Source organism: Oryzias latipes, chromosome 11, assembly GCF_053564925.1.
Source record: "Oryzias latipes strain Hd-rR chromosome 11, Olatipes_Hd-rR_3.1".
Lineage (NCBI taxonomy): Eukaryota > Metazoa > Chordata > Actinopteri > Beloniformes > Adrianichthyidae > Oryzias > Oryzias latipes.
The window spans coordinates 10,626,755-10,698,843 of NC_136247.1; the positions used below are offsets into that span (position 1 = coordinate 10,626,755).

Here is a 72,089-nt window from a genome sequence, read left to right on the forward strand (position 1 = left end):
AGCAGGTCTGAAACTCAAGGAATCACGTTCTGCAGTGCATTTTCTCTGCAGATGATCAGTTCTGTTTGGCTGCTCATCTGTGTTGCAGGCTGAGTCATGCGATGTGACCATTTTGACAATCTCATACATAAGCACTGTTGAGGATGAGTCAGTCAGACCAGAGGGATCAAGGAGAGATGCTGTAAAGAAATGCACTAGATGAACTGTTGGAGGAAAACAGGATGTTAGAGTTAGAGCATTGACCGTAAAAGAGAACTAGACAGAGTGACCCCTCCCCCCTCGCATTGCAAAAAGGAAGAACCCACTAGTTCCAAGAAACCAAAACCCCATAGACTTCTATTGAGAAATACACGGCTATTATTTAGTCATTCTATTAGTCAGAATAACCATTCTTGCTCTGCCGGCCTTTATTTAACATGTTCTTGTTCATCTTAGTTTTTATTCACAATAAGTTTTTTTTTTTTTTACAAGTTATTGAAGTTATAAAATGACCAATCAGATGCCTCAGTAAAAGTGTGTGGTCTCATGTTGAATGATAAAAATAATTGATTGACAGATTTTCCCAAGCCCGCTTTCTTCTAGTGGTCGGGGCCTTCCAACAATCTCACTGGTTGTCATAGAAATGTTGACTCAGACCGACTAGAACCAATCGCTGCCTAATGACGTAGTCATGGAGTAATTTGCATCGCAAAAAAATGGCGACTGAAGTGACTTCACTTTGTTTGAGTCAGAAGAAAGCCAAGGGACGTCAGTCTAGTTTTCTCATTTAGTTAGAGCAGTGCTTCTCAATAATTTTTTGCCAGGCCCCCCGTAGGAAAAAGAAAATGTTTTGCGCGCCCCCCTAACCCCTCTATCCCCTCTATCCCCCACCCCCGACCCCCACACACACTCGCTCAGTGACAATATGTTAGGTAAGTATCTATAAAAATTGTGTAAGTAGTGCACCCCCCCGTTAAATTTGCATCCCGGACAATTGCCCGTATTACCTGTGCCTTAAACCGCCACTACCGTGCGCCCCCCCCTGGCATCGCATCGGGGGCGCGCCCCACTATTTGAGAAGGACTGAGTTAGAGCAACCTCTGGAACCACAACCTGTAATACTTCCATTGTTGCTCTTTGGTTCATTTGTTTTAAATAATTACGTTTTTTCATTTTTGTTTCAATTTTCGACACGTCAGATAACTGAGCAAAATGAGAATAAAGGTTTCATCATCTGTTCAAGTGATTCATCTTCTTCTGTTTGTTCCCTTTTGGGGTCACGGGGCTGCTGGAGCCTATCCCAGCCACTTGTGGGCGAAGGCTGGGGACACCCTGGACAGGTCGCCAGTCTGTCGCAGGGCCCCAATCACACCCATTCACTCTCACACCTAGGGATGATTTAGAGTGACCACTTAACCTATGAAGCATGTTTTTGGACGGTGGGAGGAAGCCGGAGATCTTTGGTCAGTAAACAGTTTGACCAAAAGAGGTTGCAGAGGAGGTTCATGAATGTAGAAAAGGAGGACATACGGTTTGCTTGTTGTGAGTGAGGATTAGATGAAGGCAACACTTCCCTATTGCACCCTCTTAGAGGAGCGTTCAAAAGACAAAAAAAGTCCAAAGCCCGTCACAAATATTCAAAAAAACTTCTTGTTTTTTAAAAACCAACATGAATTTCGAGTCATTTTCCGATTGACATCTTTTTGTTGTTTTAATTAGGCTGTGAAAAGTTCACTTTCCATCCACACTCCAACGTCTGTTGTTCCAGCCTGCCACCTTTTAACCAAATGGATGAGAATATAATAAACACTTAATTTGCTGCTGAGTGGAAAGCAAATGCTTCCAGATCATGGTTGTTCTGCTTCAACACAAACCTGCCAAGCAGTCAATTACCTGCAAAGCTCCCCAAAGAATTCACTGTGTGCTTGTTTAATGAAGCTGGATGAGTGGAGGAGCACACATCAACTGGGAGACGTTGAAAGGTCATTCCTTTTTCATGAACTGTGAGGGAAGATTCTTTTACTGAGATACGTTTTTGGGATTTCAGTCACTCAAAACAAGGAACATCTGGATCAGGGGTTCCCAGTATCTGCCCAAAGAGATCAAAATCAGAATTTAAAAAAATTCTGAGCTCTGGAACAAGTTTGAATAAAAATGCATGACAAATCAGCAGTTTACATAAAAATTTTAACGCGTTTATATTTCAGGGTTTAGCATTTCAAAGTATTGCAGCTGAGAAGACAATTTAATATTGTAATTTGTTGTCTAAAGTCACAGCACGGTGGTGCAGTGGTTAGCGCTCTTGCCTACCATCAAGGTTTAAGTCCCGGTTGGGGGACCTGAAACAGATTCACCAACAGGATGCTAGGAAGGGGGGTGGGATTACTCAATGCCACAGGCCACAACTCGGATGCAAATTTTAATAAACTCCTGCCGCTCTATAGAAACTGTCTTAAAAAACAAAATCTTCATCAAAAGACAACTTTTACAACAGATCAAAAGATGATTGGGGAGGGACCTTTAGGTTTTTTTTTACTTTATAATTTGTGTTTTACTTGTGTTTTAATGCTTCTATAGGCCTTATGTTTTTCTTTTGTTGTGTTGACATTTTGACCTTGAATATGTAAGTCTGTTCTGTTCTGTTCTATTCTGTGTCGTTTCTACATAAATGTCTAAAATAAGGCTGGAGACAAAAAAAAAACAAGCACTTGTAAATGTCTACAAGGCCTAATGCACATGTAGAAGTGGAGAAGTCAGAACAGGTTTGTTTCTCTTTCACCCTCTTTGTAGCATTAAAGAGGTCAATTTAACGTGAGCTGTTAGGTGTGAAATTACAGTTTTTCTCATTAGTAAAATGCAAAGTATTGTTGTTGTTTTTTTTACAAAGAATCTAACCCTTTGCTGTTATTCACTTCTAAAATGCCTTAACTAGATCACTGTGATCTTTTAGTAAACACTGGACTCTGGAATTTTTCCCAAAAAACTGTGAAACATGACTCAAAGCTATAAATAACTGCTTTTGCTTTTATGTCTGAAAGGCACGATGGATGCTGCAGGAGCCGACTTAAGTGCGGCTAATCACTGAAGGCTTGGCTGTTCTTTTTTTTTTTTTTTTATTCCTGTGAAAGCTAGTGCTCTGACAGATTTCATTAATAAATCTGCCAGCTGGTTGCTTCCAATGCCTGTGCGCTTCTTGATGAAGACTCTTGAACCTGACAGCCCCTCTGCGCAGACTGTCTCACTTATAGACTCTGTTCTGCAGTAAAAGAGAAGAAAGCTACACCTGGATTTTGCATTTATTGCCGTTTTTTTCTCTGTATAGTTTATAAAGGAGTCATTTGCATAAAAAAAAACCTTAACGAACCCAGAGGAGGAGTTCTGAAACAGCTGGAAGCTGCTGAAGGATGACTTCCACCCTGTAGGTTGCTTCACTGATTTCTATTTTTCTTTTGCCCACTTTCTTTATTAAATTGGTATTGTAGAGAATTTGAGATGCTTGGGGGGAAATGGGAGCTCTAAGCATTTCATTCGCACAGACCTGAATAGAAATGAAGAGTTTTAAAGAATTTGATGGGAAGTTTTAATGCTCTGTAGATCACCAAAGATCTGCTGGATGAAGTAAACGGAGATATAAATTATTGAAAAAGAGTATTTTATATCTTCTCTCATTTTCTGACACATCAATTTATTTTTCCATTAGATTTTTCTCTGCAGGTTTATAGAGAAGCTGGAGCTGATTTTAGCTCTAGAGGGATGCAGGATTCAACTAGAAGATTACCTGACAAACTGCTCCCGTATTCCCATCTACACTCGTTTATACTCTGCAGGAAATGAGGACTTTGCTTTTTTTGGCTGCCAGGAATTTGTCTTTGCAATTAAAAAGCGTTTCATTTGCTAGCAGAAATTTGTTCATGGAGGCGAAGCTTTTTTACAAAGAGAAATCTATTCTTGCAGTCAGAAATTCACATCTACAGTTGCACTAAGGCTGGTTTGCATAGGGCTGTAAAAATTTGTTATTTGAGGCTGAGATTAGTTTTTGCAAGGAGAAATCAATTCTTGTAGTCAGAAATGAGTTATGACAAGAAGAAATGTGAAACTCCAATTGCATAAAAGCTGTCCTATACTTTTTCTTAGCAAGATATTTGTTCTTGCAGACAGAAATGTGTTTGTGCTTGCAGAAATGTGTTCTTGGACAGTTGGTTCTTACAAGCAGACATATATTCTTGTAATCAGAAATGAGTTAAGACTAGCACACGTTTGCACCAACAGTTCCATAAAGGCTGGTTTTAAAAACTCTTTCTTAGCAAGATATTTGTTCTTGCAGACAGAAATGTGTTTGTGCTTGCAGAAATGTGTTCTCGGAGGCCGAGGTTGGTGCTTGCAAGCAGAAATATATTCTTGCAGTCGGAAATGAGTTATAATTAGCAGATCTTTGCATCTACAGCTGCATAAAAGCGGGTTTATAGTCTTTCTTAGCAAGATATTTGCTCTTGCAGACAGAAATGTGTATGTACTCGCAGAAATGTGTTCTTGGAAATGGAAACATGATTGCTGAGACAAATCTTTTTGTCAGAAAGCTTTTCTCTCTTTAGAGATATTAAAGGCATAAATTAACACTTTCATCTGTGTGTAATGGTCTTTCTTGTGAGAAGAAAGACCATTTTTACATAATTAATACAACTTTATGAAAAGAAGGTACTAACAGCAAACAAGATTTTTCTAATTATTTTAGAATTTTTATTTATTTATTGATCTCTCAGCCCAGCAGATCTTCATAGTTTGTAAAGACTAAACACATCAGAATATGCACATGTATGTTTATGCAGACGCGTGTTTATGTCAACTGACTCATCTAAACAGACATGTTGAAAAGACTGAGCAATGTTTAAATTTAATTTACTTTTACTTCCATAACACCTTTCATTAAAAAAACAGCTCAAGGTGCTGTACATAAAAACAAACAAGAACATAAAAATCCCGACAAACACAATAAAAAAAAAAATAACCCCCTCATAATAAAATACACAAAAACAAGCACCAATAAAAGAGAAATGATTATAAAAAGCTAAAGAAGAGCGAACCCAGAAGGCGCCGTCCGCCCTGACATCCTGTTGGCCGGGGTGTCAGAATCCAAGCAACACGAGCACAACTCATCCCCAGCACCTCCAGCCCCACAGTCCCCCAACCCCCGGGTCCAATGCGCCCGACATGGGCACAGCAGGCCATAGGCAGCTTAGAGGACCTGGAACAAGAGATGCCAGAGGACAAGCAGGGCCAAAACTCTGGGAGCCCGAACACAAACAGCCCAGCCAAGGGTGAGAAAACACTCGTAAAAAGTCTGAAATGTAGAAGTAATAAATATACCAGTTAAAGTATGAAAACAGCTAATATATGAAAATAGAAATTAAAATAAGTTGATGCTTAAAAGGTGCATAAAAAAGTCTGAAACACCTTAAATATAAGATAGAATAAGTTTAAATGTAAAAAAGTACAATTTGACTAAGATGCATTAAACAAATAAACATGTGACAAAACATTATATTAAATATATGAGTAAAATTCTAGATCCCACATACAAGATTTAATCAAAATGGTTCAGTTGAGTAAAAATAAGCTTTTCTAAAATCTTACTGAAAAATGCCAGGTTGGATACCGGCCAGTAGTTTGGAGACATCTAAACGTCTCCAAACTGGGCGACTGTCAACCTGGTGATTATCTGTGACTGCTTTGCAGCGAGTTGATAGGCGCTGAAGTGGAGGGTCTCTTTTTCGTGAGTGCAACGGCAAGTTTGACTAATTTGTCCTTGAGCCTGGTAACGGTTTCATTCATTTGGTCACAGCAGCAGTTTTGACAAGCCATGAGGCATGAGCGATGAGAAAAAAAAAAAACGATGCAATGATGCAAAACATTTCAGCCAAACATTTGTTTCCCCAACAACAGTCCAGAACATCTTTCCTAGCATTACATGGAGCCCTTGTGGAGGAAAAGTCAGCAAGGCTGAACTAATTAGCCTCCCAGACACAAAAGCGACACGCACTCCTCTAATTACACGACTGCCTGCCTTGTTTACGCTTTCCTCTCTGCATCTTCCCATAAGAACCTCCAGAGGTTTAGCAATGGGTCAAAACAGCTACGCTGGGCCAAATCATTTTCTTGTGAAAGGTGGTCATACAATTTTCATTAAAGGATGCCGCGGGGAGATTAAATGAGCTGCCTGTTGCAGGCTTGGTTTTTACACCAGACACCACTGCATTTGAACGTGTCTGATAAGTTGTTATGGGAAATCCATTTTTGTTCACAAGTCTAATGGCTCTTGTAAAAAGACCGTCTGAGTAAATATACAGGCTCTCAATGCTCTGACCCAGGTTTCTTTTTCTCTCCTCAGAACCGTTTTTTTTCAATTGAGCAGCCTTCATTTCTTTACTAATGCGCTTTTGTTGCCCTACAGCTCTGATTCAGGCAGAAACAAAAAAGGTAGAGGTTTTGGTAAGAATTGAAAAGCTGAGGCTGTTTGAAGATTTACAGCACAGAACATGACAGTGTGTTCAGCAAAGATTATCTTGAAAAAGAATAAGCTAAAAATGGTGATTTGTGTTGAAACTATGGTTAAAAAATATAAAATTTTGATTAGTTGCATGGTACATTTGAGGTTAATGGTGGAGTTTGGGTCAGTCATCCAACATGCCATTCATTATTTTTAAACTTTTTTTTTTAAAAACACTGGTTATGTAAATGAATCAAAAAGTTTACATTTTGTCTTCAAATATCAGATAAAGTGAGGTAAACTGACTCATTTTATCTTCCTGAATTATTTTGTAAAAGATAAACGTTGTATCATTATGTGACATCTGTCAAATGCTTTTCTTGCCCTGCTTTTTCTTGACTGCTGTTGACAAAGAAAACAGTTTCCATTTTGGATTTCTTTTTATTTGACATAATTGAATTTTATTAAATCAAAGTCCTGCTCTCTCTCCTTTCTGATTTGACAGATGACAGGAAGACTTTCTGCCCTCCAGGGGCAAAGAAAAAAAAAAAAAAACTTTTATCAACTGTAGCTTTTTTAAAACTCATCCAGGCGCTGATTTGATTTTCTCCACCTGATGATACACAGGCAAACCAGTCTTAACCCTAACCCCCACCCATCACATGTAAATATGATGGATCACCTGGACAATGCTTCCAACTAAAAATGCTTTCTTTCCTCTAAATCAGAGGATTTTAGGTGCCTCACAAGCCAAAAAGCAGCACATTTAAATGAAGTGCTTCATAACTCAGACACGTTAGGTTAAACGATTCAAGGTCAAATATCTGAAGGAGGAAGAGGTGGGGTAGAGGGATCTAAGACCTTCTATGATGGTCCATATTGCCCAGTGGATTCTCTGGGAATATTGTAGGGGAACCTAACCAAAAATGCTAAAAGGCATGGCGTAATGAAATATACATGTACAAACACTAAAAAAGATGTCTAGCGTTTGCTTCCAAGTGACATTCATCATGGATAAATGCTGGCTTTCACAACCTGCTGTGTTTTACAAAGTTTATTTAAAGCAAAAAAATAGAGTTTTAATAAACAATCCGGTGTTTTTTCTTAACAGGTACAGAGATACAATCCAAATGTTGAAATCTGACACTAAAGGCGCTTGTTTTGGTTGTGCTGTTACAAGTCTCAGAAGAGACAAGCGAGGCAACAAAAAATGAGTACCTTTCAGCTTAGTATATACAATTAATTTAAAATAATGTGTATTTTATGACAGATAACTCAGACAAAACTGACAATTTTTGTTTGCACCTCAGTAATTTGGTCCATGATCATTCTGTGAGAAACCTTGGAGTCATTTTTGATGAAAACATCCGTCTTTCACCTCTGCTTTATTGCTAAAATTTGGAACATCCTGTTTAAAAATCAAAGAAAGGAGTTCCTGGATTAGACTTCTGTAATTATTTACTTTCACGGTTTACTTCTCTGTAAAGCCTTTTGTTCCTCCAAAATGCTTGAATTCCAATGAAAATTGGTCAAAGAATTCATCCATTCCCCGTATTAAACTTCTTTCCAAAGCTCTGTTTCATATCAGAGAGCGCACAGTTCCACGGTTTCTAAACACTTCCCTCTCAGTCCACAGGGTATCTGGTCGATCACACTGACTGGAGGCACCAAGTGTCCTACCTGTTTAGTTTTCAACCTCTGAGTCACAGTCAAACCCAATCAGCGACCATCTGAGGCTTCAAAACAGTTCCTGTGAGCTGTGTGAGGGGAATAATCATATATAAATGTATTTAGGAGGTAAACAGCATTGTTCCTTTGTTTTTTTCCCCCCTCCATCTGGAAGGGAATAGCGAGGGGATGGAGGCAGAGGGTTCTAGCTCCAGCCAACTCCTTTTCCTGAATCTCCACTCTTTGACACCTACATTTTCTTTGATAAAGTCACTCCTACGGCCTCTTTACGCACTACTGTACGTCCTTTTAGTACTGTCGTTTGACACTTTGCTCTCTCTGACTATAAACTAGGAGCTCATTTCAGATGCAGGTTTTGCACCCTTTATAGAGGCCGCTCAGGACTCCTGAGCATTCCAAACTGACCCCCATCATCTTCCAGATTTGACTTCTTAAACCGAATTTTGTGTCTTGCTCTGTCTCAGATTAGCGCACCCGATAACACATGATGAGATCACTCTCCGTAAATTCTCCTAATAGTAGATTACAACACATGAAAACTATGAATACGTTTTTAGTGCCGCAGGGTTCATTTGAGGACAGACTAGGGCACCTTCCTCTTACAGCTTTCTTTTACCTTTTCACTCTCACAAGCAATCAAAGTTATGGATGAATAACCCCACACAATATCCCCACGGTGCATTTAAAAAAATGTGGTATTTTAAACTGGCAGTCTTCACAGGTTTATAAAGCACTGCATCAACTGACTCCAGATCCTCTGGCAGACTTTGTCAATCAAAGAAACGGCCTTGAACGAGTGACTCCAGGCTCGGTCAGAGGTGACCGTCACATTCCTCTGCGCAGGAGCGCCTTTGATTAAGTCGGCCTGGTCAGAAAGGAGCGCGGCAGCGTGGAACTCAGTACCTGCGAAGGTTCAACTGCAAACAACATACAAGGCCTTCACAAAAATGGAAATTGTGGTTTGTCAATACCTACAGTTGCCAAGACTTAAAGATTTGTTTTGATGCTGATAATATATTGTGATGCTGCATTTTAATCTGTTTGTATACTAAATGCTTGTATATATATTTTATTGTTTGTGTATTATGCTTTTTTTACATTATGACTGCAGATGAAAACTAGCCTTTGGTTAATTCTGGCTTTTTTAACCATGTGTTCCCTTTTAAATAAACTATTACATTTATAATGCATATCTCATAGGTATGATCACTAACATATACCCTCTGTAGTCTTGAGACACATGTTCCAGTGTTTTTGTCTCCTCCCGGTCCCGGTCACTGCAGATGGTTACTTTTACAGAGTCTGAAAAGGTGCCGATCACTTTTTCACTGTTCTTGTAACAATGTGTTATTGTAATATCTCATCCTAGAGTGTCTGACTTAAAGCATGGTAGGGAACTAGTGATTAACATAGAACTCTGGGATTTTACAGGACAAACCTACAGCAACACATATGGAAGGAAAGATTGATGACTCATCACCCTGATCAAAAACAAATCAAAGCAAAATCCAGTGAAACCTTCACTGTTAAATGATTTCAGTCTGTAGCCATTAAAAAAAACAAAAAGAAGGGCGGTCTCTGTTTACTTCTTTACAAAGAAATGTAGTAGGCGGTGTCCAAGACCTTTTTTTTGTTATCATGTGGAGTGACTGGATAACAGGAGAGCACATGTGGAGGGCACAACCACCACAGAAACTGGAAGATGGGAGCTCTGATCTTCTGTTCTTCACCCCAGATGTTAGAAATGTATCACAGTCCCAGTTTGAGACTCAGACACCCGAGGAGCTGAAGCAGAATAGATTTTTGATAATATTAAAGAAGATTTGGGGATTTTGCTTAGTTTGGGCAATAATCTGATCGGGCACGTTAGATCCTGAGCCTGAGGGGTGTAATCTGCTACTTCAGGAGTCATTTGTCAAAATTTGAAGTTTGAAGAATTTTTGCCCCCCCACAAAACAAATCATCTGATCCAGACAATATATAAGTTTTGGAAATAATAAAAGAAACTGGGCAGAGGTTTACTGATCTGAGAAAGTGCCTAAAAATAAAACTGTTCACTATTAAACTGTAAAAACCTAGAAACAATCCACTCAACTCTTCATCTTCCACTGGATGGCTGTCAGTGACTGAAGGGAAAACCTCCAGCTGCTTTATGGAACCCAGGCTCCACATTGAGCTGCAGGCGTCGTCTTTATGAGCCTTCAGCTGCATCCATCCAGCCCCTGCCAGGTTATCGAGCAGACCCCACTCTGCTGATGATCCACGTCCACGCCAGCTCCACTGAGACGGCCGGGAGCAGCGGGCTTTGTGATATTTCACCAACTGTAATTACAGTGCAGCAACGGCTAAGCCCTGAGGAGAGCTGATCTGAGACTTCCTATTGATTCTGCCATCGCTGCCCCCCCCACCACCACCTTTACATCTTAGTCTGCAGCAGCTACAACACATGATCCGAGGTCTGAGAAAGAACCTGGATTAGACTGTTGGCCTCCAGTTGAGATCGCTACAGGACAACTGATTTATCTCTGCAGGATTTAAGAGGCAGTTAATAAATACAGAAGTTATGGTTCTTTAATAACCCAAGAGCTCAGCTCATGCTTTTATTGTGAGCCAACACCCCCACTTAAAAAACGGTCAAAAACAGAAACGGCAACTAATTAAAATCCGATTTGTTTTTTTAGCAAGAGTTTCACACAACTACAAATGTAGGGAAATTATTTTGCCCCAAACCTAATCCAACGATAAAGCTCTCCAAAAACAAAACGGGATACCTCCAGGAAAAGGCTGGGATTCTGTAAAAATGAGAAGTCAATCACCAAGTACGGAGTAGGAGGGATGATGATTGGGGACTTTGACTTCTGTCAAGTTATGTTCAGAGCAGGTATGTGACGTGCGTTCTTGAAGCTGCGTTTAGCCTATTGTGTTCACACTGGACAAGCAAGGAGGGGCTACTGTTGAGCGTCCCTACAGGTGGAAGAGTCTTGGTGTGAAATGTCAAAGCGGTGCAAATCTGGTGAATCTCGCTCCAGGCTTTTTCTTTTACAGCTCTATTCTGATATATGAAAGGCTTGGGGTCATAATTTCGTCGGGGCACAAACCGCATTTATTAATTTCTCTTCCATCATCACATTTTCAAACCGTTGGCACGGACGCCATCCATAAGTCACTACCAAAACAGAGTCTTTCACTGGTTAAAGTTCCACCTGGTTCAACTTTCAATGCGCATTTTGTTAGTACAGCCCGAAAACAGTTTTAAAATATTTGAGTAGCTGTGTGTGAACACAGGTGTGTGAACGTAGAAGCCCAAAATGTGCATTCACGTGGACTTTTCATTGGTAGTGATCGCTTCAACGAGTGTAGCCAAAGGCGGCGTGAACGTAGTTTCGCTAATAAAATTTGGACTAAGGTTCACCTCTCAAAACAAGTACCGGTCAGGCAGGTACAGTCAGTCAGTTCACGGGAAAACCACTAGGGGGCTTGCACAGTCGGTCAGACATCCACCGACCTGCTCTGTGGATTTGAGTGTCGGCTTTTCGTTGCCTCCGAGCTGAAAATCATTCAGTTTTTCAGAAGAATACAGCATCAGGGTTTGTGTATGAAAAACAAAAAAAACAGGCGATGTCGGAAAGTATTCAAGAAATCCTTTACAATTAAAATATTTCATGTCAGTAGTTTACATCAAGTGGATCACATCTATAGTGTTGATCTGTACAAACTGCAGCTGATAAAGTATCATAAAACAAGCAGGAAAATTTAAAACATGTACATTCTCCTGCAGCACATGATTGAGTTACAAACAAAAAAATATTACATTTCTATACACCTGATTGAGAAAGAAAAGGTGCCTCATTAGGCAGCAGTGTTACCTGCTGATCAGCAAAAATACAGTAAAACATTCCGATTGGAGAAACCCGTGTTCCACGCGGCTCGGCTGAGTCCTAAGCATCTCCGTCACATTTGTCGGAGCCTCTGAGGCCCAGGAGGCAGATCAGCTGCTCCGTCTGTCTGCATTTAGAAAGCATGAAGGCGGGTCCAGGTGAGTGGCAGGCGTTGGCACCTCCAGAGGTTTCGGCCGCTACATCTGCAGTTCAGGAGTTCAGGAGAAACCTTTTTCCTTCTCCCATCTGTAGCTGAACTACGGCCGATGGAATCTGGGGGGGGGGAAACAGAAAAAGTCAGAGGTCATTCGGAACCAAAAAAAAAACAGCTGAGTTGAGTGAAGGGGGGCTGACCGGGTGTAAATCCTGCTCTCTTCGTGAACTTCCATCTCTGAGCTCTTAAAATCGTTCAGCTCTTTGCGGATGGCGGCCTGAGGAGACAACAGAGCAGTGGAGGTGACGCCCGTGTTCAGAGAAAAAATCTCTAAGGGTGGAGGGGGAATTGAAGGTCACCTTGTCGGCGGGCGTGAGTTTGGTCCAGGGCTTGTCCGCCCGGCGGTCGTAGTCCTCAGCCTGGGTGCACTCTACGTACTCGTGGAAGCGCAGGATCTTTCTGGCCTGCAGCTCGGCCACGGTGGGCCTCTGGGACAGCTGAGGGACACAAACACGTCCAAAGTCAGGATCAAAACAAGAGCCCTGGAAACGGGATAAAAGGGAAAAATCCTGACCTTCCTGGTGAGCCTTCGTTTGATCTCAGACCTCTCCCGCCGCCGATCCGCCTCGTTCTTGGCTGCAGGAGGAAAGAAAAGCCACGAGGGGAATCGTGTTAAACAAAAGAAAACACGATGTGTTTTTGCTGAAATGCATTTGCTGCTTTTCTGCTGCATAAAAACAAAACCTATGAAAACGGACTAATTTATTGCTAACACAAGGAAATGTTTTTTCTCAGTTGCTTCCTGGTGTTTCCATTGATCCAGGCACGCTAAAACCACATCTGTTCCAATAAATGTCAAATACAGATTTTTGAGGGCAATAATAAGGATTTCTGCACAACCCTTTGAAGCAGGACTTCTCTTGGAGGTGGAGGATTACAAAATGAAAAATTCAAAGGCATGGAAGCAAAGTCCAAACCTGCTAAATCCTTAGAGCACAGATTCAGACTTTCTCCTGCTTTAAAACAGACATTTCCCTCTGTTTTTACTCCCTCTAAAGATCATGGGAGGACAAAAGCATCGGCAGAAGGACTGAATGATGGGGAGGAGTCCTCTCACCTTGGAGGATGTTTCTCTGCTCCAGCTCCTCCGCTGATGGCCTCTGACTCAGCCGCCTGAACACAAACATCATGAGTGCGTCTGAAAGGAGCCGCTCCTCCAGATGCCAGGCGGAGATTCAGTCCTAACTATTTTTAAAAACATAAGCGATCTAATGCTGTCTGAATACGTTCTTGCGTGCATATTTCCGCTACTCTCTTTTTTTCCAAAGGATTATCAGAGTTTGTGCTGTAAGTGAAAGGCATCTGTCCAATAAGAAAGCCAGTTTCACTGATTTCTGCAGCTTAAAGACGTTAAGGAAACTTTAGAATCACAGTTCTGAACATCCAAACTGATTTCTAACAACAGAAAGGGATTTTTATTACATCCATTTATTCTGATAAAATTTAACAACCTGTTCATTCGATGATCCAACTCACCGGTTTGAGACTAAAAGGCACTTTTGCTTCTTGAGTAAATTACAGTTTACTGGTTGAAGTGAAGGTGGACACACTGAAGGAAACCTCTGCTAACCATCTCTTCACCTCGTCTTCTGCTGGTCTTACCGATTGAGCGTGACTCCGATCTTGTTCTTCAGAGCTTCCCACTGCTCCCTGTTGCTCCAGGTCCTGCCATCGGAGCTGTCCTCAGCTTCCCTCTCTGCCCTCTCCTGTTTCTCCAGCCTTCGGTCCAACGTGTCCTTCCTCTTGACACGGCTGGCCAGTCCGCCTGCAAACACACAGCGTTTGAACGGACTTTGACGGTTTTCCGCTGTGAGATACAGAGATCAAAGTGCCGAAGTGACGAGCAAAAGCGCCTGGAGGCCCGAACTGCAGCAGGAACCATCAGCGCGTATGGAGAGACGTACTTAGAGGCTCATCGTCGTCGTCGTCCTCCTCCACGTCATCGTCGTCTCTGTAGAGGATGGGGCCGTCAGAGTCCTCCCCGCTGTCGCTGGCGTCTCCCTCGGGGATGACGCTCACTCTGGGGTCCTCCACCAGGGCCCTCCTGCTGCGGGGCTCCAGATCTGGCTGTCGCAGAGGCCTTTGGGGCTGCAGCTTCCGCAGCTCCTCCTCCATGTCGAAGTCGTCGTCTTCCGGCCTGCGAAGCCAAAAGAAAGGCCAATTCCTGTCAAAGACTGATCTGCCACATCTTTGAAACGTATATCGACTCAACAATCTGATGGGAAATACTGCTAAAACAATAAAACTCAATTATTTACAGCAAAGACCGACTTATAGCTGAAAATCAAGAACTTTTACAGCCCAGAACACTTCTTTTCTTCTTCTGTACTAATCCATGTACAACAACCTGGGATGAATTCCCTCCTTGATCCCCAGAGCATCCTCCGGTACCTTGGATGCATTCAGTTTTTTTTTTTTTTTTTTTTCTCATTTTAGATGCAAATGCTTCAGAATTCCTGCAGATTTGTTTTCCATATTTTCCTGAATTTCTGGATGTGGTTCCAGAACTCACAAGTTTCAGGTACAAGATAACGGGTCACGGGGCTGCCAGAGCCTATCCGGCCACTTATGGGCGAAAGCAGGGGATGCCCTGGACAAGTCGCCATTCTGTCACAGGGTCACACATCACACACCCATTCTTACTCACACCTGTGGACAATTTAGAGTTTCCAATTGACATATGAAGCATGGTTTTGGACGGTGGGAGGAAGCCGGAGTCTCAGGAGAAAACCCACACAGAAAGGTCCCCATTGATGTTCTGTTTCAGGTCCCCCAGCCGGGACTTGAACCAAGGGCCTTCTTGCTGTGTGGCAAGAGCACACAAGAGGACGTCTTTAACAATACTAACATACGTTTATCATTGGCTTGTTCAAAACTGTAAATTGTAAGATTTTTTAGGAATTCAAACTTAAAAGAGAACAAAATAAAGCTTTAAATCTGTTTTTTACTCTGTTTTTTCATCTTCTTTTATCTCATTCATGCTTTCAATTGTTTCCTTTTAGAGATTCCTGCTTCGTTTAGTTTTTCTTTTAGTATTTCTTTTCAAAATATTAACTATTTTAAATCATTAAAACTTAACAGAAAAAAAAAATCAAAAACTTTGTTTTTATTAATCTGAAAACTTCAACTTTGATCTTCTTCAGACTTTGATTGGTTCAGGTGACATTTGCAGTTTAGGTAAATTATTCAGAATTAGTTTTTCCCCATGGAAACTTCATTATGTATATTCTTAGTCATTATGTGGGTTTTTGATTCGTGTCTATTTTTTCCACCTGATAAATGTCAATAATATTAGCTTATTCAGAAACAATCAGTTCATAACTGATGCTCTCCCATGCGCTTCACAAAAGCTTCTTTCTAAATCCTATTACTATATTCAGTTTTAATTAAGATTATTTTAACCATGAGAAGTATTCTTCGAACTGAGCAATGAGCAACGTATTGGTTAATAAAGTTTTTACAAGTGTAACAAGACAAAAAAAAAGCATTTTTAACAATGTTTTGCTTTTGTTGAATTTGTAGCACAAATACTTCTTTTTCCCCTCAAACTTTAACATTTTTTTAATTGGTCTTAGACGTCTAAAATAGCAGCTTTCCATTTAAAACCAGATGTTGCGTCAGTCTTCCCTCTTGTGGTTTTCCTGGACATTTATTGCTGATGTGGATTGAAACCGTGGAACTGTTGATGGTTGTTATGGCCTGTTCTTTGTTGCTTGTTTAAACTGAAGCAGATTACAAAAATAATAAGAAAAAGGTTTTCCGATGAGGTTGATGAGGTAGAGGTTGGAGCCTCAGAGTAAAATAAATCATCTGTTAATCTTTAGTTCTCTGAAAAATGTTTTCAAACTTGGGCAGCTGTTTAGTTCAATTTTCCAGTTTTTCTTGACTTTTCCAGAAAAATCTATTATTTTCTTCTGTTGCGGTGAAGAATTCACAGAAGAACTTCCTGACAGTTTTCCAGCTCACTTTTTTTTTCCTAAAAAATTCCATCTGTCCTTAAAAAGTGAGCTGAAAACTGTTTAATAAGCAGTAATTATGAAGGAAACATTAAAAATAAATAAATATTAACCCTCCCCCCCAGATAAAAAAATGAACAAACTCCTAGTTGATGACTTACAGCCTGAGGGGTTCGATAAAGATGGGGAGGGACCGCCGGTTGTTGCCGTCGTCCTCCAGTGGGATGTCTGGGGGGAGGTCAAACAGAAGCGAGTGCGCCCTCTGGTTCCCGCTGGTGGCGGGCTGAATGGGACCGCTGGTCGCCAGGGCTTTCTGAATGCGGATGTGCAGCGGGAGCACTGGCGGCTGGCTGGGGGGTTCGGTTGTTGGGCTGGGTGGGTCACATTGCACAGAGTTGTTGCCCCCTGCTATCTGCAGGGACTTAGACCTGGGGGGAGATGGGGGTATGTGGGAGGGCGGTGGGAGCTGGAGCTCTGCAGGCTTCTGAGACACTGTTGCGTTTGTCCGGTTGTCACTGCTTTCTCTTTTGGGGACAGGAGGGGGCGCTGCTGTTTGCACTGAGGGGGGCTCAGAGGAGCTTGGGTCAGAGGCCTGAGTGGGAGGAGAAGGTTCCACAGAATGGCGTTTGGTGACGGGCGTCATCCTCTTGGGAGGCGTAGGTGGAGATCGCTTGCTGGGGGTAGGGACCGCCATCACCCCCCCGGGTGGCTGCGACGCCTCGGCTGTTCAAAGAGACAACAGCGGAGGTTAAAGTGGGTTAGCAGATTCAGCGGGTCCAGTTAGTTCAATTACCAGACTGGCTACAGATTGAGAATCACTCATGCAGGCTCTCTGCAGCGTCTACACGTTAGTACGATTCTGGATGGTGGGGGGTGGGGGGTCATGTAAATTCATGCAGTGCATGACTGGTGTTAAGTGAGCTCCTCCTCCCGCCGGGTTTAGTACGAGGATACCTGAGCTGGTCTGGTGGGCTCTGTGGCGCAGGTAAACGGGCAAGCTCAGGGAGGAGCTCTGCTCATTTTGGCGCCCCCAGCTGGTCCAATAACACGGCTGCCTGACATTTGAGCCCCTCTGCAGCGAGGGGGCTGGCAAAAGCGTGTGCAGATGTCAGGGATGGGCAGGTTCACATTCCACACAGGGAGATAAAAATGAAAGCATTTCAGAAGAGGAAGAGAGCACAGAGCAGATGAAGAACAGCCTCTGTGAGGGGCGCCTTTGTGGCATGGCTGCCCCCCCTGGGGTGTTTGTCCCAACACTTCTCCTAATGGAGGCTTAAAAAGCAAACTTTTATTTACTGATTCGCTCGTTAAAAGTAACTATTTGAATCATGAGCACTTTTGCAGATGTCCAGACACAGAAATTGAGTCAATATTTCCTCCTTAAAGCTTTAATAGAAAAGATTTGAAATCATAACCACCCATTCACTGCATAATGAAGCAGAGGGATAATCGCTAAAAATCACTATCATTTAGTTTAATTTATGTTCAAATTAACTTTAAAAATGCTTAGACTGAAATTATTTGCTTAAAATCAGTCATCTGTTTCTCAATTTTTTGTTTTTGCTTTTTTGTGGTTTTATTTAGCAGCTTTTGCTTATTTCATGCGCTTTGTTAAGTCCTCATGACATTTTAAAAACAATCAATCAATTTAAGCATTTATTTGAGCAGTTATTGTTGGATCGGAAGCACTCTGGACTTTCCAGAAAGTAGTTCAGACGCATTCAGATTTGCAGGATGTATCCCATTTACGAACAACAGAAAAACAGTGAGATTATAAATGATATTAGTTAATTTAAGTAGAAATTAAACAAACGCACTAGAACTTTCACAAATCCTATTGTTATATTGGAAAAGTGCTTTAAATTTTTTTTATTTAGTCCCATTTTTGTATCCCCTGTAACTATTAATAACCAATAAAGTAAGTGAACTCCAGTGAAGCTGCAGGTTCTACATCTTTAAACGACTTATGTGGAGACAGTTCATCTCTGCATAGCGACGGGTTTTTCTTAAGTTGACAGAAGAAACTCTCTGACCTTCCCAATACACAATGCAGCAAGGGTTGGTTTCAGAAAAAAATGGGAAATATTGTGTGTTTATCAGACAAAACTGCGTTTTTTTGTTGAAATATTCAGTTATCTGCATCCCCATTTATTCCAAATATTGCACTGTCATGCCGATTGGAACTATGGGAGGTCAAATTCTGAACCTTATTAAACCTGGATTTGTTGTGTGGGTCTGCATGAATTAAAAAAAAGGCATTTCTGCATACTGCGAGCACTTGCTGTAAATAATAGATATAATTAAGTGTCAGCAAGATTTATTAAAACTGAAATCCTTCATTTAAATTGCACCAAAGCACAAAACGTCATGCAGCAGGGTTGTTTGAAAAACAGCTTTGGCTTGTCATAAATATTCAAAAACCAAACAGCCCCTCTGTATTTTTAGATTTGTAGCGTTAGCTGATGTCTGAGCTCACAGATCCTGTAGTTTTCTGTTAAGACTGAAAAGCTTCTCCTGCTCATCTTTCTGCACAAAAGATTCTAGTTTTCGTCAAGTTTATGACAAAAAACAACACAAATGTTCTGCTCCAAAATGCTACATACAGGTGAATACGAGTTCCCATAAACAGGTGGAACCTCCATTAATGTTTCTTCAGAAAAATCAGAAAATAGCACCATCAGTTGGTTTTATTTTTGTTTATTATCTTCATTTTTATACCATTCCTATTAAATTGAAATGTTGCTTATTGCCCAACTTAAATGTGCTTTATTTGACCAAAAGGTGGATTTTCTACAGTGAAACTGACAGTTTAAAGTTTGCAAACAGGACGAGTTCTGTTCTGCACTGATGTTTTAAAAATTACTTTGTAATTAACAGTCTCATATAAAAGGAGATGCCCTTTTCTTCTCCATTTGCCAAATTTGACCAATATCCCGATATGTTAAGTCTTAAAACTGTTCATGTTTGTTTTTAAAAACTGACCACAGAAAATGACTTTTCAGAAACAAAACAATGTTCCTGAAAACGTAGAGACTTTGCAACTTAACTAGGATCACAAAGTTATGTAAAAAAACAAATGTTCTAGTAGAAATCACAGATTGTGCCATTTTCTGAAACTATTGATGCTATTTCACAAAATCATAATATTGGTTTTTGATTTGGACAGCTTAAATGTCAGTTCATTTTTCACATTTTCATTTCAAAAGCTGTTTGAATGGCTGTCAAGTTTTTATTGATTGTAACTGAACCATAGGGGAGCTTTGATCAATAAAGAGAGAAGTGCTTCCTAAAAGATAACAGCAAAGCAGTTTCTCAAGCCTGTAAATTAATCCATTTCTCCAAAAGGTGTCACTTCCTGAGATTACCGATAACACCGGCACAACTTCTCCATGTTTGCATGAAGAAGTCTTTATTACAAAGATTCTTGGAGATATAGTTCTGCTTTAATTATGTTGTTGGGACCATAAATGCATCTGCGCGACTGAAACAAACTTGTTAGTCTGTGAAGGATTATGGAATCTGGGTGGACGGAGACGACAATTACCTAAAACTACCAATATATTTTCAACTCTTTTTAAAAAATCTTTGATTTCATATCCAAACCCTTGAGGAAATAAAATAATTGTTTAGATTTCCAAACATGGCCCAGTATATCAGCTAAACTCCAACATTGAGCTCCTATGATTAAAAATTTCGTGTAGTTCGAGCTAAAAGCACCTTGATGTTCGGAGCAGAAGTGGCTGTGGCATGCTGAGACAGAGCTATATAAAAATGTTAATTTTGCCCTGCAGAGATATTTTAATGTTGTTCCAAAGACAAGCTGGTACACAGCTTTCCTTAGAAATCACAAACCGCCTCAGCAAACTTAGTCATTTTCAGTTAAGAGCTAAAACCGGCGCTCAGACTCAGAAGTAAACACCGTCTTATAAATGAATAGATCTGTCTATAAATACTTTCAGATCTGAAGATACAACTCCTTTTCAAACATTAATGTTCTTCAGAATCATTGAAATATAGTCATGAGGGTTTGAGCTCAGTGTTCTGGAACTAAAGCGTCTTGTTTTCCACTTGTTCTGAGGCTTTTTTATGTAGCTTTTTGAGAAGAATGAATTTGCACTAGTTTAATTTGAGCGCAAGTACTTTGGAGATCTGGGTCACAGGTCATATTTCCTAGATGCTGAAAAATAAAGAGTTTTTAATGCAACCCGATTTCCAGAGTAGAAACAAGGAAGAGGTAGCATGATGGTCTGGGCTGTTGTGATAAAGAAATGGTGATAAAGAAAGAACTCTTAAACCCAATTAACAAAATTCCACTGGATTTGGAAGCGGAGAAAAACGGCTTTGTGCTGCACTACTTTTCAGTAATAAAATGTTCACACAATCAGAATACATCAGCTGATTCTGGCATCAGACTCCATTGGAATTATGTTAATTGCATAAGCAGTATAGCATGTTCTAGTTTGTTGTCGCTGGGGACTGCTCCGGTGTTAAAGGGTTAAACAGCAAAGGACCGTCTTTGCGTGCGGAAAAGGCCGTCTGGACGCTGCACACCACAGTCTTATCAGGAAATCAGTCCACATAGTGAAAAGAGAATTTCTGAACCACGGAGCGAGGCAGCTGTGGCGAGCTCTTTTTACACCATGTGGTTACGTGACATTTTGTGCCCTGACAGTGCAGCTGCGAGGAAAAACATGTGATTTCAAACAGGTTTTCCCGTTTTGTTGCTCCACCTCTATGTTATGGAATTTTAACATTGGTCACTTGCATCCCATAGAAGCACTTCAAAAGGGGGGAAGCAAAAAAAAAAGCAAACAACTCGAATTTGACCTCAAATTTCAATCTTGTCTGATGAAATAGAACAGAATACTATTTTAAATGCAGTTATTAGAATGATAGGCTCCTCAAGCATTGTGTTGAATGAATGCAGCATGAGAGCAATACAGAGTATTAGGGCAGCCATACAAAAATAATAATAGGAATAATATGAATAAAGTCGTAAAATGATCAGGAATTTTTTTCCAAATTTTAGAATTTATTCTTGTAAAATTTTAACTTTTTCCTCATAGTTTTACAACTGTAGTATTTTAAAATTAAGACTTTCACATCACTATTACTTTTTCTCATAAATGTACAACTTTATTCTTATAAATTTCCAACTTTTATAATCAAAATTGTATTTCTTCCCATAAAGTTGACTTTTTTCTTGCTAAATTTGTGACTTAATTCTCGTAAATGCCTGTATTTATGGACCTAATACTTTATCGTAAAACGCTCAACAAGAGATCTAAAAGAAAACGTTTGTTCTTCCCATGAAGATCCAGGAAAGAATTCCCATTTTTTATCACATCTAGAGGGAAGGAATGAGCTTCGGCTTATCTGGAAGCTGGAATGCTAGTCTGACCGGCTGTCAGCTGCAGTTTCTTTTTTCTTTTATAAATATTTGTTCTGAGCCCTCTAGAAGACTTTAGAGAGGGCAGGATTGAGCAGCCTTTTTTCCTATGGGTTGATCAGTGGTTCAAATCCTAGACTCTACATGTATTCTGTCCTTGGACATTACACCAAACCAAAAAATGTCCTATAAAAGTGAGAAAAAAATGAAAGAATCACAAAATGTGTGATTTCTGTGTGAAACACAGACAGCTGCATCTGTACAACAGGAAGACACTCACCAAGTAGTGGAGGGTTGCTGTTGCGGTTGGTGGGTTTAGGTGGAGGGACGGGAGGCTGCTTGGCATGGGGAGGAACAGGGGGAGGAATACTAGAATCAGCTGAGGAGGCAGCAGGAATGGGAAGGGAAGGTAAGTCTTCTGTTATTAGAGAGACTGTTCTGGGCGGCTTGGCAATTGGTACTTCATTAGAGGAGGAGCAGGACGAAGAGGAGGAGGATGAGGAAGGTGGGGTCGCATATGTGTGGAAGTCAGAGGGAAGACTAGTGGAGGGCTTGGGAGGAAGCAAAGCCTGCTTGAGCGGGGGAGGCTCCTGTTTGGAGTCTGGTGCTGGACGAGGGTTGGGGGCGAAGATACCAGCGGAATCTAAAGAGACAGGGGGGCAAACAAACACAGAGTTGAGAAGAAGCCGTCAAGAAAACACCGAGCAACAAAGTTTAACACAAACACACACACAAAAAAAACATTAAAGCACACAAAAACTGGAGCAAAAAAGAATAGCTTGGCACAAACACTAAAACAAAACAAAAAGTCAACTGGAGCACAATTAAGGTCAACACAAAGATAATTTAGCACACAAACACGAGCAATAAAAAAGTTAAAAACACAAAAAGACTAGAATAACAACAAAAAAGTTTTTGTTTTTATGCACAGAGTACAAAAAAATATTGAACAAAAAAGGTTGACATGTACAAAAAGGATTTTAAAAAAAAACAAAGACGCACAAAGACTGGAAGAAAAAGAAGCCTAACACACAAGCATTGGAGCAAATGAAATATTCAACACAAATAGCAGAACATACAAGTGCTGAGTATGTCCAATCACAGCTGAGCTCAGACAGCAGATCAAAGCTGCTTCATTCAAGTTAAAAAGCAAAGGTTTTTTCTTCTTAACCATCGTTTGACTAACAGCATTCATATTTTAACTTTTTTTTTAGAAATAAATTACAGAGAGGCCTTGCTAAAGTCAAATATAGATCTCTTGGAAAAGCATTGATAGTAAATATTAAATTTTAGCTAGAATTCTGATAAAGTTGCAACGCAACTTCAATTTTAAGAAATAGGAAAAAATAAACATGCATCTTCTGCAGAACAATATTCGATTGTTTCATTAGTGGGGAAAGGTTTGGTGTTTTTGTTGAAAAGTATCTGCTGATGAAGCTACCTTTACACTAAACATAAAATGTTGTCAAGATGCTGTATGATATATATATATATATATATATATATATATATATATATATATATATATATATATATAAACGTGATTTTACTCCTTTTCTTCCAAAGTTGTGCCATCGAGTGCATTATAAAGGCTTCTTCATTTCCACAGAGGAAAGTGCTGACGGCACGCTGAACATGTTTTTATTATATGCTGAAGCAATTTCTGTTGATTAGCTGAAGACATATGAATGAATGGAATTGTTTGGTGAGGTTTTCGAATTAAGTAATAGTGGAAAAAAGCACAGATTTTTTTTTTAAACCAGTTGGAGAAACAAAGCAACATTAGCTCTATATCGTACAAACGGTTTGATTTCTTAAACATTTTTATTTTATCATTGATAGTGTTTGCCAAAAAAAAAAAATGTCATGGCCCTTGAAAATATTTTAGGTTTCATTTCATTTAAATAAAAATAAAACCTTCCAACTTTTCTAGATGTGAGATGTAACTGCAGCTCACATATAGGTTTGCCACTTTGCCACTTTTGTCCCGATTCCTAAAACAAACTGATCTACATATTTAATTAAGTGTAAATAATTTGAACTTTACTACCTTCTTGGAAGGTCCAAAGCGCTTTACAGTCACAGTCCCATTCAGCCGCCATCATTCACACTGATGGCGGCTCTGCTGGCACCAACCTAAACCATCAGGAGCAATGTGGAGGTCCGTGTCTACCAAAGGACACTTCCACACACAGGCAGGACAGGAACCAAACCTGCAATCTACCAATCAATGCTCGACTGCTCTACCTTGATATAAAAATTCCTGTACAGTATCTTAGCTGTTCCTAGTACTGCACTTTTCTGGACAGCCATGTCTAAGGTTTCCGTTTGTTTTGATTGCTTGAAATAAACAATATCAAATTCCAATAAATATTTCCTGGTAGCAGATCAGTTTTTGCAGATTAAAAGTCATGAAACACAGCAGTGGGTTTTAAGAATCAGGATTAGAAACTAGAATAACTAATAACTCCGCAATAATAAATTACACTACGAGACAAGAAGTGTAGTTTGGTTCCAGTTAGATCTTTTGAAAGTGTAGAAAGTGATGCTACATTGGATCACAGTCACTTTAAGTGATTTGAGTCAGTAGACAGATAAGAACCTAACCTGAGAGCTTTTGGAACTCCGTAGGGGAGACGTATCTGGGAAGTGTGGTCCTTCGATCGACCTCCGACGTCGGTCGAGGTCGGTTTTCAGCCTCTGATGAGCTCTTTTCTAAGGGAGGCCGCGTTTCCACATCTGAAAATGGCCTGACAGTTGGGCGAGAGTCTTCCATCGTTTTTTCTTTCTTGTCTTTGTCCTCTCGCCTCGCACGATCATCCCTAAGATCTTTTTCATTTCTTTTAGCCCAGTCATCCCTCTTTTCCCTGTTATCTTTGTCTATTGGAGCATCTTTTCGCTCTCTGTCTTCTTTCAGTTTGTCATCTCTCTTCTCTTTTTCCCTCCCAAGTCGCTGATCTTTCTCTTCTCTTCTGTCTCTCATGTCCCTCCTTTCAAAATCATCCCGCTCTCTTTTTTCCTTTTCATCGACAACCTTGCGCTCCCTGTCTTCCCGCTCCCTGCGCTCCCTATCTTCCCGATCCTTGCGCTCTCTTTCATGTCGATCAAGCGTTCCATTCCAACGCTCCTTATCATCTCGACCCCGCTCCCTGCGCTCCCTCTCATCCCGTTCCCTGCCCTCCCGCTCTTTGCGCTCCCGCTCATCCCGTTCCCTGCCCTCCCGCTCCTTGCGCTCCCGGTCATCCCGATCCCTGCGCTCCTTTTCATCTCGACCCTTACGCTCTCTTTCGTCCTTATCCCGATCCCTCCTATCCTTCTCAATGCGATCCTTCTTTTCTTTCTCATCTCGATCTCTCCGTTCTCTCTCATCACGATCCCTTCCATCCCTATCTATCCTCTCACCCCTTCTGTCGCGGTCGTCTCTTACGTCGCGCTTTTCTCTATAGTCCCTCTCAGTTTTGTGGTCAGTGTCTCGATCCTTCTCTTTTTCCTCTCGCCGGTCCTTTCTGTCCATGTCGTCCTTGTCCTTCCTTCCTCGGTCTTCTCTGTCATCTTTGAGGTCTCTCCTCTCTTCTCTGTAGTACCTGTCATCTAGTGTAGCTCCTCTGGGTAAAGTTCTATTTGAATCTGAAGGAACACGACTTTGTCTGTCCACATCCAGAGGTAACCGGGCATAAGAGTCCACATCTAGAGGAGCCCGGTTACTTCTGGAAGCATCAGATGGTATTCTGCTACGATGGTCTTCTCCTTGAGAGCCTTTTGGGAAATTTTTGCTCATGTCCGGGTCCCCTCGGGAAAGTCTTACATCCGACAGTCTATCCACATCCATTGGCTCCAGGTGCCCATTTTTCACTGATGGACCTTTTTCTGAAGAGAATCAGACAAAGGAAGTGGAACATGCATTTAAAACATCAAAGAAATCTTTACTTTTTTACAATATATACTCAGTTAAAAAAGAAACTCCACCAACCATTTTCAGGCACCTCTTTTAAAACACCTGTGGCAATTAATTCTTGTCGACTTTTCCTGACAGAAATTTTTCTTTCCAAAACTTCCCCCAAAAAAAAGGTGGAAAAAAATGTTAGGAAACATCTCTAAATGTTTTAACATACAGGTAGAAAAGGTACCTTTGGACGTTTCAGCGAACTGATCACTTGGCTTCTTCTTCCTCCATTTCCAGGGCCTGAAGATTTTTCCCATCTTGGAGAACTTGCCTTTGCGTTTAGTTAGAGGTGTTCCTCCACCAGAGTTTCCTTCCTCCCCCTTTGTTTTCTGCTGCGAGTCGACCTCATCATCTGCATTGACATGGGAGAGAACAACTTTTTTTTTTAATCCAATGGATAAAATCAGAGACAGCAAAGAAACTACAAATTGTGACCTGATATTTTTTAAAGAAAAAAAATGGTTTTATTCTTGCTGTGGTCCAATCAGTACAATGACGGCAGCACTTGATTAATACAGCCACACATTTATTATTAATCATCTTCCGTTATCAATCACTGAGCTACATGTGCTTCACCTGAAGACCAAGTAAAACCTTCAAATTCAAGTCAACAGGTAACCTTTACACCAGAGAGGCTGAACTTAGTAAATATAAACATTCATGCCAGTAAGTCTTGCCAATTTAGTTCTGCTTTGACTTCATTGCCACAATGATTGAACACATCCCAAGGATACAGTCTCCTTTGGGTCCCCCTGGCAAACTGGTCTGATTATAAAGTCAGAATAATAAAACAAAAAAGCAGCAACAAAAAGACTGAAAGAAAAAACAATTGTAGAAGAAACTATGACTCAAAATGACAAAGCATGAAACTGCTGTAAACGCTTGGCAATGAGAAGTCAGAAGATCTTAGGCAGCAAAACTATGACCGCTGCTGTTGAGCCTGACAGGTCTACTGAGTAAAGTTTTTATAATTTTGCGTTTTATATTCTGACAGCGATGGTTGGAATGTGGGGAGAGAGGTTTCCTTAAAATGCAGCTGCTTCATGAAATGCTTTTAAAAATATCCGAAGGGATGTGAGGTGAGGGGATGGTGAGAATAACAGAAAAAGCTTCATCTTTAGACTCAGACGAGAAGGAGATATATAATCAGTAAACAAGTAAAGAAATAGGGTAAACCTAATCAAAAAATTGAAAATTTAACAGGTGTGTTATCGGTTGACATCAGTATTTGCCAAATTATGTTTTCTAAAAAAATAATAAAAGAAAATAAAAGAAAACAATGTTTTGTGATAAAGTGCAGAGCTTCCTTGAAAGAACTGGAAATAAAGATATTGCAATATTATTAACCATTTTATTATTTAATTTTAACAGGACTAAGTAACAGGTATAACAAAAAATTTAATTTTTACCATTATATTTTACCTTTTTAATTTCTTCATAATTACAGTTATTTGCGTTTTTTGTTTGTAAATCGGAATTTATCCTTCTGCTTTGAGAGCACTGCAACATTGAGGAGGAGGCATATAATGGCTTTGATAATAGCCAGAACCAAACTTCCAAGCTATTGCAGTTGCAACTCCAACCTGCTGCCCTTTAAAAGCAAAGAAAGAGCCCAACACCTTTATGTCAAAACATCCAGAAGTCTCCAAAAACATCAGAAAAAGTCTGTGAATTTTCTGCTGGTTTATTTGAAGCAATCTCTAAGAAGAAGCTAAAACTGCGATCGTTTTAATTTAAACAAGTTCCCGCAATAGAGGAGTGCTGTATATCTCACAGTCAGTATTCAATAAAATCAGTAAATAAAATACTAATTCTAAAGTCTAAATGCAGATCAGATCTGGATTTCCTAATATAAATGTGCTGTAACCAGCAGCATCAGTGCATGTGTTAAAAGGAGGTAAAAGATTCTTTGTCAGGGACACGCGTTCTGATAAGGAGCTTATTAGAGAACAGGGAGAGGCAGAAGAATCAGTCTTCTCTGGGAGTAATCAACCTCAAGAGAGCAAGTTTCTCTAATCCCCATTTATTACAGAAACCAGGTTTTCTCATTAAAGACAAACTAGAGAAATGTGTTTAATGGAGAAAGCTGACAGTAACTCAGTTACTTAAAGTCCCCCTCCGATGAAAATCATGTTTGAGTTTTTGACATGTACGTGTGGCACTTTTCTTATGAAAGAGAACAAATGTAATAAAAATCATTTCATTTTTGAGTTTCTGAGTATTTCTCCTTTTAAATCGTTGTCAATTAAAAAGTCTCAAAGATGCCCGGTTTGAATTTATCAGCTTTTGTGATGTCATAACGGCACATGCTCAGTGCGCACAAGGTCCCCGATCCCCCCGTCCAGCGTGCACAAGCTCAGGTGCGGGAGAAGAGAAGATGGCACACATTGCTGCGTTTCCCACACGCATTTTAAGTGTGTCCAAGGTTGGATTTTATTGTTAGCTGCACATATTTAAAATTAAACTTGAAGTCCCAAATGTGTTCTCTGCTTTTGTTTTCTTTCTGACCGAGTTTGAAGGCTTGCTATCCCGCATTGACTAGAAAGGGTCCAAATAAAAACAAGACTAAAATCAGGGGACCTTTTTTATTATTGCCTCGATGAAAATAAGAAAAATATAAATTTCAGGAGGCCCGAGCAGGCTGGCTCCGTGCCGCAGCGGGTCTCTGTTCAGCCGCCAGCTCGCCTCCCGGGAGCCGGCAATACAACAATCTGCACGTGCTCGCATCTAATCAGTTCTGAGCCACAGTCAGAGCTGCGGGCTGGTGCAATTTAGCCTAAATTATAATGCAATTCAAAGCATTTTCATGAGCTTATCGAAGTTCTTTTTTGTGTGTAATTTTATGAAACAGCAGGGTCTGGAACACACATTCGTTTTTATTTAAAAAATATATAAATGCATAAGGTAATCAGGTTCTCACGAGACCTACAGCAGCAGTTTTTTTCCCTGATCTCTTAAAAAAATGAATTTATTTCTCAGGAAAACTAAAGTTTTAGTTTGTTTGTTTGTTCTATCCATCATGTGTTAATACTTGTGTGTTTTCAGCATCACATAGTAAGATAGCGTAGAAACAAATTGAGGCAGGAATTTTCAAATTCAGACCATTACAGTCTGAATGAACACGTTTAGAGATCGCAGCAGATCAGTTAGTGCAAGATCCCACTGAAATGTCCTCTGGACCACCTCTACAATATACAAAGACGGTATTAAAACTCGATGGCATTGCAGGAGGTTACAGTGCACTTGATTATTCTGTTGTGCAATTATATGATGCAATTCATTAAATGCAAGTTCACAAACAAACAAAAAGACATCACTACCAGTGGGTCACATAGTTGTTCCATGTTTACCACCTTTAAACTTTTTTACATTTCTGTAAGAGACGTATGAACCCATGTGATGGACTGATGCTTTCCATACCTAAATCTGATTTTAAGAGGCACTCGCACTCCATGTTGACACATATGGAAGCGATTCTGTAGCATAAATAAAAATAAAAGTCCAAACCAGAAAGGCTTTTTCATTTTCAAAATGAAGCATTTTTAATTATGCTACAGAATCGCTTCCATAGACACAGGCTGATGGCTGAGTGAATGCCTTTTCTCTGCATCTCCTACACAGTCTGCTTTATTGGCTATATCTGAATTAAAATAGATTAAAATATGTATTTGAATAGATTACTTCAATAGAAAAATGTTGCCACTGAAAAATGACTTAAATCATAGTTTGAAGGCTTACTACAGTCATAACTGAGTGGTGTCAGAAAACATCCTCTGTGGTTACACTAACGGGTATAAATAGAGACCAGTGTCAAAAAAAGAAGTCAGTATTTACAAGCTCGTAAATGCTCTGCCATTCCAGCACTGTAATTCAACAAGCTGCGATCACCGGGTCATTCTGTCCACATGACTCACGAGGGCCACCTGACATGCAGACCATGCAGAACAGCGCTCGCCAGCTGCAGACACACACCCAACAGGGAGATACTGTCTCCACCCACCAGGATGTTGTCATTCAACAAAGAACGTGAAGAACAAACACACACACCGCGCAGGAACGAGAGCACATATGATGAGTCCCATTACATCATTGCCTTTGCCATAGCTGATTTTTTCAGGAAACAAGGCAAAACAACTGTAACCAAGTTTCAAACTGGGTTTTAAGGTAAAAATATATTTTCATATATTTACATATTTTTTAGGAACATAGAAAATAAAATGGAACATGGATGGATATTAAAAATGGCTGAATTTTAATAAATAATATAAAAATAGTTCATTTCAGTTGCACTTTACATTGTGGACACAATCTGAAGTGTCAAAAGTTAAGAACAAGAGTTAAATAATAGAACAGAACACAAAAGACAATTTAACCCCTGGCTGTTAGAAAAAAATGTCTCTGCTAGAAAAAAAATGTTTCTTCATTTATTTCTTTTTTAAATCCACCAAAAACTGCAATTCCATAAGCACCACCACGTCACACTTGGTCTCAATAAAAAGCCCCAAATGTAGTCTGAAGGAAGCAAAAAGAGTTATTTCAGTAGTATGCTGTGGTTGGGAGATATTCTGGTTTGGGAATGCCCTCTAAGAAGGACAAATTTGCATTGCTGGTAGTCAGGAGGTTGAAGTTAAAAATCAAGCCGTGGAGCATTTCCATATGTTCAGAAGTTTAGAGCCTATGACTTTGTGAAGCCAGTTTTAATCAGATTAGAATCCAGAATTTAACTGAATCCTTCATAGCTTTATTATTTATTTTTAAGCTTATTGAGACATCTTTATTTACTGCATTTGCTTGTGCTAATTCAAACTTCTCTTATACTACATATGACAACAGTCAGTAGGTAAGTACAGTACACAGCTACAAATGTACCAAAATCAACTACAAAAAGTGTACTTGCAGCCATATTACATAAACGTATACCACCTTAAGGTGAAAAAAGTAAATGTGCTTAATGAATCAACAGAGTATAAATAAGAAAGTCTGAAATCTTAGGTTCAACTAGTTCCCAAGTTCATCCAAAAAACAGTGGTGGCTTAAAAACACAGGTTTCCAGCAGAAAGACATTTACAGACATGTCTGTGTCTGATGTTTTCGTGCTTCTCGGCTATAATCGTCAACATCTGGTACTCACTTAGCTCTCAGTAGTGACCTCAAAGGGCCGTTGGATTGGATTATCATCTCTCCTGAAAGAGGATGGCCAAAGAAGATAATAAAGGAAAAGCATAGGAGTTGCCATCTTGAAAGGAACGCAGCATTCAAGCACCTCTGACCTGCTGATTACAACTACAGCACAACCCCCTCAAGACCGCACGGATGCAATCCTATCGGTTCAACTCCCTTCCTTGTCAGGAGTTGGGAGTGAAGAGTCAGTGCCAAGATGTTTAAAAAAATGCTTGTTTTATGTAAATGTGTTGGGCTAAGTTTAGGTTTTTATTCAATAGTTTATCAAAAATTAACATTGTTAAACATTAAACTGAAAATATAAAATCTTTTAATACATTTTAATAAACTTTTAATAAAGTCAGAGCAAACTTGTCAGTGCTCTGACTGCCAAGATGAACAAAATGGGTTTTGAAAGACAGTTTATACTTTTGACTATTTATGCTTTTTAAAATTCAAAATAGAAGCTACTTTTCTGATTTTTTTGGTTTAAAATAATAATACAATTTAAAAAAATATATATCAGAAAACCTAAATGTTATAGTTGAGTACTAATCGCGTGTCTTGTAAGGTGAGACATGCCAGTCAGCTGAATCTTTGAAGAGTAAAAAGGTGGCTTGAAGATCAAGCGAGTTAGTGGATCTTTTTGGATCTCTGTAAAAGTTCTTGTTCTGGACGACTTTACAGCTTCTGTGATTTTTTTTGTAAACAATTGTGTGTGGATGTCACAACCGTTTCAGTAAAGAGATAAATAGTTGTGTACATGTGTCTGGCCTGGTTTCTATAGGGAGTTGAGTAACTGTTTGCACTCAAAGAGGCTTGTGTGGTTTGAGCATTTCACAATCATCACATTCCATCTGAATGCATTCCTCTACACCTGTCTGCACCTGCCACCCTCCAGCCCAGCTCCGCTTTAGCTACACCTGCTCACGCAGAAGCAGATCCCGACAGCTGCCAGCTATTGGTAAAAGCAACAACATCTGCCAGGTGGTCTTCACCTCCAGAAACCAACAAAGCCCTTTTCATCCCACCCTGAAGAACAAGAACCTCGACTCACCCGTGTTGTGTTGAGGTGGTTGCTGGGTCACAGCCTCGCTGCTAGAACCGTGTCCCATGCTACAGTTTCTGCTCCCGCTGGACTGCCGGGAGCTGCCTCTCCTGAGGCCCGCGGCAGGAGAGGAAAACCTGAAGCCACCTTGATCCTCTCTAGGCAAGCGAAGCGACTACTGACCGTCGACAGTGCTCACTCAAGTGTTCTTGCCCTCCCTTTTCTTCAACCCGAGTCATCTCCGTCCTTCCCCTCTTCCTCTTCTCGCCTTAAAACACAACCCTCCCTGTTGTTGTGCACATGTCCCTCCCCTCAAGAAGACCGACTTGATAAAAAAAAGAATAAAGCGGTCTGCTGGTGTAAAATGCCAGTCATTCCTAAGAGCAGATATTTTCAGGGGGAAAGTTCACAGCAAAGGAAGCTTTGAGTGGCGACGAGACTAGTCACCAGGCCTTGAGAGATCTGCATCTGGGCTCCTCCTCCAGTGTTTTTGCCGTTTCACAGACTGACAGAACGCTACTCCCTTAAGGGCGAGAGGCGGGCTCTGCTTAGTGAGTAACTGGAGAAGTGGAAGGTAAGCCAGGCCAAGGTGGAGCTCCAGGCCAGAGGAGAGGAAGTGACACAGTGAAGGTGTACAATATCTGTGGGGCTGTGTGTACAGTTGATGCAGCACACAAATACCCCACTTGAAGTTATTTATAAGCATATGGATTGAGACCCTTCTGTCAAGACATTCTTTGGAAGTTGCTGCTTATTGTAGCTTAGAGAATTTTTACAATTCTTTTTTAAATGTGAAATGATGCAAAAACATTTTACTTATAAAATTAATTTCATGGAGTAATGTAAATTCAACTTCTATGTTATCATTAGTGTTCAGTAGTAATTAGGGGTGTGCCAAAATATCGGTGATATATCGTGATATTTCGTCCCGTGATTGATTCTCGATGCGTCTTCGTCAAGTATCGACCTTTTATTTACGTTTGAAGACCCTGTAAAATGTTATATTAATCATCCTTTGGAAAGACAATTCTTGGGAGGGTAGATAGGGGGCGCTCGTCGCGAGATTGGCTGGTGCGGGCGGGCGAAGAAGAATACACATTCAAACAAAAATGGCGGAGGGGAAAAACAAGGAAAATAGTGAGAGCAGCAAATTAAAAGACGCGCCAGCAGCTTTGAAGCTGCATCACCCGGAGTTGTGTGAGAAAGCCGTGGCTGTTGCTGGCCTGAAGCCGACACAGCCCGGCATGGATACCTTTTTCCAGGCAAAGCTACCACCGTCTTCTGCTAGAGCAGAGGAAATAACAAATGGGATTGGTGTTTACATGTACAAGGAGCTCCGTCCCTGCAGAGGGGTAGAGAACGAGGGATTTCGGTTTTTAATGAATGCATTAGAGCAGGGGTCTCAAACTCAATTTACCTGGGGACCACTGAAGGCAGGGTCTAGCTCAGGTTGGGCCGCATCTTTAGCGCACACACACGCACAACTTGTGGGTGTCTGAGAGCCAGTAAATTTGTGTGGAACATATACTATACTATACTATTAACTATGCTCTATTATTGACCGTTTTGTACTTATAAAACTCATTCAAATACAATAAAACATGCAATAAAAAAAATCAATAATTAAAGAAATTAGTAATACATTTCTGTTTAGTCTTATACATCTGTTTTCTGATTTAAATGTCCTCTAACCTCCATAGATGGGTTCTTCTGATCACGGCTTCTCTTTTCTTCTTACTGCTGGACACTTGGCAGCACTTCCTCCCAAACAGCTGAGACCCTCAGTGTGGCTTAAAGATGAATGTCAGTAAGTCTGGACTGGACTTGGACTTATGGAAATTTGAGGTGGAGAAGTCAGAGAGTATGTGCTCCCAATTTTGAGTCCGTGTTGAATGTTTCTTTTTTTGTTGACTTTTTAAAACACAAATCAGTAAAGGACAAAATTAAATTCAGTAACCATTTTCGGATTTTCTTTCTTATGACTTTTTGCACATTTGAACCCTGGTCACAAGTTATTTTACAGCAGCCAGCCAGCCAAAAACTCCTATATTGTCAAAGTTGAATTCAAACTGTGATTCGTAAAAGAACGAGCGCTGTTCATTGGAACAGAACAGAACATTCAATGTCGATACCTGAGCTCAGAGAAAGGCTAAAAAACGGATGGAAATTCAAGTTGGCGGCACCAAATAAGTGCAGCCAAGATGCACATTAAGCGTGTTTGAGATCATGCAGGTGGATGCAACGCTGCACAGATCACCTGGTGTGTGATCATCACAAAAATTTCACAAGAAAGGAGCGGGATCAAGGCCCCAACCTAAGCGAACGCAGCTGGAAACTTAGTACTGCGCTGACTGAAAGCTTCCCCGATGACTACAAAACAATGCATTATGGAAACCATGTCCTGATGGTTTTGGTAGTTGAGTGATCAATTAAAATACTTTAAAATACCTATTGATAAAAAAAAAGGCTACATACATTACAAAACATGGTCCATCTCAAACAAGTCTATTGCTCCATTTTTCACACTTGTGAGTCTAAGACTAAATCTTGTTGTTTCTCGCATACATTTAATGTTAAAGCCCCGTTAGCTGTCACACATGTAGGTGTGGGACATTTATTCTCCTCAGCTGGCCCATCTCCGGCAGGAGCGGTAAGCTGCAGTCACGAGAACCTTTTGGTTGGGGTTAACACGCCGCCGCGCCTAACCATAACCTCAACCTTCCTCCGGATCAGTGTAACCCAGAAACAAGTTCAGCACTGAGAGCATGTATTTAGAAAATTACATGCGAATGACTACGTTCTAAAAAAAAAAGTAAGAAAGTCCTAAATGTGGTTCGGGGAGGGGGCTGTCCCTAAATGTTCTTCTGCTTTCAAGCCCGGTCAATGTCCCACCCCCAAGAGTCATATACCCCACTGTGATTGGTTGGTTTGTCAGCTCCGCACACAACACTGAAAAAGTGTCAATCATACATACTGGCGGGACGCATTAACATTAAACTTTCATAATAAGGCAGGGGCCGCAAAATATCATCTTGGGGGCCACGAGTTTGAGACCCTGCATTAGAGCCATGCTTTTACATTACCTCTCGGAAATACTGAATAAATTATCCCTGCACTGTGCGCCCAGACCAGAGCTATGGTAGGGATGGAAACAGCAGTAAGAGTGGCAGCCCTGCCCTTAGACTCCCCTTCTCCTCAAAGCAGCGGTAGACGCTAAAAAGCCTGTGGTTCTCAAGAAAAACATGAACATATAAACATACATCACATGCAGCTGTTCCCCAAACGTTTTTTTTCACAAAAGATGTTTACTTTTAGATGCACTTTAAGTTTGTGTATTTTATCCCTGGTAATTTATTTTGAAAGCAGTTTATGTCTTAAATGACTTAAAGGAAAGTTCCTAGCTACTTTATTTTTTTTTTCCTAGAAGAATTTTATTTTTGTTTACACCACATTTAGACTAAATTGTGTCATTAATTTTTAACAAAGACACTACAAGTTGTTCACAGAATTAATATCTCATATACAGCATTTTTTTAAATATGCGATGGCTATGGCCTTGTTTTTCAAAAGTTAATATCAATGTGCCTGGCAGCTACTTGACTTACTCATTTTTTATCCTGTTTACAGCAATTTTGTACTAAATAAAGGCACTGCTGTTCATGTTCACCATTTATCATTGTGTTTGAAAACTAAAAAATAAATGGGGGAAAATTTCCTAAGAAAGAGTTTTTCCAAGTTCTTCTTTCCTAAAGTTTGATATCGTGTGTTGTTAGAGACGATATATCTCTATCACATTATCGCTATATCGTGATAGTATCGTGAGCAATGTATCGCGTATCATATCGTGAGGTACCCAGTGATTCCCAGCACTAGTATTAATAGCAATTCATTTATTAGATTTCCATTCAAAGCCAATAGCTTTATGGAAACAAACGGCATAAATGTAGTAAAATTATTAATTTTGCTAGTAAAAACTAACTGAAACAAATGACTTGCATGAAAAAAATACAAAATAAATTACTTTAAAAGAAAAAAAAATCAAGGATTTTATGAATCTATACTAATTTTTCAAGTTGAGATAGATTTTAAAGATTGGTCAGCTTTTAACCACGGCCCTAGTGAACATATTTCCCATTTGCTACTCATTTTTTTGTTACATTAAATTTGTTATTAATGCTAAACTGCTGCTTCTGAAATTTGGTGCGCAAGAAAAAGAGACCAAAAGCAGACCTTTGGCGTCATGACAGTGTAGGACAGCTCTGACAGCCTAGGCCTGCACGATTTACTGCAAATTTAGCTGTGCCATCTGGATATCGCAAAAGACAGATAAAATTGCAATAAATGGTTACCTTAAATTTGCTAAAAACAATCTTATGGCAGCTTAAAGCATTTAACGAATCAAATAAATCCATTTATGCATTTGATCAATCGGAGGTAGCCCCATTATTTTAGATGTTCACCAAATATGTAGACTAGGGTCATTTGGAGTTTACTTCTGAAACTGCTGCAATGAAATGGGAATGATGTTTTTGGTTGTTTTGCTATTTGTTTATACGCAGCAAATTATATCGTTATCGCAATAATAATCACTAATATTGCATATCGCGAGTTTTCCTCATATCGTGCAGCCCTAGCCTACTACTATGCTTTCTACATGAAGTTCTCAATCTGTGCTGCTGTTCATCTGTCCTTAAATTATATAAGGTTGAATTGAGGCTTAAAACAACAAGATGCAATTATTTAGTTGACCTAGATTTATTCAACAGCATGGACTCAGCTATTTCCTCCCTTTGGTTCTCTTCTCTTTAGGTCAGTGGAAACTCTGCCTGTATTCACACTAAAGTAAACAGCACCACAGTTCATTGGTAAGTGAACAGCGACTCTAATTCTAAAGAGAACCAGAGTTCAGCTGTTTGGTTAAAATCAGATTCAGGTTTGGTTAGTTTGATTCAAACCAAAAGAACCACAAGATGAAACCAATTTAGGATCAAACCAGGAGCAACCCAGCAGATGTGAATGTGAAGTACTTTTAGAGGACTTTTCTTTTGTTTTATCAAATAAATCCCTTTAAGCATTTGACGGATGGAGCCCTTTTAAGTTAGATGTTCGCCTCCTATGTAGACCAGGGTCATTTGGAGCATAATTTAAGTTATGCTGACTCTTATTTAAATTAAACTGTTGCAGTGAAATGGAAATAATGTTTTGCCATTTGTTCATATACTCCAAGTTACAGCGTCATCACAGTGTTGATCACCAATATTGCAAATAGCGAGTTTACCTCATCAGAATCAGAATTAGAATTCATTTATTGTCATATGCACAGCTTTTAAACTGACATACATAATTATTTTCCAGTACAACCCGAACAAACAGTTCAGAGTTGATTGAGGCTGCAGCAATAAATGCGCTGCTCATATCGTGCAGCCTTATAAAGGATGTATGAGGAGCTTGGTACTTTTGCACAATACATCACAAGGATGAAAAAATAACACGAATCACCAAAAAAAACGAACCATCAAAGACACTTTAGCCCAAAGCAAAAACACATCTGTCATTTTTAATTAGAGAAGACCCACTGGATTAAAAACCCACTGTCTGGCAATAGAGAAGCATCATCATTCTTTTAAAAAGGACTTTGCAGAGGATGTTTTCATTAACAGGAGAGGACATCAAGATCTACTCCATTACTTTTGCTCCCCCTACAGTTTAGTTAGGGCACTGCTTTGAAACAAAGGAATCGTCTGTCAGCTTTGTACGAGGATGTTGCCTAAAACAGGTATCCCTAAAAACAATCCTGCTCAAACTGGCATACCTCTGTGATAGTCATCATTCACACTGTCTATCCGTTCTAAACAGGAATCACAAAGAAGGCCTGTAACCATGAGAGCATCCTGTCAGGATAGCGTCAGGAGATGCAACAGGACACGCTAAGCTGCTAGATACAAATGCCAGCACATGTGAAGAAGGCCTGTTGCTCAACAGGTGAAGAATTATGTCACACTTCAGAGTTGAGGAGGAAGTCCTGTTTTATTTTTACTGCTTGGCCTCAGAGCCAGGCAGGGATGAGGACGTCAGCTTCCTTAATCTGATCACACCAGCCCACTTATCGATGAAGCGGAACCGCGCTCAGAGAACCACGCCAGTGACCACAGTAAACACTGATACAAACAGTTGCCCCCACCGTTGCAGGTCTGAGACAAAGTTTAAGGAAAACAGGTTTACTCACAGACACACCGAGACCGTACAAACATCCCAGGAGCTTCAGATGGACTGCAGAAGTGAAGAGGAGCCCTGGTGTCCCGTGAGCGGATACCGATACACAGGAGTTGTCAGATGACTGAGGTCAGACTGATAAGAGATTTGAGCTTGTGTGTGTGATGAAGACAGAAACCAGGCAGGTTCTCTGCTACAGTGCAGGTATGTCCTCAACATGACAGCCTATCAGGTAGTTTCAGTGATAAACTGCTGGCTGTGTCACAGAGCCAAGCCCTTCAAAGTCTGTCATTAACCCAAACTGTCATTCCTCTGTATGTTTACACACAGCTCTTAAAATCAAGAATGAATGCTTAGGATTTTGCCTTAACTTTATAATCTTTTAAAAGATTTGCTTTAGAATGTTAAAACTAAAACAGTCATAACAGAAGTTTCCCAAAATATGAGGGGACAGATCTAAAATAAATAAATGAATACAGAATCTTTACACAAAGATGGAAATATTTCTTGCAAACCATGTAGTTAATGGTAAATGGCGTATACTTGTATAGCGCCTTTCTTCCTACAAGGACAAAGCGCTTTACAGTCACAGACCCATTCACCCAGCCACACACACATTCACACACTGGTGGCGGCTCCGCTGCCAAACACAGGCGCCCGCCTACCACCAGAGGCAAGGTGGGGTTCAGTGTCTTGCCCAAGGACACTTCGACTCATGGGTGTGCAAGGCGGGAATCGAACCTGCAATCTTATGATCATGGGTCGACCGCCCTACCGCTGCACCACGGCCGCCCCAAAATAATAAAAACCTGAACTTCAGTGTCTGAGAAAAACTGAGTTTTGTGAGAAATTCATTGTTGGGAACAATAAATAAACACTTGCAAAGGTTTTCTGAGCCTTTAAACTGTTTTCTCCATCTGGTTCAGCTGGCTTCACAATGACGAGGAAGACTACCAACTGTAATAACCAGAAGACGGTAGTCGTCGTTGAACAGCCTGTTTTTTCACTAAGTTCTTCATCCAAATATATAACCAGAAGCGAAAGGAAAAGCATTGATGAGAAAACGTGCTGCAGCAATGACTACTGCTTTGAGAGGATTGTCAAATTCATTAAAAACATTTTGGGAGCATCACAAGGAATGAACTGAGCCTAAACTGGGCATCAAGATCCACCAAACACATAATACAACACACACGCTACAAATGTTACATTCCTCATATCAAGCTCTCCTGAAGCAAAGACGTCAGAAGCCTCTTACCTCGGCTAAAGAGAAAAAGAACTGGACCGCAGCTCAGTGGTCCAAAGTCCTTCTGTCAGATTAAAGTAAACCTTGCATTTCATTTTGGAATTTGGAGAAAAGTGGGGAGGGAGTGAATCCACACTGCTTGATGTGCAGTGTGAAATGTCAACAGTCAGTGATGCTTTAAAGTGTCGTGTCATGCTGGTGATGGTCCACTGTGTTGTCTGGAGTCCACAGTCAATGGATTCCAGAAATCAGGGAATTCTAGAGTACTTTCTGCTACTCTAACCCTTATTTCATCAGGACGTGGCAGCTGCCCACACTACCAAAGGTGCCCAAAACCGCTTCAGCAGTCGTGGTCTTACTGTGTTTTATAGGCCAGGAAATTCACCTGACCTGAACCTGACAGACAATCTAGGAGCTGTTATTAAGAGGAAGATTAAAGACATGAAACCCAACAAGGCAGGAGACCTGAAAGCATCAGAGCAACACCTATGCAGCTCCATGGGCTGAAGGCCTCATCCTGCAGAGCATTGATGCAATAATAAAGTACTAAATGCATAGAAATGATCTTAGCTTTCAGAAGTCTGTGACAAAAACATCCTTATTTCAGCTTTTTCTGATACAATTTTCTGAAAGAAGAAAAAAAAATATGTGGGTGTTCAGTATGTATAGGCTATATTGTAAAAGCTTCAAATAGTTTAATATATGTGAAAGAATTGTATCTAAAATAATAGTAAGACTGATTGAAATGACTCACAAAGCTCGTCAAACTCTCTCAGGATATTCTAACTTTTTAGATGTACCAGTAGAGAAAATAAATACTGTTTTTCTTACCAGGATTTTCCATCACAGCACCCAAAAGTCAGAAGCCAGAAACTGTAACCAAACAAAAAAAACATGTTTAAACATCTGAAGTTTTGCTTTGATATGACGCAAAACCTTGCATACTGATAATGTCTGAGTGGAACAGAGAACATTAAACAATAAGACTGAAAACAATATTGAGAAAACAAAGTGATAAAATGCATGGATCTCCAATGTTTGGTTAATTTGAAGGTGAGATCAGCAGTTTGCAGTACATAAAGCTGCACTGAGTTTATAGAAGTCTGGATCGGGGCAGCATGTGCTTTAGGATGGAGGGGAGGAAGGAGGATTTTGGGAAATTCATTGAGACGCTTGTTGATGCTCATTAAGCTGAATGCAAACAACGACAAACCAGTCTTGCTATGAGGTAACACAAACAATACTTTAGGACAGTGTTTTTCAACCAGTGTGTGTGCCGTGGGAGATGGTCAAGTGTGCCGTGGGAAATTGCCCTCATTAACTTCACTAAGAACATTTTCCATCTCCAGGATTTCAGCTCTTTGTTCATCCAAACAGGCCCTGATAAAACACTGAGTAATTAGGAATATAAAAGATTTTAAAATTACTTTTTCTTTGTGTTTATTTAATTCTATTAAAGACATTTTGATAATTATGACGGTACCGCGATTTACCTGCAGCTATAGCAGTTTGCGGAAAAGTCCCGTCCCTTTAACTGTCTCCGCCAATCATTCTTGAAGGCTTGATCACATGTCATCAGTCTGACCAATCAGAAGTGCTTAAAGTCTTCACTTCCTTGTTCTTAATTCTGTTGATAAAGTTGCTCAGTTCTAACATAAATACCAGATAAAGCTCGTCTTTAGCGGTGTAGCTTTCCACAGAATCCGGTATCAGACCGTGGAACAAGTGAACAAAACAATGAAGCTCAGAGACGCGAGTCTTTCTGCCCTTTTTCTGCCGTTTTCACACTACATCTCCCATGATGCATTGGCTTAAAGGGACAGCGCATATTGAGTCGACCTTGTGAAACGTCTTGAAACCACAACAAACAAACAGTTTCTAAATTTCCGAATTGAACTTTTATTTCATCTCTTAGAAAAAACAGCCGCAACTTCCTGCTTTTTCTGCCACAATTATCACAAAAATCCACGTGAGATTGCGGCGTGGGGGGGGGGCGCTCTGTCGATCGTGAATTTCTGCTTCTTTTTTTTGGGGATGCTGGTGTGCTGGTGTAAACACTGCTTTAGGAGATGTCAGCCAGGCCACCAACAAAAACAATGTTGTAAAAGACTAAGAGACCATTTACAATATATTTAGTTTGTGTTTATGTGTGATCAATGCTGTAGAGATGACGGAAAACTGCTTTATCAGAGCAAAGGCAAGAGAAAGAAACAGAATTTTAAATAAACAAAAAGAAAAAAAGAAAATCAAGAAAATTGTAAATAAATAATAAAAATTGGAAAATAAACAGATAATCATTGTGGGATGTTGAGTACTTCCACTGAAATACGACCAGAGAAGCTGTGAATTTAAAGGTTAGACAAGCTGATTATCTGCCTTCTTCAGAACCTGGATCCCCTGAGGACCAGACTCTGGTTTGGGTTTTCACAGGTGTGCAGATGAAGGAAGTAATGACATGAGCAGAAACCAGTTTTTGATTCAAACCAAGTGAATCTTTTGAGTGTTGGGGCAAAGAAAACCATCAGTTACTCATTCACTAAATGCATTGAATGGGAGTTTTGCCATCAAACACTAATAAATCCAATAAATTTTGATTCATAAGTTCACACTTCATTTGATTTTTGGATGATTTGTGATTTGTTTACATTTAGATTAATTTTTCACACTTTGATTTTAAAACCTAAACCAACAAAAGGGGGAATTATAAAAAAAGGAAACATAAAAACGCCGTTTTTTTCATGCAAACATTTTGAATTTCTGACTTTTTGAATCAATGGAGAAAAATGTAATGCCTTTAATTGAAGAGGTTTTTATTTTTATTATTAAAAAAGTTACATATATACAAGTCAGTTTTTGTTACCATTATCGATCATGATCAGAAAGTCAATAAAATGCTTTAAACCAGACACAAAGCTTCAAAAGCATTTGGTCTGAAAGGCACACAAAGTGAATCCCTGCACCTTTAAGGCTCTGGGTGGTTGGGGGCGTGTGAACCGATTAGAGGCAGGAGGACAAGGACAAATAGGCAGCTGACAGTTTGCATTTCCCCTCAGTTTCACAGCAGCTGTGAAAGAGGGACGCCTGCATTTGGCTGAGGCAGCAGATGTGAGCACGCCGTGACAGGAACGTCAAAGCCTCCACAGATAATAGCTATAACTCAATCTGTGTGATGGAGCTGAATGCACATGGAGCACCGTGCTGGGCACAGCAGCGTGCTTTAGCAGTGTCTGAAGGTGCAGACCAGGCCAGCCTATCTCCAATTTTAACTGCGTCTGTGCTTTTAAAAAGGAAAAAGAAATGTCATTGTGTCTGCCTTTGTGATGTCGTTCCGAACTCACGCAGTCCACTCACTTTTCCCGAAGATCATTGGTGGTTAATAACAGTTTCCCAGGGGAGAGTGTGGCTGTGACCTCTGATCCTTATGTCCAAATGGAACAGTAGCAGTCCTGTGAAACGTAAACACACAAGTTCAAGACGCACAAAGACACAAGGTCAACACTTTTGTTGCTGACTTTGATTAAAAAAAAAAGAAAGAAAACAACATGCAGTGTAAGCTTTTTTATTAGATAACGTTTCAGCTTGTGCTGTCTCTTTCTTGGAATGTGGCACAAGGTCTTCAGGAGGACATAACCCCTCAGATCCTCATAAATCATCAACTGTAGATCAGTAAAAACAATGCAGACAACACTCATCATCTTGATCCTTTTGGAAGAGCCTAAAAATTGGAAGTTATTCTCCACCCCGTTACGAAAACCACATCTTCATAATTGTGAGCATTAAAAAAAAAATTCAAAACATAAATGTTACATTCTATATTTAAAAGCTTCAAAAACAAAAGAGGAATGGTTTCTGTTAAAGCAGACTTGAAAACTGATACTGTCTATTTTGTCGGGTAATCTCATTAAATTTCACACAAAAAGGCTTCAGTTCAACAGTTTTCCTTGATACAAAAAAAAAAAACACAGAACCAACTTAAAAAACTGAGAGTGTCTAAATTAGAAGCACAACATCCCGCTAGATTGTTACTAAAATTCTAATATTTTTTAACACTTTCTTCTAAATTTAGACCTTATTTTTCCTTCATTAACAATAAAACACAGAGTGCCAACTATTTAGTTGATCATTTATTGTTTAAAACAAGTTCCACCCCATCTAAAGCCAAACTATGTCTTCTGGATAAACAATACAAATCAAGACATAAAACGAAAAAACAACCCCCCTAAAAAGAAAGAAAAATGCACAGAAATAACTGAATTTCCCATATCATTTTATCTTTATTTTCTATCCCTCAGTGTTATTCCTCTGTCATTTAGTGGCTATTAAATTGTAAGTAGTGTTTACATTGTTTTTCTCCTCATCATACCTTCAACTTCCCTACAAAATATAATGAACCTGCCATTAACAGAGGCCTGAGGTCTTCGGATAATTATGTTACACCCAGATTAAAATCAGTGTTGGTAAATCCATGTTTGGGTAATAAGTGAGCTGCTCCATTTTATCAAATATAAACAATTTCCTTTGGTTTGAAGACGTTTTAAGGGGATCGTGTGAACGGCTTACAACGCCCGTGTTCAGCAGTGACTCACTCTGGCTGGTTTGACCAGTTTTCCGGCTGTAACGTAAAAATGTAAACCTAGAAAACGGCTTATGATTCACTTGTTTTTTACAGTACATAATACTCAAGAATTCAGAACAAATTTGATGAAACCAGGAGGGATAGAACTTTATTCTGTTCTGCCTTTAATCATGTTAAATGGATCGTTTTGAATGAGCTCTGGAGCAGAGAAGTGGATCCACACTTGAACGCACAAATAATTTACTAGATAAAGTTCAGCTCTCAGAGACACCCCCCAACACACACTGATGGTGCCAGCTGGCAGGAGAGCAAACACTGAGCCAAGTTCATGTTTCCTTCACTGCATGCACACAGGGAGGAAAGTGGACCTGCTGCAGACCATGTGAATGAGGAGAGGAGCAGAGTTCACACTCTGAAGTTACTATTTTACAGGAATCCAAGGGTTGAACTCAAGTACGCTGGACTCTGCCTCAGTCCACAGACTGCTCCCTCTGCAGCCGAATGCACCTGCAGGTAAAGCGCCACCCCCACTGTCCGCTTTGGGAACTGAATCCATCAGCAGTATTCCTGCAAATTCCCATGACGCACCTCTTTTGTGTTTGTCCATGCACATGACTGCAATACGGGCAACAACATGCACTGAAATGAAACTGTCGCCTGATAAAACAAGACTGCGAGTGAATCCAAATGTACGGAAGACGGGTCTTTCAATGAAGTACAAAAGGTACTTAGAGCTGAGAGTGGAGATCATTAATGGAACACAGATGCTGAGTTTTTTTGCAGTCATTGCATCACATTATTGTCCTTCCTATACCACCACCACCACTACCTCCATCAGCAGCAGCTCACAGTCAAGTCCATCTCTGTGGTTTATGCAGCATTTTCCATCATCCCCCAAAACACTGAAGGCCTTAAAAGTAATCATGACAGCTAAAAAGAAAAGGTTTAAATCACAAAAACTGAGATTGATCGCCAGCAATCCACGAGTTCGCCATTGAAGACAGCCAGACTGTGATACATCAATTAAGAAGTTTTTTATTGCCATTCAGATGAGCCCAAATTGGCTTAAACTACATTTTCTAGCTTTTTAAAACTTTCCAAGGCCACCACCAGAGTCTGGAAACCTCTTGCAATTAAGCAACGGCATTTACTCTCATTAAGTGTGCTTTGATTTTAGGAACATCAATACAGGCAGTTAGTCAAGGTCATAGTTAAAGTTGGTCAACCTGTCTTGAATATTTCTGTCCTCTGTACAGAACACACTTGTTTATTGATGTAAAGCATCATCTTTATCCAATGGTCGTTTAAAATAAAATCTATTCAGTATAAAAAAGGAATGGTGCACTTTTTAACATTTAAAAAGGCAAAAAAATATTTATCTTTAAACTCGTCTGGGTTGTGTTTGCCCCGTCTCCTTACAAACCCCACACAATGAGCCAGTTCCCTGTTAGAGGACAGCTCGTTAGGAACTGCTCTCAGATAAACATTTCATCCACAATTGTGAAGAGCACAATCCCCCATTGTGCCAAGTTCATTCTGTGAAGCTGGCATGGCCAAATGCAGTGCCAAGCTGCAGTTTGCATAAGAAAAGGAGCTGACTGGTGCTCAGCGAGTCCCTGTCACCAGCAAACTGATCAGATTATTAGAGGGCCAAAGTTTCAAAACATTCCTAAACACCATTAACCCTTGAACTGAACTTATTAGGGGTGAAACGATTACTTAACTTAAACAATGAATCTATTTATACTCCTAAATTCCAACCAGGTCGTTCAGTGTGAAACACGTTATTTGAATAAATTATATATTTTTAAAATGAAATATATTGATCTATCATTACAATAATGTGTGGAAACACTGAATTTTGCAAAGACATGTGACCTTAATGTTCTAATAATGTTCTGTTTGTCTTACTTTTATGTGGAAATACAGTGGCCTTTATGAAACTAAGACGAGAATGGATTTGCCATTAACTCTTGTTTATTTGTTTGTTTGTACACATATTTAACGTCCACTTATGTATCTTGCAAGAAAAACAAGGAATCTGGAAAACTTCACCTGCACTGTTCAGTACCGGAGTCACACCTTTGAAGAGATGTCCTGGATCGAATTTGATGTCAGTGAATCCGATCATGCAAAACTAACCAATTTCAACTATGAATCATAACCACAATCACAAATTGTGTTGTGAATCAAATCCTTAAAATTGAATTGTTGAACCTCTAGAATTTAATGCTTCCCTCCCCCCATTTCACCTACAGCAAAAACCAGATCAGTATAAAATTGAAATATTATTGGTGTCAGAAAATAAATGTCTAATTTGTATTGTAAATTAAGAAAGCCTGGAATATATATGATAAGGTTATCAGTCCACAACGGTTAGAAAATACTAGAATCTGCAACAATGTAAGATTATACTTTCTCAAATCTATGACTCCCAGACTAGCTAAAAGAAAAAAATTCTGCAATGTTTGCAGCTCAAAATGCCATGACCAGCGGCCAAATAAACTGGGCTATGTTTAAAAGAATTGGGTAGAGTAGGTCGGTGTTCCCTTCTTTCCCACCCTCCCGAGCCATCGGCCCATCCTGACACTATTCCCCGGTCGTCCGGAGTTTGCTCCGCCGTAGGAGTCAGAGGCAACCATCCTTCTGCATACAGAACCGAGGCTGACCTGATTCCGGTGAAGTCGGCCTGATGGGACAGAAACACCGCAGCTCCCTTTGTTTACCTCCCTCCTCTTCCCACCCTGCCGGTCTCCCCGGATGATCGGTATGCGCATCGGATACTTGTCGGAACAAGTTCACGGACCGTGGAGGAATGTTAAGTTTCACTCGAGAAAACAAGACATATTTGAAAGCCTCTTCCGGATTGGTGTTCAGTCGGTGTGATTACACTAATGCAAAAAGCACCGGGACGCTCAGCGCTGGTTTTTGCTGATTAACCGTTGACCTAGTTAACGCTGCTCCCGCACTATGGCTTATAACGACAGTCAGAGGTAATTTTAGAGGCGATAAGCCATAAGCAAGGCGTACTTGAAGCCATACCTGTTGTTTTTCTTCCTTTAACTTTAACTGAAACAGAAACCCGTGAAGAAATAATTCTTGACAGCCGCGAGTTCAGGTTAAATCATGGATGGACTCATGATAGAGCAACAGGTGGTTCCGCTCCTGCCTGGGATTCGTCCGCCGACTTAGCGTTAATTTTCCCAAAATTACTTTAATACAAATAAACACAACTGTTGTGTGTGTGGTGTGTGGTAAGCTCACCTTTCCCCCCGGAAAAATAGTTAGTTCGTAGGACAGTTTATCCAGACGAAGCGCCGCAACTCGGAATCACTCCGGACAGTCGAGATGCTAACGCGGAACTAGCTTCTGCAGCAAACCAGTCACAAAAGTAACTTTGGGGGTGGGAGGAAGAAATGGTACCGCCTCAAAAAGTCTAGAAAATTTATAAAAACGAACCAAAAATGTTTTTAGCTTCACTCTAGCTTGTTAAACGCCTAAAAATAAAAACTTGTTTTAGTACATTGTGAACAGATTAAGTTGAGATGCGCAAGCGCACAGCTACCTAGTTAACTCCTCCCCCACCTGGGGAAAAAAAAATCTGAGTAGGAGTCCTGCACGCGCCACGGGTTAGGAGCGTAACCACGTGACCGCAGTGCTACAGGAAGTGAAGATCTTTGTCAAGTGTGGGTAGAATCTGGTTACAGTGGGTACGATATGGTTAAAGTTAGTCAGTGGTGCTTGTAACAAGAAAACATCCTTTTTAAGGCGGATATAATTTTCAAATCTAACAATATTATAAAATAAATTATGAAAAATAATATTAAAAGACCCACTTTGATGAAATGGTGTTTTTAACACGTTTTTGTAGCATTTTTGATGATGGAAGACACATATAATAAATTAATGTTAAATTACATTTCTGGATTTTTTTTTTAATTATTCAAACTGTTGTAAATCAAGGACAGACAAAAAGTTCAGTTTGTTCTTTTAATTTAGAAACTACAATCGAGAATAATTACCACTGCAGGTGACAAATCCCCACCTCAGCATATAATGGTTTATGGCAGGGTGGATTCTGTCCCCTGAAACAGGAATTGGATTGAAGCATTCCGTATACAACACAGTTATGTGACGAGAATACCATAAAAGGTAGGAGTTTCATTTATTATTGGAGAAATCTTTGTTGACAACCAACTTGCCATGATTTATTTTATCAAACACATCAGAAACAAACAAATAATAGCATAAATACTACAGTATTTGTACTATAATAATATATATTAATTCTTTGGTTAATATTAACAAACTACTCAATAATATAATATTGAAGCTTTGCTGAAAAATGTATTTAGCCTTTAATCAAAGCTTTAATAAAAGCAAGTAGTCAAAAGTTTTCTATATTGATTTTTTAAATTGATTTTTATTAATAGAGTTTACATAAAAAATAACTGTATTAGGTACTCTGAGCATGAAAGCAAGTAAAACCCAATGACAAGCATCCCTGATTCTTTTGTTTGGTTATTTGACGTATCCTCTACTGTCAGTACATATGTTTTTCAATGTAATTCGTACGACTCACTTCTTTTGATTTTAAAGTGATCCCTTTGCGGTTGATGCTTTAACATCAACTGTTACTCTTGATATGATATTAAAAAATAAATCTAAAGTCTATTTTCCACAATCTAAACATATTCTTAGAATTAGTCTACTCAAAAATGAAAGCAGACACATATTTTTTTTTGTATGTGTTACCTTAGTTTCCTTCCAAAAGCCAATAAGCCAAAAACCTTGTTTTAATAAATGCAGTAATAATAATTCAATAATGATAATAATAATAATAATTCAATAAACCCCCCAATTTAAAAAAATAAATTTCACAATTAAAACAGAGAATGAATGTATCTACCCATAGAGAGATTAGAGATCTTGATAGAGGCAGCAGCCCAGACTATAACCAACCTTCTTGGAGTCTTTGGGAATGGGTTCTGGAAGGTAGTCTGATTGGAGGCTCTCTTGTTCTACTGGAAGACTCTAATGACCACATGGGCAAGGACAGTGATCCTGGTCCTGGAACAGCAAATTAACTCTGCGGGTTATAAACAGTGCTTGAGGGTTCATGGGATTTTGCCCTTCCAATCCACACATGTTTTGTGGATTTGGAGAACGTTTTTGATCTTCTCCCTTGCTGTGTTCTGTGGGGTGCGGGGCCCCATACTGAGGGGTTTGACTCAAGTTCAACCTTCTGCTGACATTCTAACAAGAGCAGGATCTTAATTTATGTTGCTGGCGGTTAATCAAACCAGTTTACACGGAGTCTCCAGGCTAGGATGCCCAGTATCACTGGTTCTGTTCATAATGATTTTTGTGAAAGAACTTCTTGGTGCTGTCTGGGGCTGGAGTCTACTTTGGGGGCTGCAGGACATCATTCCTGTTCTTAATATTGTTCTGCTCTCTTCATTGGACCAGGATCTTCAGTGTGCATTGTTGGGGTTGATTGCAATCCAGTATGGCTGAAAAAAGTTTCCTCATCAGGGTGGTTGGACGCTCCCTTAAATATAGGACGAGGAGCTTAATGACCCAAAAGGCTCTATTATTGGGAATTGTACTGGGAGCCATGACACAGATTTTAAAATGAGTGTAATAATTTTCACCTACTAACAAAGTTGAAAAGTCTGTTGATAAAATATTCTCTGTCTTGTTTTCTGAACCGATGTCTATTAAACCGTAGTTTAAAAGTACACTACTTTATCAGGAGACACAGAGATGTAGAGGTGTGGATCATCAGTGTAGTCATGAAAGCCAATGCTTTGTCTTCCAGTAGAACCCATACGTGGCAACATGTATAGATTAAAAAGTACTGGGCTTAAAATTGATCATTGAGGAACCCCACAATTGATTTCATGGACCCTAGAGGAGCTCATGTCCACAGCATCCAGAAAACCTTCATCAACGTCACAGGAATAAAATCAGTAAACTGTCTGCTGCACCAAATGGTAGAGCACATCTTGAAAATGAAAAAGAAAAAGATTGTATGTTATTCATCTTAGGCAGTAAGCATTGGTTAGGAACATATTCCTTACAAATTTTTAAAGTACAATTCCTCATTTATAGCTGTTAATATTTCATAAATGCACTAGTATCAAATGTGTAAATTTCCCCTCTCTTTACAGCTTTCCTTACAGTTTCAACAACTTTAAACCTGTGCTGCTTTTATTTATTTATTTGTGTTTTATTAACAGGGTTTTCTCAGTGGAAGTCTTCTCTGTCTGGACCAGCTGCTGCTCCAGCTGCTCTGGCCGTGGCAGGGGGGGGGGTCCGCCATGCTCCAGTGATGCTGTGTCCTTCCGTTAATTGCTGGACCAATGGCTGCCTCCAGGTACAGAGATTTCAGGGGTTTAAGGAGTGAGAATGTGTCCCTGGGTCTGTATTTTAACGGACATGTAGTATTTTTTATTAATTTGTAAATCAATGGTGCTTTATATATAATGATTCATTGATTTAGATCTGAAATTTAAATGAAAACTATTCCCTGGTGAAAAAAAAATCATGATGGGCGGGGTTACATCTTACAGAGTGATCACAAAAAGGGTGCAACTCTGTGCTTTTGGGCCGGACCAACGTCTGATTGAGTCCAGAGGATCGAGTCAGAAAGAGGCAGAAATGTAAGAATGTACAGCAGGGTAGGGGGATGAAGGGGATAACAGGTTCCATAAGTTTGATGGAAAATGTTAGAGAGCACAGACAGAAAAGCTGTTGCAGGAACTAGAAAAGATCATCAAAGACAAGGTGAGGAAGACATTGAAGAGGATGAAGACTGGAGACACAATTGGTTCTGAAAGCTTACCTGTAGGTGTGTAAGAGTTTAGGAGAGGAGCAGTACAGCTTTGAGATTTTTGCTTGTCTTTTATTTTTTAAAATAATTTTGAGATTTGATCCGTCATAGGTACTATAGAAATGAAGTACCGACTTGCATATTAAGTACCGACTTGCATATTATGTTGAATTTACTCCCTTAAAGTGTTTTCAGTGTTCGTCTCCAAAATTAACCAAATTGTGGACAGGAACTTTAAAGCAAAAGTTTAAAAAATTTTGATCATTTTAATTAAAACAGGACTTTGGGCCTTACAATATCCAATTGTTGAAGATTATTTCAATAAACCTTGAATGATTCTTGAATGAATTAAGACAAAATTATTTAGATTCCAAATATCATATGCTTAATTTCTTTGTGCAACAACAACAACAACAAAAAAATTGAGCAAAAGAAAAAAACACGTTTTAGAAGGTGCATCAGTTAAAAGTTTTAAAACAGCGACCTCTTTTGGATATTTATAGAACTGCAACACTTTAAAATGATTGATTGCAGAATTCAGAGGTGAGACACCTACCGGGGTTTTGAAGATATAACAACCCTCATTCAAATGTCAGCTAACACTCGGACAGTTTAGATCCACTGCTCATATATCCTTTCTCTGAGCCCCATGAATCCCTGATATGAAGGTAGTATTATTTGGAGACACAATCCTTTGAATGGTTGGGAATGGAGGGCAGAATTTCAAGACGAGATGAACTGAAATCAGAAATGTATTTTAGACCTTTGTAGTATTGTATGAATTATCATTCATTTTGACAGCAGAGGCTCAGGTGGTTTTGCATGTCAGCCAATGATTGAATAGTCAGCGGTTCGATCCCCGCTCCCCCAGTCAACTGTTGTTGTGTCCTTGGGCAATCACTAAAATTGTACTTTCTGGTTGGCTATTATTTTTCCCCTCAACCATAATAATAAAGTTAATTTATTAAGGGAAGCGTGCAATAGCTGGAGAAGGTGTAACCTCCTGGTGTTTTTATATTTTTGTATATTTTATCTTATACTGTCTTATTTCGCAATTTTAGTTTTTTTTTTTTTATTTTGACTTTTTGTTATTCCACCGAAAAAAATGCACTGTAATTTCGTTGTACATGTACAATGACAACAAAGATATTTCATTTCATAATTTACTGTCAAACTGTAAAACCTATGTATTGGACAAATTGTGTTGTTTTTTGCTATTAGGGTGACGTTTTCTGCTCGTTGAAGTGAACACCAAATTGTATTCAAGAGTCTTATGTTAAATGTTGCTGAAAATCTGGACGTATGGCTAACTTCAGAGGAAAAACAGTCTGTCGCTGACCCTTTCACAGACACAGGCCAGACAAGGCTCCCCACCCTTTTACTGTTTAATTATAGCTCTTGGTTCTGAATTGATCCCACTGTTTTTTGGCTCAGAAACTGCAGTGTAGAATGCAGCTTTTATTGTTAAAGTGAAAGGACAAGAAGCAGACTTTTTATAGTTGGGTTGTTGACAGACGTATACTAAAATTACGCTTTTTTTCTGAGTGCTGAAACAGTTTATTTCTTTTATAGTATTAACAGTTCGTCGGTCTGGCTGGACTACTTATAATTTTGATCACATTGAAATTGCAGGTTTTTATGTTTCTGTAAGGTCACATTTTAGAGATTATTGAGAGTCACAAGTATTTTTGAGGAAAGTGCAACTTTAACAATGAGTGCTGGATGAAAGCATGCATTACACTGAATCAGATCAACTTTTGCTTTACTTGAAAATCAAAATATCTCTGAAGAGCTCTATCAAAACAAAAAATAAATAGAAATTGTCTCAAAAACAGGCAGAAGGCTGATTCCAATTGCAGCAGGTAGATAAGCTAGGCTAAAAGTCCACAAAGCTAAATTAGGGTCAGGCAGGCAGGGGTTAACAACAAGCATGGGAGCATCACAGAAGAAACGAGAGTAACCAATCGGGGCAGCCGGCAGGCAAACTGAGTCGGGGACAAAACAGGTTCAGGAATTTAAAAGATCATGCCTGGCTATGTCACTGGCTAATGCAGGCTGAGTGGCACAAACAATACTTCCCACTAAGTGAGGCTCGGTGCAGTGCTTAAGTGTACTGTGAGTGATTGCAAATGAAAGTCAGGTGTGTGGCATCCAGAAACTTTGCACCGGGGTTGCTTGGAGATGAAGAGCATTTAAAACTCTGGAGACGGTCACTGCGGGGGACCAGAGGGGGAGACAAAGCTTTTTTAGAAGCATATTTTTAGAATTATATTTAAACTTTTGCTGCGATGAAAACAAATCTTAGTTTCTTTAGATCACCAATTAAGCCTTAATAATAAAAAAAACAGGGGAGGAACAAAAATGCCACCTTTTTGACTAATATGACCAGTATAACATATAATAAATAAAATACCTGTATCAAAACAGGATAAAGATGATCAGATCTTAATGCTGCATGTAAGATGTTTGAAAGAAACATCTGCTTGAATCCTGACCGCACCTCAGTGTGAGCACAGCCGAGACCAATTTCTATTTAATTGATTATTCAGAGAAAAAAACAGGAGCCAGTTGAGCTTGTGCTGGTTGGCGGCGTCTTCCGTCCGTGAAACCAGGGTTCGAATCTGGGCTGCTCCCTGTTTCCCTTCTCTGCTTCTGTGCCAGTCCCAAGCCCAGCTAAATTGAGAGGGTTGCGTCAGGACGGGCATCCAGCATAAAACATTGTCAAGTTGACCATGAGACTCATCCAAAAAAAAGGAAAGGATGATTTGCTGTGGCAACCCCTGATGGGAAAAGCCGAAAGAGTGTAAAACCAATCAAACATCAAAATGATGACAAATAATAAATGTAAAAAGTTAGAATTCCATTCAGACAACATCATTGCAAAAAAACACAAATGCGATTTTAACAATAGTGCGATTGAAGTAATTTATTTAGCAAGTGTGGGGGCAAAAAGTCATAAAAAATTGTGGCTAAACCAGACAGTACTGCCTGGGTTCCGAGAGGTTCAGGAAGGAGCCTAAAAACACTGGAACATCTGTTATGACACCAAGAAAGACGATGTAGCAACAGCAACAAGGAGATTTATATCAATGAGAAACATCAGACATAACCGGCTTCATCAAGAAGCAGACTCCTTGCACCTGAACAGTAACTGAAAAAAAATGCCTTCCCTGAAAACACTGTCTGCAAAGGGTCCACCTTCCCTGACGACTGACATTTTCTGTGGCCGATCTTAATGGCAATCAGACTCCGCCTCCTGCCCTCTGGAAATGTTAAACACACAATTTACACAGTCAACATCTGATAGCAAAATCTTTGTATGATCCCTTTAACCTTTCACTGTATTCATATGAAGCCCGGAGAGAGAAACGTTTTCCAGGTTTTGTCCTACCTATCACAAAGATGAGAATGTGCTCAGCTTTGAAACTGAAAAGGACTGCATGAAGTAAATACAAGACACAGCTGACCCCATTCCATAGTTTTCTTCAGGTCTTTGAGCCACAGACCTTCACAGCTTTGAAGAAAATAAATGCAGCCTATGAAGGAAGCAGAAAGAAGCAAACTTATTTTTCTACCCTTATATTATATATTATATATAATATAAAATTGCATATATTATATAAAATTGCAAAAGATTTGGAAAAGCAATTCAATTTTCAAAATAGCAAGTTGTTTGGTCTGAAAAGTCCAGATTCCAATTGTGATGGGTAAGGTTATACCTATGCGGTTTGTGGGGGAAGTATTATGATCGGTTGTTTCTTCGGTTGATCTGAAATAACCCGTTCTTTCACTTTTCAAAGAAACATTCACACTATTTTTGTTTGAGTATTCTCCACAGTATGTTCCAGATCTTGTTTTTTTTTTTAAAGTAGTTTCAGCTTCAGGACACTGGAAGACTAAAAGAGGTCATCATGACCAGCCATCAAAGCTCTTTCATCATTATAGGTGCCTTTGAGATATTTGCTACCAGTTGGGGAATTAACATGGCTAATATTTGTATTATTTTGCACGTTTTTGTGATTTTGATTCTGAATGTGAAATTTTGGATTTATTTCTGTGTTCAACCCAAAAGCTAAGGACCTACCAAACGTTGAAGCAGAATAGGCTCAGTACATCCTGTGCCTTCACACGGAACACAAGGACATTATGAGAGAAAGCTCACATGAGAAACTACAACTCCAACCGGAGCATTTTTGGACAGTGGAGATTTTTTCAAATGGATTTTATGTAAATGTCTTTTTATTTATTTATTTATTTTTACTAATTTTGGGGTGTTATCAGCGTTTTTTTCCAGACCAAACCAAAATTTTACGTTTTAGATTCTGCGTAAAGTGAAGCCATTTTTTTAATGGACAATCAGAACTCAGGCAGATCTGCTCCGGTTGCAGCTGAAACCACTCTGATCGATTTCATGGTTTCATAAAGTGACTTGAGCTTGGATCAGGTTCTCGGCCGCACCACTGCAGTGTTCGATGGGATCTGGGCTTTGTTTGGCCCTTTGGTTCTGTTCTCTAAGCAGCAGGTCTTTTCACAGCTGTTTACATTTAGGGTGAAACCAGGACAGTCCTGCAGGAATGCGAATAGTCAACCATTCTGGAAAAGAACACAAGTGTTCATCAGGAAATTCATTGTAATAATTTTGGTTTTCATTCATTTTTATACTTGTCTTTAATATTTGACCAGTTTATTCTCATTGAAATGCATAAGGAAAGATTCTAACCCCCAACTCTCTGCAGAAACTACTGGCTGAAAAATAATGAAGACTTTTAATATTTTAGCAGATGTTTACGTTTTTACTATGCGCTTGGTTTTAATAAAATCCGTAAAATCTTTCATAAATTCACACTTTACATAAGGCAGCTTTAGCATTTTTTTTAGCCCCTGTCTTATGGAATAAACTCCCAGCTCATGTAAGAGAGGCTAACACATTTTCTACATTCAGAGGCTTAAAACATTTCGCTATGGACAGGCTTATTGTCAGACTAGCTAGTAATCAGATTAAATTCATAAACAATAACAATTAGTAGTTAATAGGGTGCTAGAAGTTTGAAGATGGGGAAACTATGGTGCACTGGGGTTCTGCCCTCTGTTCTCATCTACTTCTACTCTCCTCCTCTCCACTGTTCTTGAATTTGTTTATCCTGTAGTTCTTCAGCAGTGCAATTCATATGTTTTTCCTCTTTCCCACTCTCCTCCGGGGGAGTGATTCCAGATTCCAGTTGGCTCAACGTGCTCCCGTACCTGACCGTGTACCTCGCCTCTGGCTCGTCGCTACCACTGCTTCTACACTAGGGAGTGGACCTCACCTTTAGCTCGTCTGGCGCCCCCAGCCGTCCCCCATCTCCATCTGGATAAAGCCCATCTGCTGGACTTTTCAAACATGTAGTTGTAGAGTTGGATAACTTAATTCTTCTCTAAGGTACATCGCCTGCATGAGGGAGGAAGCCTCTTTCATGTGGACACCCCTGAGGTTTCTTCTTTTTTTCCAGAAGCCTTTTTTTATGAGTTTTTCCTTACAGAGAAGGAGGGTCTAAGGGCAGGGATGTCCAGTTTACTTTAGTCTGTTGAGTTTAGTTTAGCCATTACCTATTGAATTTTATGTTATTAATGATTTCAAATTTATTATACAATTACCTGTATGAAGCCCATTGAGATGACTATTATTGTAATATTGGGCTATACAAATACAATTGAATTAAATTGAATTTATAGCCTTTACATTTGCATTTATTTATTTATTTACTTACTTGTTTTAAGTGTTTTATGCCAAATTTTCAGTCTTCTTTTGTAAATTTGTTGTTTTTTGCCTTATATGTCATAGTAATGAATTACAAACTAAATGAAATTAATTAAGACTAATTTATCTTAAAATTTTTCTGGATGGTTTTGGCAGTTCTGTCATTCGTATCGCCATTTACCTTTATTCAGTTTATTTATTTAGCCTTCTCCTTGGCAGCTTTTGCAGTTATTATAAAGCCTTAAATATCCTATACCTTCTAAAATGTTTTTTACGTTTTTTTGTTTTCTCAGCCTCTAAACAAAACTGAGAACAGTTTGCATTTCAGAAAAAAGCTAATTAGACTATGCAGATAAAAGGTTTATTTTATTTAAGAAACATTAACTCACCCATCTTTGCCTGTTAGTCACTATTGCGACTATTGTTGAAATATTTGGATATCATAATTATTTTTGCTTAGTTTAATGAATCTTGCTTTCTTTGAGTTGCGCCTTTAACAAACTTCAGTTAAGAGCTTTAAAAAGCGGATACACCTCAATGGAGCAGACATAATGTCCCATCTCGGTCCCATTTTCTCCACAGAAACCAACATTCATAACCTCTAAAGGACCTCCCTTGTATTAAACTTAGAACAAGTGAACAAACAGAGGAAGCTGGCATCTGCAAACCCTGAAAATGCCTTCCATAAATACAGCAGAAAGTCTGACCTTTTTGAAATATGAAAGGAGCTGCACAATGCGAAACTTGTTTGATCGCTCACACCCATGTCTTCAAGAATTTTTTTTCTTTAGACAGCGGGATTTTTTTCCTGTATATTTTTAGATTATAATCTTCTGTCTGGCTACAAAAATCTCTGGAGAATAAAAAGGAAAAGGTTCAGATTTGTATCGTTTCAACTTGTTCATCATCTGCACGTCATTTTTGAAGGTAAACAGATTTGAAGACAGGATGTTCAGACCTCAGGAATTGGAACATGCTGGGTGAAATCTGTACACTTTCAAAATGAATAGTCATTCACAATAACATTAAGAAAAAAAGAGTCACTAGTGATGCATTTTTCTGCCTAGAAAAAAATCCTATTGATGCAAAATATGCAGAGCCTTCATGTTCATTTTTAGTTGGTCAGCATATTTTTACAGACAACTAAACACTTCCAGGCTGAATGGAAAAAGTGAGACGAGGATAAAAGCGTTATATTTGGTAGCAGGGATGAACCCGGAGTCCTGATAATGGAGCCGCCTCCACGCTTTCCTGGTGTCAACCTGCAGGAAACTGGCAGGAAAACAATAAGCTCATTACTGTTGACATGGAGGCTGAGAAAACACTGCGGTATCATAGTTTCTCTCAAACATTAGATAAGGCCAAACAATGCAGGAAAATAAATTAGAAATGAGTCAGGAGGACAGAAACTGCAAGATAGCAGTGACACGAAATTCTGCTTCTTTGTCAACAAACATGAAATTCTTCTGTCCTGAAATAAAAACACGGGTTTTGACCAGCTGAGCAACTTTAAAAGGAATTGGACCAAACCATCTGGTAAATTGTACAGTTCCAAAAGCGGATCATTTGGGGGCGCTATTCCCTGAAGTGGGCAATTTCCCTAAAGTCATTTTGACCAAGACAAAAAAAAAGAAAAAGTCAGGGAGAAGAAAAGCGGCTAGTCCTCTGACTATTAGGATTTTCTTTGAATTTTTGCAGCATGTAGCATCATGCGCTGCAGGAGGAGTGGGACCATGCTCTGATTTCTACAGGCACCTTGCGTCAACTGACACGGGTTTACTGAATAAAGCTTGCAGCTGATGGTGAACTGTAAAAGCAAGAAAAACAAAACAAAACAACAACCTAAAAACACGACATGAGTGACTTTTTTTCTTTAAAATTTTTTTCCAAAAGTGCTTGAACTCTATTGCTGCTGCTGCCACATGGTTTCAGATGAATACAGAAAATACAGTGCAGACTGTCATTTGTTTCATTTTAAAGTCAATTTTTAGAGCTGGAGAATGAATGGAAGCATGTTCCTGCTGGTTACCATGGTGACCTTCTGTAAATGCTTATTGTAACAAGCACATTTTTGATGTGGACTGGTGACCATAAACTTCATAATAAAAATCTGTTTTATTTTTGTTAAAATTTACATTTTAAAAATTAATATTTTTGACTTTTAGATTTTAGTTAACATTTTACTATTACATGTATTACCAAATGGCTTTGTCATTAGTTAAGACAAATTTCCTTTTCAGTCCTTAAAAACTTTAAAAACTTTTTTTTTTTTTAAACAACGTTCTAATTGAAGTCATATTTCCAGAATGGCAGGCTGGCTGTAGCTGTATCATGTATTTTCACTATAAATCATAACCTAAAAATGGAACCCATTATGTCGAAGAACTGAAAACATGTCTGTCAAAGTTCTAGATTTTGTAAGCAATGGTTCAAAACTTCAAACAACGTCCTGAAGATGATAATTAAGAAAAGTACACAGTCTTTGGCCACATGTGAAACAAAGGTTACTGTGAGATTTATGACCATGACTCAGCAAGTTTCATGTCACGAATATCACACTGTTTATTCTTTTACTTGTCATTCGAAGAGCAAACATTTTTATGATTACTAGACTTTCATAGAATGTCTGAAAATGTCAATAAAAACTGGGGGGTGAGTCTGGAGAGATGAGGTCTGAGGAAAGATGTCACAGTTTCAGGAAGTTAAAGGATCATCTGAAAGTCTGCAACACAAGCGTCGGCACAGATTTGTTGAACCCAAAGATCACTGTGGTGACGAGGAACTTAGAGTTTTATTACAAACAGAAAAACATTGTGTGATTATAGACAAATTAGTTAATTATTCTCAACATTTCAAACAAACTAATGAGAATTATTTTTGTCTGAACAAATGTATCAAAGCATTTTTGCACATTTATAACTGTAGTTTGGTGCAAAGTAGGAAGTTTTTTCTCTCTGTCTCTTCGGTCTGCAATCACATTTTATTTAGCAAGTCACCAAACCTTTGGCAGAATCAATTGACTGTATACAAGAATTTGACGCCACTTGTAAAAAATGACTTACTTCAGTCAATTCAGTCACCATTTTTTCGTAGTATGGATGCCGCCGTATTGGAGTCAGACAACGTCAGTAAGCAGTGATTGGTCTAAGTCGGCCTGAGTCACCGCATCTAGAGCAAGAATGGTTCTTCTGACAAATATAATGACTGAACAATAGCTGTTTATGTCTCAGTGGAAGTCTATGGGATTTTGGAGCCAGTGGGCAGTTCCTATTTGGAAGGCCAGAGGGGAGGGGTCACTCAGTCCAGTTCTCATATGCAGTCAATGGCAGAATTAATGACTCTTTTTCCTTTTTTACCAAATATGATTGGGTAAGATTAGCCAGAGCAAGAGCTTTAAAGCATACTGCCACCTTCTGGATGGAGGGAACATTTGGGCCTGTTGTTGTTGGGGAAAATAAGAGGATGGACAGGGAGAAGTTAGGCCAGGAGAACCATCGATTCCGAGCACAGATCGGTACAGACTGACTGCAGTGGAGAAATTTCATCTCATCTCATCTCATCTCATCTCATCTCATCTCATCTCATCTCATCTCATCTCATCTCATCTCATCTCATCTCATCTCATCTCATCTAAAGTTCACTTTAGCGTGATCGCAGACAAACTTTCAATGGTGTGTCACGACATTTGACTGGTTAAAAATTATAGCATTGATTGGTTGAAATGCTTTGTTTTCAGCTGGGTGATCAAAAACCATAAATGGTCCCTGATAAATCCTAAAGTGCCACTCTGATCATCTTCGGATCTATTCTAAAAGCCTTCCCAGCGGGCTTTTAATTATGATTATGCTGTTTTAAGCCAAAATCAAAAAACTGTACGTTTTCTAGGACATAGTTTCTGCAGAGTGGCAGGAATTCATTAGAAATTGATTGACAACGATTTAAATAAAGAAATACTCAAACACAATTTTGAGCTAAATGTTCTTTATATCTGTCCTCCAACAATAGCATTTTAAAAACACCAAAAACTGTTTCCATTGAAGTGGGTCTATGAGACCCGATAATAACCAGAAGAGCCAAGGCACAGTGGAAACCGAGTAGAGAAAAAAGGGTGGAAAAAGGTTGATTGTGGTGCACCTCTATGCTCTGATAAGGCAAAGGTGTCTGAAATGTATGGATATTGTGAGAGAACAGATAAGATTGAGCTTGACAACAGTGTCTACAATGTTTAGATGAGGATGAAAACTCAAAGTGGGTCATTAAATCACACACACGTCTCTTGATGACATGTTAGTGTCTGAGGGCTGGATGGATTTTTCCTGTTGGTGGGGGTTTACATTCTTTTGTGAACAGGTCGCCAGGGATGTTTTTATCTTCAACTGATCTGTCATATTTGGAGTGTGGAAAAATCCAAATAAAGCAAAAACAGAAAAAAAAAAAAAAAAAAGACAGCTTTCTGTAATTTTAGGACTGTTGTCAAAGAGTGGCATGTTCAAAGGTCAAGACTGCAGCCAAATGTTGAATCATGTAAGATTCATCGCGCCTGCTTCTGTCTGTGGAAGGAAACAAAATGACTTTTAACTCAGGTTGAACTTATACAACCTGCTCTGCATTCCAACAATATTTTTGTTCTGAGCGATCGCTGAAAGTATTTCAGAGAACATGCTGCCCTGAGAATGAATGAACTCCAATCTGAATCCAGTGGCGGAGCTAGAACATTTTATTTGTGGGGCGAGAGGGGGGCAGAAGATTTTGAAAGGGTGGCAAATGACAACAGATTTTCACATAGATTTTGTTGTTGTTGAGTTATTAGTAATGAGTTTTCAAAAAACAAGTATTTCCTCTTGCCATAGCAAGGAAACAGCACATATTTTGTCTAAGGCTAGGGTGCTGATGGCTTGAATACACAGGGGTGTAGCAAAGAACTTGAGGGACTCAATATTTCATATAAAAATGTTGCTTTTTTTTGCATAGCTTAAATAAGCTTTTATTGATGATTTCTTACTCTTTGTCAATGATGACACTAACATTAACTCAAAAATCGGGGTTTAAGTGGGAGGACAACGCTGTTTAATTTCTGGGCCGCTGCCCCCCCCCACTCCCTCGTAGATCTGTCCCTGACTAAATCACATATTTGTGTTTTTTATTCTAGACACAAAGTTTCCAGCTTTTTTTGGTCAAATTTTATTGATCAAAAGCATTGGTGTGGACACTTCTGTGTGGGAGCAAAGCTCTCGTGAATTCAAGAGAGAACCATTGAAAAAAGAGAAAACCCTAAAAAGAAAATAGACGATAAAGAACTCCTGAAAAGAATCAGGGAACAGATCTGCGTCCGAGCACACCAACAGCACACAAATAGGCCCCCTACAGAAATCAGTCAAAATTGGGAAACTTTCTTTAAATAACCTAAATAAACTGCCAATAGTGCACACAAATTATCTATCCTAGTTAAATTCTAGTTACCACGATGTTTTCTTAAACTACGACTATTTTGCCAATGAAAACAATTCTTGATGAAATTATTTTTCTCGCAAGATAGAACATAATACATTTTTTAAAGGTCTTTTTACTGCCTTAAGATTTGCTTTTGGCAGTAAACAAAAAAGAGAACTTGAAGAAATGAAATGAAGATATACTCCCTTTCACTGTTTAATTTATTCCTGCTTTATCACTGCAACAATTCAGAGACGGTGGCTTTTAAGTGTATAATAACACCCACTTGTACCCCTTTCCTTAGGCTAAACTGCTATTTGACGCAGCTTTAATGCTTCATTGACAGCCATTTACTTTGCCTTTTGGCCCCAGACAGGCCACTATGGAGTGCATGTATGCAAATACGATCAATTCTTTGTTGCAAATTGTGAAACTTAGAAGTGATCTTGAATTTTAACCCTAAATAACAATTGATGTCATATTTGACACACATTTCTGAGACCCTTTCCTTATTAGCATTGAGAAACTTTCCTTGAAAACCTATTGAACTTGGTCCACCATGTTGTCTGCCCTGTAATGCATTATCATTCTACTGGGGCAGTACAAGGGGAAAAGTTTGGCTAATTTTCAAATCTTAATGGTGAGAATAACTTATCTATTGCTTTTCTTTTTTTTTTAATGACTACTTGCTGTGTGGAAAAATGTGTTGCTTTAAAGGGTCAAAATGAATTCAGGCTCTTGATTTTCAACTTGTTTTTTTTTGCAGCCTCTCACAGGTGACATTTAGAAAAAGCTGCTGCTTTGAAGGCAGCTCGTGCTTGTGGAATGCACTCTTGTTTCCTGAAGTCTTTAGCTTTCACTGTGACGCTCTCAGCTTTCTTTTTTTTTGAGCCATTAGTGCACTTTATCAAAGATGACTTTGTTCATGCAAGGCGCTTCACATTTTACACCCATTTCCTGGTCTCATTGCATTTTGGTATGCACTCACGTGCACACTTGTCTGAGCCGAATCTTCACCTCCAACAGTATCACACTAAACACACTAATCAAAGAGCACTTACTCGTTCAAATGAGAAAACACCCCTTCTCCTGCCATTTGGATGCTGTGCCTTAGCAGTCAGGAATGATGCTGTCACCTCTCCCTCGTTCTGCATCAGTGAGCAGCTGCTGCTGCGAAAACGATAAGCTCGTGTGGAGAGATGCTGTGGGTGATAGCAATGGTGATGCTAAACAGTTTATCTGAAGTGCTAACAATACCTCTTTAAACTGCCACTTTTAGTTTTGAACAGGTTCAACGCAGCTTTCTCAGAAATCAGTGGTCTGCTTTACAGAAAGTATCAAATGAGAAATGATGACCATCATATCCTGGAACAAGATCAGAAGACAGACAAAGGCCATGCTGCATGTCCTCCTGGTGGCTTTAGCCTATTTTAGGATTAAACGTACCATACTCAAGAGGAGCAGGACATGTGAGGTGTGTGTTGTGGCGACACAAGCAGGAATGGATGCCCCCCATGAAGACCAGGGGAGGTGGAAATTCCTCCACCTTCCCGCGTCTGTCTGCAGAGGCAGGTGCTCGTTTCCTTTTTTGGACATGGATGACAAAGCTATGTGTTCAGACCACACACGCATTTCTGCTGTGAGGAAAATCAAACATTGATCAGAGACATTTTTATGCCCTTTTGCACAACGTGGACTCAATTTCCTGAATTCCTAACAAGATTACTGTGACACGCTTAAGAAAAGTGTAATCTTTGAGTGACTGTTAAAGCCTGGTTTTGAGGTGAAGGGAGGGCCAACTGGGCCTAAGGGTTAAAAATAAAGCCTGCAGCACCTGAAAACATTTCACATTAAAGTTTAATGGAACACAACCTCCATTCTAACTATAAGGCACATCTAACTATTAGGCTCATTAGGTGAGACAAAAGAGTCAGAGATAAGGAAGACTTTATTAACTGCAGTCACATTAATTCTAGAACGTGTTAGCAATTAGTAAAAAAAAAATGACTGATACCACTTAAACAAACTTTACTGTGACTTCACTAACTCTTTACTATGTTAGTAACACGTAAAAAAACCCAGAAGCACTGATCTACGTTATCCACGTTAGCTTACTGACACTAAAACGTCTTTGCAACTCGAAAAAAAAAGAGACTGGCATTTTGACAGCAATGTACCTCTCAAAATCCCTTCGACTTCAGTAACCACAACCAGAATTCCATTTATATATGCAGTACCGACAAAAAGTTGGGAAACACTTTCTCATTCAAATGAATGGGAAGGTGTATATATATATTTCTGATAACTGGCAGTGCGTGACTGTTTATTGACCGTTTATTGAAAGAGCAAAGATCCTGTGGGACTTCCAGATCCAGACTGATAGGATGGTAATGGCGAACCAACCAGACATTGTAGTGGTAGATAAAGAACAGAGGAAAGTCGTTGTGGTGGATGTGGAAGTGCCAAGGGATGGGAGCATCAGGAAGAAGGAGCATGAGAAACTGGAGAAATACCAGAGACTCAGAGAACTGAAGAAAGCCTGGAAGGTGAAGGTGACAGTGGTAATTGGAGCACTCGGGGTAGTTACATTCCAAGCTGGACAAGTGGCTGCAACAGATCCCTGGAAAGACCTCAGACCTCTCAGTCCAGTAAAGCGCAGTGCTAGGAACAGCTAAGATACTGCGCAGGACCCTCAAGCTCTCAGGCTTCTGGTACAGGACCCGAGTTTGGGTGAGAAACCACCCGCGGAAGGGTGAGAGGGCCATTTATACATGAATATATATATATAAATCCATATATAAGAAGCTCCGAATTATAAGGCATACAGTTGTTGTTGTTTTTTCCTAAACAAGGCTTTTAAATGCGCCTTATGGAGTGGAAAATATAGTAGAAGTTCGATCACGGCAGTAGAACTGAAGACACATCCTACCTTGTGTTTTGCTCTCCAACTTTTTCCGTACAATCACACTGGATAGAGATCCTGCTACGCTTTCACCCTTGTGCTATCCTAGGTACTTTAAAATTGGGAGTTGGGTCATCTAGACCCCACTAGACATTGTGTTGAACCTTTTTTCTTCAATGATTTGTGATCTTCACTGGTGTCCATGGTTTACATGAAATGCTCTTCACCTTTATCCACCTTTGTCATAGTAGGGAGAACACGTCAATGTAAGGGTGGGGTCATCTAAGATAGTACAAGGGTTAAACACTTGGAAATATTACTTATAAAGACTGCAAAGCACCCTTTCAACTTTTTTACTCCTTGATCAAAAATACTTTTTTTTTACATTTTACCTCCAAGCTGATTCTGCTTTTATTTGGTGTTTTGCACGTTGAGTCCTAACCCCTGCTGTGATTTCAGTTAAAGCAGGTTGATGGAATTCCACTTCTTCCTGGGTTTGTTTGGAGGGAACCCGAGTTGCTTTGTGGAACTGCCTGGGGAGGGGTTGGACAGACGGCTCAAACATGCCCCCTGATACCAAAACACGAAGTCTAGCCACCGGCAGGAAGGAAGCCGGCTTGGATGGAGAGAGCGGGAGACGTTCCACAGCAGAAATGGGTAACTTTCCAGTCATCTCAGACCAAGTGTCAGCACTTGAGAGGACTTGCTCATGATTAACAGAATAAACAGTCTGATGGCTGCTTGGAATAGCAGACATTCCTGGATGCTTCCTCACCAAGTTCAAAGGTGTACCTCGTTAAGCAGCAGCGGAGTGATCATTCAAAGACAAAATTGTTTAACAGGGTTTAGTTGATGTGTCAGAGAAACTTCTCTGCCGTTTTTCTTCCCCTCCCAGACGAGACATTCCCCTGTCTGCTCCTTTCTTAGCACAGCCGAATACGACATGCCCGTACTGGACGGCATTCTTCACGTGTCAGTCCAGATTGCATCTGTTTCTGTATGTGGGCACACGTACACCAGATGAAGCGATAGCTGCTCCCAGAGCATCTTCTTCTCACAGTGCAGTAGCGTAAACAATCTTTCTGGCTCTGTAAACAGCAACTGTCCTCTGTGCAACATGGGTGATTGGAATCTAAATGTGCCATTCAGACACTTAACAGATATCCATCTTCTATCTGTGCAGAGAAACGCAAGAATACGTGATGAACGGGGTCAGGTGCATGTGAACGAGGACAAAGGGACAGTGTGGAAGTGCACGTGTGCTCTAGGTGGACACATTTGGGAAAGATAAAGACTGTCCACAGTCTCCAGGACTTCTCCCTTCTGGTATTTGTATAAAATGTAAAAGCATTTTGTAGATTGATCATTAAATTAGGCAGCAACTACACAACATTAAGGTAACCGGAGTTTAGAAAATGTTCAATTTTGAATTAAAAAAAAGGGCTACCCCCGTTACTCATGTTGTAAATTTACCACATAGCAAATATTGGGTTTTAGGCCAAAGTTATTACAATGCAAACTTAGTTCATTTCTTGTAGTGACACTAAGTAAATTCAATGCAAACGAAAAAGATTTGAGAAAAACCTCCTTTAAATTATTGGTCTTTGAACTGATGAATGGAGAAGAAACTTGATAATGGTCAAATACAGAAGAAGTCAAATACATGTACAGTACAGGCCATAAATCTGGACACACCTTCCCATTCATTTGAATGAGAAGGTGTGTCCAAACTTATTGTACAGTTTGTACAAATTTTTGTACTTTAGGTTGCAACAACCCATCTTGTCTTTGTAAAAGCAAGTGGTGATCCAAAAAGACATGTGACGCTGCAACAATATTGTGTCATTTTGCCATGGAAAATGGAACAGGAAAGAGTAGGAGGCCTGAAGAGCAGAACATAGATTATCTCTTTTTGTTCCCAGTCTTCTTCCTGGAGTGAGAGCAAGATGTCATTTGGAAAACATCCAGGCCAGATGCCAGTCACCAGAACTATAGATATGGATCAACAGGGACTCTATTTTAAAACGTAACGGAATAACTAACCTTCATCCAGACACTATTTCAACAAGTCTTTGGGCTGCAACAGCTTGAAACCAGTTAAAAATATGCTGTTCAGAAAAAAATTAAATAAGTTAAAGAATTTAAAGACCCAAAGAAAATTGTGTTTTTGGTGTTTTAAACATATTCTTGTGGCTTTTGCTTCTGATGATAGAGAACATATATAAAGAAAAATTAAGATTAAATTGCATCAGAGTATTTCTTTATTCAAATTGCTGTGAATCAGGAGCAGACAAAAAATGCAATTTAAAAAAGCTTGTAATGGGTACTTTAAATCTACAATCGGTGGGCCACAAGCTCCCACATGCAGACAAATTGATCCATCAATGCCTTCATTTTCCACGTCTTAGCTGGTATCTAGCTCAAAACTGTACAACTGGATAGCTCCAATAGGGCTTGCCCTTTGTGTTGCACTGCTACTATTATGTTGAAGTTGTGAGGGACAACAAGGTAGACATGTAAGAATGTGTGAGGGCAGGCTCACTCCACACCCACCCACAACTCAAAGGTGAAGTTCTAATGGACTCCTGCCGCTCTGCAGAAACAATGTCATAGAAAATGACGGTAAAATCATAATTAAAAGACCACCAGGAAGGCTTTTACAATAGATCAAAAGATGATCAGAGTGGGACTTTGGCATTTGGGTGTTTTAGCATGAAATTGATTTGGTTGACTTTCTTCTCAGAACTTCTAAGGCAAGCACTTGTTCTCTTTTTAAGACAAACCCCCCTCCTATTTAAGACACAGGGGACAAAATGAGGGACTCCGGCCTCCTTACAGACAGGGGGGGAAGCTTAGACATCCAGAAGGAGCTCTGATGTTCTGAACCAGTTCTGTTGATTTGGATGTCTGGAAAAAATGCAACAGTGACACCTTCCAATTGAAACGTTCCAGACATTTCCAACCAGTAGGATGCCGCTGTGACAGACCCAGGACACACTTAAGAGATTAAATCCTTCTGGAAAAGCCCAACCCATCTTCCTGGAAGAGCTGGAAGAGTTGAGGTAGAAACATCTGGAGAAAGCCGGTACTGTGACCCAAAGAGAGAATGGATGGATGCATATAAACATTCAAAAACATTTTCAACTCTCTTGCCAATGCTATTTCCAGTTTCTAAACCACATTTGCTGCTACTAAGTGAGGGAGGTAGAAACAGTTTGTTATTGTGTTGTCATAGCAGATCAGGAGATGAATTAGCAACCAAGCTTGTAGCAACAACTCATTCCTTAACCTAATGAGAAAAAGCTCAGCTTCTCTAAGTGATGATCATGGCCTTTAGCTTTCAATTTGAGAGCAAATCTTTGCTGTAATGTGAATTGATGATGTCCTCCTGGCCACAGATGCCATCCTTAAATATGGGCACAGGCTAAAGAAAAGTTTACAAAGCTTTTTTAACTGTGCAACTTTTTTTATCTAAGTCTCCCTCCATCCGCAAAGTAGTGTTGAGGATTATAAAGTAAGAACTATAAAAAGAAACCCATTCTTCATCTTTCATTTCCTACACGTACCTGCATGGTTACGTGCAGGAGATGGAAAATGTTTTTCTTCGTTCTAACAACATCTAAGTTACCATCAGTGTGTTTGGAGGAGAAAAAACAAAAGAAAAAACATTGGAAGCAACGCTGAACAAAAGCAAAGCCATGCATCTTTTGCTATGACAATGGGGTGATTAAGTTTGCAATCTCCCTCCCACATCCAGCTCCTATCAGCTCCCTGTGCAGGCGGCAATCCTGTTTTTCCTCCTTTTTTCCTTTTCCAGTTTTCTTTTGAGCTGAAGGAATTCTGCAGGAATGCAGAGTGAGCATCCTGTTTTCCCTCCGCCTCTTAGTCAGCTGTTTACATGTACAGCCTTGGTGACAGTAGGTTCATCGCCAATGTGAGCGGAGCTTATTATTTTGATCTGATTCTGACTCCTCCCACTTTGAACCTGTGATGCAGAAGATCTAAAAGCATGAGTGATGTTTTCATTATTTTCAATAGCAAATACTACTAAAAGTATATCCCCTTTTGACGAATGCATACTCTGCAGTACTAAGTTTAAAAGAAAATTATCAACCACAGACATATGTATTGGAGCTCAACTGAACCTCTTTTCATTTTCTTCTTTTTCATTAACTTTTTTTTTTTTGTTTGTTTTTTTAAACCCAGTATTTTTATTGAGTTTTACATTATACAAACACAATTACAGAGTTCTGTTAGTCTGAAAGACAAATTACTACAAGAAGTGTTTATAATAGAGCTAAGGAAAGAAAACAAAAAGAAACAACAAAAAAAAAAAAAACCATACCATTCCCTGTCACCGCCACAGTCAAACCATCACTCCATCACGCATGACCTGTACTATATGCTACCACATGCAGCTAAGCTGCTGTAGGCTTATATGACTAAAGAGCTGGAAATGTTCTCAAGAAGGGACCCCATAATTCTTCAAACATATCAGGAGACTTTTTGAGTGAACACCTAATTTTCTCCAGTTTTAAACAGGACATGGTATCCTGTAGCCACTGTGAATAAGATGGGGGAGAGGCATCTTTCCTTTTAAGCAGTATAGCACGTCGTGCCAGGAGTGATGCAAAGGCTGTACAGTGTTTTTTGGCAGTACCTGAAACAGCTTGGTCCTCCACAACCCCAAAAATGGCTGTTAATGGATTTGGTTTTAAATTTGTGTTAAATACACGAGACATTGTGTCAAAAATTGTCGTCCAATATGCATTCAAATGAGGGCATGAAAAGAACATATGATACAGAGAGGCATCTGTAAGGTTACATCTTGTACATAGTGGACTAACTGTGGGGTACATAGAAGCCAGCTTTACCCTGGGAATATTGACCCGATGTACCACCTTGAACTGAATTAGTTGGTGTCGAGCACAAAATGAAGATGAGTTTACCAGTTTAAGAGCAGAAACCCAAGTATCATCTGATATAGCAAGGCCCATATCTTTTTCCCAAGCCATCTTAAATTTATCCACAGAGGAACATTTAAAGTTCAACATAATGTTATATAGTATAGAAATAAGACCCCTCCTGGATGGATCTAGTGAAAAAATCTTGTCAGTTATTTCTGTTTCTGTGGTAGTTGAGAATTGTGGTAGTTGAGAAACAAAGAAATGACGTACTTGAAGGTAACGAAAAAAATCTGAATTTAAAAGATCAAATTTCTCTTTCAGTTGAGCAAATGAGGCAAAGGTATCCTCTATAAGTAGATCTTTAAAGCGAGTGATACCGCTGTGATGCCATCGCAGGAAACCTGAATCCATAGTAGATGGCTTAAAAAGGTGATTCATGGCAATAGGACTCCAAATGGAGAAACTGTGCAGGCCAAACTGTTTTGCTAAATTGAGACCATATCTTCAGTGTGTGTTTAACTACAGGGTTGTTAAGAGATGCAATACAACTTAAAGGCAAACCAGAGCCAACATAGGTCAGAGGCGAGAGATTGTTGTCTTGGCAGAGCTCGAGCGTTATCCAGTTAGGACAATCCAAGTTGTCATGGTAGAAAGACCAATTCACAATATTTCTTATATTGGATGCCCAGTAATAGAAGCGAAAGTTCGGCAGGGCAAGCCCCCCTTCTATTTTAGTTTTTTGAAGGTAGATTTTATTTAGACGAGGACGTTTACCATGCCATATATAGGAAGATATAAGAGAGTCTAGTTGCTGAAAAAAAGAGCCAGTAATGAATATTGGAAGAGTTTGGAAAAGATAAAGAAGTTTAGGAAGTATAATCATTTTAACACAGTTCACTCGTCCAACTAAGGACATTGATAGGGAAGACCACTGCCGGACTATCAGTTTGATTTGGTTTAGATAAATAGCAAAATTTTCTTTGAATAAATCTTTATATTTTTGGGTAACTGTGACTCCAAGGTAAGTAAATCTACTGCGCTCGACTTTCAGAGTGAAACCATTAAAGTCTAGGTTCCGTGCTGCTTCATTGACTGGAAAGAGCTCACTCTTACTAATATTCACCTTGTAGCCTGAAAAACTGCCAAAATGACTGAGCAATGCCAAGGCAGAGGGAAGAGACTGAGCTGGATTGGAAACATAGAGCAATATGTCATCTGCATATAAGGAGACTTTGTGCTCCACACCTCTTCTCCTAATACCGGATAGGTCTTTACAGCTGCGAAGTGCAATAGCAAGAGGTTCTATCGCTAAGTTGAAGAGTATAGGACTCAAAGGGCAGCCCTGTCTGGTCCCACGGTACATATTAAAGGGGCTTGATATTTGGGAGTTAGTGCGAATCCTTGCAGTGGGCTCAGAATAAAGTAGCTTGATCCATAGATTAAAGGCAGGGCCAAAACCAAATTTTTCCAGTGCAGCCAGCAGATACGGCCACTCGACCCGATCGAATGCCTTTTCTGCATCAATAGTAATCACACATTCAGGTACGTCTTCAGGGGCAGAATAAATTATATTGAAGAGCTGTCTAATATTAAAGTATGCCTGTCTTCCTTTGATGAAGCCAGTCTGATCCTTGGAAATAATGGTAGGAAGAATGCTCTCCAATCTATGAGCTAGGACTTTTGCTAAGATCTTAGCGTCTGTATTCAAAAGTGAGATGGGTCTATATGATGTGCAATCTGTAGGATCCTTGTCTTTCTTTGCAATGAGTGTAATGCAGGCCTCAGTAAAGGACTGGGGTAATCGATCCAATTTGCAAGATTCTAAAAAGACTGAACAAAGTATCGGTGAGAGTAACCTGGAAAACTTTTTAAAAAATTCTGTAGGGAAGCCATCTGGACCAGGACACTTATTTGACTGCATTGACTTGATGGCTGCAACTATTTCTGCCTCCAATATGGGTTCTTCCAATTTTTTCCGTAAGTCCTCTGAAATAGCAGGAATATCAAGATTGCTGAAAAAGTTATGAATGTCACTGGCATCCCCATGGAACTCTGAGGTGTAAAGTTTAGTGTAGAATTCTTTAAACGTTCCATTAATTTCTGAAAGGTCAGTTGTAGTTCGGCCAGGACCTACTTGTATTTTGGAAATAGCCTGTTTTGCTTTAAAACCTTTGAGTCGGTTGGCTAGTAATTTGTCGGACTTATCTCCATAGCTATAGAACATGGTCCTGTTTTTTAGAAGCAGACTCTCAGTCTGGTGGGTAGTTAGCAAGTCAAATCTGGATTTGAGTTCAACTCGTTTCTTGTACAGTGCTGGACACTTGTTTTGGGCATATTGTCTATCGATTAGTCCAATTTGGTGAATGAGCTCATTTCTTTCTCTATTTGTTTTGCGCTTCAGGCAAGCAGTATACGAAATAATCTGTCCCCGTAGGTAAGCTTTGAGGGCATCCCACAGAGTAAGATATGATATCTGTGGATCAACATTAGTGTCAATAAAAAA

The 72,089-nt window shown here is 39.6% G+C and overlaps 1 protein-coding gene across 9 annotated transcripts; it reads right to left on the reverse strand.

Annotated features, from left to right (window-relative positions):
• Positions 1-11,776: 11,776 nt before the first annotated feature.
• On the reverse strand, positions 11,777-47,375 carry phactr4a (phosphatase and actin regulator 4a). 9 transcript variants are annotated; one of them, XM_023960014.2, is made up of 16 exons: positions 47,040-47,375; positions 42,551-42,645; positions 40,031-40,072; positions 25,717-25,884; positions 25,560-25,640; positions 24,197-25,456; positions 21,870-22,232; positions 17,155-17,286; positions 16,362-16,923; positions 14,149-14,381; positions 13,847-14,009; positions 13,302-13,357; positions 12,759-12,820; positions 12,544-12,681; positions 12,385-12,461; positions 11,777-12,303 (listed from the first exon to the last, which is right to left on the reverse strand). In XM_023960014.2, exons 3-16 carry the CDS (start codon positions 40,041-40,043, stop codon positions 12,288-12,290), a joined length of 3,324 nt encoding a protein of 1,107 aa, XP_023815782.1. In that variant the 5' UTR covers positions 40,044-40,072; positions 42,551-42,645; positions 47,040-47,375; the 3' UTR covers positions 11,777-12,287. The 9 variants fall into 9 exon arrangements, with proteins under 9 accessions (XP_023815782.1, XP_023815781.1, XP_078811452.1 ...); XM_023960013.2 differs by lacking the exon at positions 40,031-40,072 and having other exon boundaries at positions 47,040-47,352; XM_078955326.1 differs by lacking the exon at positions 47,040-47,375 and having other exon boundaries at positions 42,538-42,645.
• Positions 47,376-72,089: the final 24,714 nt, after the last annotated feature.

Excerpts from the sequence above, each read along its gene's own strand:
- phactr4a (XM_023960011.2), bottom strand. The coding sequence starts at position 31,807 with ATGGGACACGGTTCTAGCAGCGAGGCTGTGACCCAGCAACCACCTCAA. Across the intron at positions 25,885-31,749 it reads ACCACCTCAACACAACACGG|ATGATGAGGTCGACTCGCAG; the intron begins GTGAGTCGAGGT and ends ATGTCAATGCAG. Across the intron at positions 13,358-13,846 it reads ATCGGAGTCACGCTCAATCG|GCGGCTGAGTCAGAGGCCAT; the intron begins GTAAGACCAGCA and ends GTTTGTGTTCAG.